This window comes from Neopelma chrysocephalum, unplaced genomic scaffold, assembly GCF_003984885.1.
Source record: "Neopelma chrysocephalum unplaced genomic scaffold, ASM398488v2 Primary Assembly neopelma1_25, whole genome shotgun sequence".
NCBI lineage: Eukaryota > Metazoa > Chordata > Aves > Passeriformes > Pipridae > Neopelma > Neopelma chrysocephalum.
Genome location: NW_020897694.1, coordinates 11,819,383 through 11,891,471, shown reverse-complemented (window position 1 = coordinate 11,891,471; position 72,089 = coordinate 11,819,383). Strand labels below are relative to the sequence as shown.

Genomic DNA, 72,089 nt, shown 5'->3' with positions numbered 1-72,089 from the left:
TGTTTTGTTACTTATTTACTGAAAATGTCTCCTGAACTACTATCACTGAAGTATATGAATCATCAGCTTACATGTTGAGTCATTCCATTAATTTGGACTTTATAATGTCTAGCTGAATCTAAGGACAGTAAAACATATTTGTAGGCAAATTACCAGGAATGAAATAAACAAGAAACTAGTAGACAAGCCCTATTCCTAATAACTATAATTAGGCACCCTGTAGTTATCTGAATGTTCTGTATTTTGATCCCAGTACAGTTTGTATTAGTGAAAGAATTGGTGTTACACCATTAGGAGACTGATCATTTTCTGACTAACTTCTTTGCTTTGAAACAATTCTTGTTAAATCCTGTCTTTTTCTGGAGAGTTTTCCCACAATGTATTGAGATAAAGTGTAACAATGGAAATGCAATGGAGGGTGAGAAAGAGGTGGCTCAAAGAGATATGTCACTGCAATTTACCTTATCTGAACCATGTGAGATGCTGCAGCTTTTACTCCAGATTCAGACCTTAGCAAGTGTGATGTAGAAGTGATTGAACCTTTTTATGACCTGGAAGATGCTAAGGTACTGCCTTTGCACGTTCTCCTCCCTGTCAAACTCTGACTGGATGTGATTTTAAATGTGTGTGCCAGATGTTATTGACCTGCATCCTAAAAGCATCATACTGTGTGGAATAGCATGGCTAAGCACAGAACTCAATACAGAAACACCTGAGAACCCCAAACGCTCAGGCAACTCTCTGTGTCTGAGTGCAGCATCCATCACTGGTTGTAGGTCAGGTCTCAGAACAGTGAACCCACATCAATCTGATGCTAGCTCAAGCTAATCTGTTTGTCTTCCTGCAGGGATCAGCTTGCAGTCTCATGACAGCATACAAATATAATCCTGTCCTGCCAGCCTTCCCAAATCTCCCTCCCATCTGTTCCTGACTCTCCCCTTCAACAGGCACTGCTTCACCCCTCTGCAGTAAACTGTTACAGGGAGCAGCTCTAGATGAAAACAAGTTACTTTTTTTCCTTTCAGTATGTTTTCTACAGGTTTTATTTTTGGTCTGGATCAATTCTCCGCCATGACTTACTGCATGGCCAGTTTAGACAAGAACATGAGTGTAGCTCTTGCATGCTAGTTGCATAGCTAGTGATTACAGCCACATAGTGTGCTCAGGCTGTGATCAGGCTGTCATGGAAGTATGTTACGATTAGAGTACCTGGCTCATAATCTCTGAACTAGGCTGCTCAAAGGTGTCATTGGTGTCTTCGCATAGAGCTGAATCACAAAGCAGTCACATGAAGAATTGCCCTTCTTGTGAGCTTGCTCTACAATTAAGTGACACAAGACACTGACAATAGAGGCTGCACATTCATCTAATGGAGGAAGAGGCAAGGGGAGTGCAATGATCATCACTGGTAAAACCTATTCACCAGATGCTGAGCATTTTCCAGCATATTTTTCCAGTCTTCTGCCCTACAAAGCTGCAATGGTTAGAGCTCCAAAGCCATGTCCTCCACTCAGTCTAGTAAATGAAGTGATCTACACCCATGTATTTTGAAAAGGAATGAGGGACTTCTTACAGGGTAGAAAAGAAAGTATGTACTTTTGGCATTTACTTGAAGATGTCCAGAATCTGCTCAATTTCAGGGATTATCTCCAAAAAAAATGGACCAAATGAGTGAAAGTATCAGTGATTATCTTTTCTCTATATATGAACATTCCCTTTTGATAAACTGGTCTACAGTACTACCCTGAGTATTTATGCAATTTATACTTACCACTCAGAGAGGGCAATGTTCACAGAAATCTCTGTCTTGAAACTAAGTATCTTCAGGTAAACAAGACTTTTGGAGCCATTCTTCCAAACCAAACTGATTCACACACAGTGTCATTGAAATAATTGCTATAATGTAGAAATCTTCATATCAGATTGAGAAAATTTTGTCATGACTCAGAACTGATAACTGTTTGAAACATTCATCATGTACTATTGAAATATATTTATGTTTCTTACTCTGCAGTGGAGACTAGGAGTATTACTGGTTTGAGGTTTTCCTCTCCTTATCTTTTGATCTGCTGTAACATCAGGTTTATATATATATATATGTTTAGGCACCTGTGCATTCATGTGTGTTTGTATATATGCCATAGCTAGTGTCCCCTGGGAAGTTTTATCAAACTCTTAAGGACTATGTATTTTTAAAAGAATGATGCAGCCTAAACCAATTGCTTTTAATGATGCTTTTTGCCTTGTGCCTCTGCTTCATTAACATGTATTTATCTTTTTTCATTAATCTGTTGTAAAACCACACATTAAGGAATTCTACTATTGAACTTCCTCAGGCCTGAAATTTCTTTCAAAGAGAGTGTGTATGTTGTTTGAGCTATCAGTTTATGAATGCTGGATCTATAATCAAACTGGAATTATACTATGTTAGCATGGATTCTACTACGATGCTACTAATACTACTACCAAGTACAATGAAATAGGACCTAGAAATTTACACACATATCAGCACATTGAGTGTGAATAGATTCCTTTGGAGCAAAAGATTTCTAAGGCCTCTCCCCTCTACAGCTTGGCTTTCTATGAATTTTATCCTTCACAGGCATCAAGATATGTCTTAGAATAAAGTAAGTGTTTAAAAAGCTATTTGTGGCTGTTAAGATACACAAAATGGCAACACTTTCTGGGCTGTTGTGAGATTACCAACAAATCCCATCTGTCCTCCCATGTTCTTTGCGCATATCAGGAAAATTTATCAAGAATTATTGTTGTCACAATGCATTTTAATCTTACCATGCTTCATTTTTAAGACTATTTCCAAACATCTTCAGATACAATTATCAGGATGCTGAAAGTGTCAGAGAAGAGACAAGAACCTTTTTCTCGTAACGGGGTTTTCATAACTAAGTTTGAATGAATGGCCTGAACCACATCCTAATCTTTATCACATTTTAGAATTATAAGACATATCAGAAAGAGAACCATAATAAAGTGAATACATGCCATTATGGAGAGGAAGGGATAAAAAAAGAGACAGCAATATGCTAAGGCTTGTGACCATATTTTTTTAAAAAATTTTAGCCTATACGCTAATATACCTACAAATAAGAATGAGTCATCATAGAACTTACAGTGGGTTTTTTCTCTTTTTTTTTCATAATTAGCTTTTGATGTGGCATCTTTAATGTCTTTACTTCAAGAACTCAAATTACTAAGAAGACTGCTCCATCAGTTTTGAAGGATTAAGCCTATAAAAGCAAACAAAAATTCCTGTCATAACTGTAGACTGTTTCTGCATCCATATAGTTGTCAAACTTCCTCCCAAAATGAAACATTTCTTTTGATCCCTACATCTTAGACAATCATATTAAAATTATTTCCAATCATTGGTCTGCTTCCTCACAGCTTCCTTCGGACCTACTCTCCAAGTTACGGTGCAGGTAATTTTTTCTAATTTAATGGCTTTAATGAAACTGTCTTTCAAAATAATGTTTCCTAAATTACTTCAAACCTAATTATAAATGTAATACAATTTCATTTTGGTGCACCTTAAAACATAACATTTTCCTAATACAAATTTCACTCCAGGTTCCATAAAGTAGCAGGCTATTTCTCAAATTACTCTTATTATCTTGTTTGCCTGATAAAGAAATTACCCTGAAGAGAAGCAAGCAGCACATGCATAAGAAACCAAAAGCTAAATCCCATCACTGAAAAAAAAAAAAGAGTAAAAGAAAAAGCTGTTATTTCTCATCAACACACAGAAAACTAAATTGGACAAAATAAGACATATGTCAAATATCTTAGGAATGAGTTTTCTTCCTACCATTTGGCATCCACAGCATAATTACTAAAACATTTTCCCAGAGCAAACCTAGAAAATTTAAAGAGTGAGATACTATTTTACATGTTAATTACACTTTTTGTACATCATTAAAAAGGCTCTGAATCCTATCAGTTTGAACAATGGTATGTCTCAATAATGAAAAAGAAAATGAAAGTAATTATTATAAAGATTTATTCTTCAGATATCAAAAGGTAGCAGGTATACTTCAGGCCAACATATGCGTAGTCATGGCTATCTGCAGTGCTGGCACAGTCTGGAACAGCATAACGTCTTTTTCCTATCTTCTCATGGCATTCAGACATAACCTCATCCCACATTTTTAAACAGCCTCTGCTAACTGTGAGTCAAACCCACTTACAGAGTAATTTAGCCAAATTCCTCTAAGTCATACTCATTTATAATACAAAGAAATCTGGCACCTTGTCTTATTACTAATAGAGTCCAGGAGATTTAATCAAGGGTGGATTTCCTTGAGAGACAAATGAAGTAAGTATCTTTCGTGCCCCTTTACCATATGGACTTTGCAGCTGCTGCTGTGTCCAGAGGTGACCAAAGAGTAGAGGGAATAGCCCACCCACACATAGCTTTAGTGTATTACGCTGTCCCCAGGGCCACCCAAGGAAGTGACCCACCACTGTATAACTCAAGTTTCCCACCCTGCTCTGGTCCCCACACAAGTGTCCATCCAAAGTGGCTGCAGGGAAGCCTGGGACAGCTCAGCATCACTGACACCAGACACAAAGCACAGCTCTGAGAACAAGGACAGATAGCCCTGCCCACTGCTCCCCCACAGGTCTTTTGTTTCCCAGCGCAGACAGGGAAAGGCTCCCTGGAGCTCTTCCTCTACCATTGCTGCTGTCAGCTCACTGTTTTCAGTCTGACTGATGTAAAAGAAGAGAATTTCCCCAGCAGGGAACTAAAGGAAGAGAATTTCTCCAGCTTGATTTGGAGGAAGGTAGGTGCAGGACCTTACACCCAAAAACACACCTACACAAAGTATCCTTGGAAATGCATGTGTCTGTCTCCTATGCACACACACAACATTCAGCAAGTCCATCGCATACAAATGTGTAACCACAAACACATGGATCACCTGATGGATCACATCATCTTCTTTACCCATACCAAATTTGTAAGTCATCTTAAACTACACTGATGTACAGACGAAGACTTGCAGCAGATAATCCTCCCTAAATGTGAGAGGTCAGAGTGAGTTAACCTTTCCTTAATGAAAGGATGTCAGGCCTGGCATTCTGCAGCCCCTTGTGGACTTCTGTCCTGCTGCTCCAGTCTTCAGTGAGTGTCATACTGACACACTGCAGTTACAAGTCAGGAGGTCTCCAGATGGCTGGAGATCCGTATTATTTATTTGTCTGACCTGTGGTTAGAGATATATTGTTTCATATTAGTAGTCTAACAAAACGAAAAGGAGGACAAGAAATGAAAACGCGATCCACTAAATCATTTGCACTGAATTCCGCAATACCAGGTTTCTATTTATTTTGAAATCTAGAGTATCTAATAATCACAGGTTATCTTTCCAGGCACAGATTAGTTCTGCCTGGACAGAACAAGTCTCTATCTGAGCCTGTTAGAAGTAGACTAATAGAGAATCTTGCCAGCAGTTATGATGTTGATTTGTTTAACTGACATATGGTGATATACTGGTATAAGAATAGTCTGGTTCTAAATCATGAAAAACAATGGGTGTAGGAGGAAAAGTAATTTCAAAAGTTTCTAGAATTATCCATTCTTTGGTCAGTTTCAAGGTGTCTGTCAGATATCTCTGGTTCTAAGAAGCATCAAAGGCACACAAAACATCCAAAATACCAAAAGGCAGGCATATAGCTTCCATTAGGACCTACTACATTTTATCTGTCTTTATCTAGAATATCAATCCTGCACAAATTTACCCTGGACTCAACTGCAATGTGATGGGGAGGAATAAGTTCAGTACCATAACTGCTCCCCATGAAATGCATTAAAGCATGAGAGTAAAAGTCTGGGCTGGCACCTAACTTCCTTCCTATTATCCTTCTACCACTTTCCTTGGTGAATCTGACAAGGCAGGATGCTATATTGTATAAAAACAGATAAAAAAATCTAGAGTTACTTTTGGAGACTCTGTATTGGTTTTGGCTTGCCTTTGCTTTTGCTTTCACTTTTGTTGTGGTTGTTGCTGCTGCTGTTTTAATATATAATTCAATATGCTTTTAAAGGATTAAATCAAAATACTTCATCATTCTTTACTGTCCTGTATTTGTCAATTCTCTTAAAGGGAGTTTCTTAACTCTGCTTCTCTTCTCTAATCTTTAATCCTTGACCACTTGTCTGAATCCTTTAATATGTTGAATAATTGCCTCATCAATTTTTATAGCACATTACCTATTTGCAAGTGCTCTGAAATGTCAGCAAATTGCTTTCTTTTTCATCCTGTAAATCTGATGGAAAATAAATGCCTGACATTTTTCTTTTTAAAGGCAGCTAACAGGCTGAATACATACCACTGTAGGAAGGACTATTTTGATTACCTGGTCTGACTTGCGGCAAAGGTCAAATCAAAACATTTGACATAACCATTCTTGCATAGATATTTACACCATTTTTCAGTGCACAGCTCAAGGATTACCTTGCTGCCAGCTAAGCCCTCCAAAAAACATGAGAAGTGGCTGCTGGCTGCTGACAGGGAATAGGAGGGATGCTGCCCATAGCACATCGCTTTCACAGGATGGTACCCATGGGCAAGCAAGCACGTCTTAGTCCAAACTATATATGGACACAATTTGAGTGTTTACATAAGTCTTATACTGTACCCTTTTGACTCAGTCAAGGAGAGCATGAACCATAACACTTTCGTTTTGAACTTTTCCAACTGAACAAGTGGACTAAGGAATTAATACATAGTTCAAATAAGACACAAGCCTAAATCAGGGGGATTCCTAAGCTGCCTTAGGCTCTCCTTAGATGTCTGATGTTTGCTGTCTCCCCATATTCCCCTGCCCATTACATTCTCAGTGCCAATTCTCAAAAGTAAGGATGGTCTTGAAAGGTTTCTCAATGGACTGCACGAGTCACTTTTTTTTTTTGTTTCTAGTTTATTCTTCTGGATAATAAAAAGAAAAGATAATTTCATTCAGCTCCAGTCATGTTATTCCAACAGCCAACCATGCCTTTCTAAAACATTTTACTTCTAGATTTTCTGGTATGTTTCCAGCCACTGGATATCAAATACTTTATGTGAAATTGCACAAAGATTGCCTGATTGTAGAAAACTTCTTGACCACAATCAAATTAATGTTTAACCAGTTCACAAAAAGCTAAATAGACTATGAAAAGTGTAGGGACTTCACATTACTACCTAACTATTAGAAGCACTGAAAGCCAAATTAAATTCTCTGATTTTCTATTAAATGCCTGATGAGTTTTCCTCTAGATTTCTAACGATATCAAAAAAAATTGATTTGAAAAGAAATGCTTTCAAGCTCCTAGAAAAATTCACTTCCTCCATTAAACAGGCATATTCTCAGATATATTTTTTTTAATTTCTAACTATTTTTCAGAAATTAATTTTATATAAGATCAGATTTTCCAAAGAGATTTTAGTTGCTTGATCCAAGAATGTGGCTAGATTTCACATTGGCTTTGCTCTTCAGTGTTTGCAGTTGTCTGGTTTGCACTGCACTGAAATGCCTGATATTCTATTTACAAGTGACACATTTCTGGAACCAGGAACCAAGCAGTTCCTGTTAAAGTAGGACCCAAAGTCTGTCTCATATGTAATGGATCTACCTTCTGTAACAGTATTTGTGGCTGTAATACTTAATTGGCGACAAAAAGTTCTTTTCTTTTTAATACAATTTACATGCTTGAATGAATCTCAGAGATGCTTCTTAAAATCCATTCTTTCTCAGAGACAGCTGTACACTGGGTGGAGGAACTGCTGAAGGTTCATTGTACATATCTTGTCTCAGATTAATAAAGAGGAAACGCAACATAAAAGTTGAATAGTAAAAAAATTATATAGCTCATAACTTCAGAGAAATACCCTCCAAGAAGTAAGTAAACGCTAAACTCTTCATGTAAACTATCAGCAAATTGTTATTTCTCCTATCTGAGTGAGCAAACTGTTCTTTCTGGTGAGTAATGATGGTCAATATTTAAATGTCATGCTATATTTATCATATAAAACGAATGGTTGGGAAATGTAATGTAGAAAGTAATTTATTTCTTTTATTTTATTCTGTTAACTTCTCCCTATAGGTGAAAACAGAACAATCAATTCAGACCCAACAAACGGGAAACAGTTTTCAGTGATAAGGGAATCAAAATCAACAAAAAGTTGTTGATAAATTTAGAATACATCAACTCAACAAGGATCTAGCTACAGAATTTAGTTTCCGATAAAGAAATTAGGACCCAATACAGCAAGGGAACTTAAGCACATGTGAAAATACAGTCAGATACATTGAATATGCCCCACACTTTTCCCAGATTTGATCCCTACTTCAGTATCCTAAAAAGTCCACTTGAAACAAAGAGATGATTGCACAGAAAGGAGTCCCTTAAAATAATTAATTGCTATTTTCTGAATAAAATAATTCATTATTGTAATGTTTAAAAACCATGCTGATTCAGTCAAGGAAGAGCAGCCTCAGGATCTCTAAAAACTACAGAATCAGGTGCAGTATTGTCTAAAGTACCAACTGAAGTTGAAGTAACTTCAATGCACATGAAAACATACTCTATTCCTGCAAAGGTTACTTTTGACATACACCTCTTTTATCACTCTAATTTGCTAAGGATAACAGCCTAATTGAACTTATATAAATAACAGAATAAAATAAATAACAGAAAAAATATTAAAGCAAATATTTTTTGTAGGACAGCATGTCTGTAGCTCTGTTAGGTGACCAGAGTATGAGAGGTCTCAGTTCTTTCTGTAGAATCAAGAGACATTGGAGGAGGCAAAAGCAGAAAACAGGAGCATGAAAGTGTAGTGCAGTGGTAAGTGCCTTTAGCACTCCTGTGCTCCTGTTCACTTTCACTGGCATTTAATGCACTCTTATGGATGATTTGGCTCTGAAACCTATCAAGTAAAGAAGATAACTCAGGTCTCTAGGACATTCAGTGATTTCTCTAACAACGGAGCTTTTGTAGACAAGGAAGGCATTGCTTATCTCCACCTGCATTTTAAAGACTGAAAACTCTTACCATTCACTCTGATTCTGATCAAAACTGGGGAACAGGGGGAAGCTTGAGATGCTACCTAAAGGGCTGAATGATTATGGGATTTCTCATGGGATGAATATGGTGATAAGGGCATGCTGGTGAGAGTTCAGAGGAAGGCCACAATGATGAGCAGAGTGCTGGAATACCCCTCCCATGAAGGCAGGCTGAGAGAGTTGGGGTTGTTCAGCCTGGAGAAGAGAAGGCTCCAAGGAGACCTTAGAGCAGCTTTTCAGTACCTAAAAGGGGCTACAAGAGAGCTGGAGACGGACTTTTTACAAAGGCATGTGGTGATAGGATAAGGGGGAGTTGCTTTAAACTGAAAGAGGATTGGCTTAAACTAGATATCAGGAAGAAATTCTGGTGAGGTACTGGCACGGGTTTGCCCAGAGAACCTGTGGGTGCTCCACCTGTGGAAGCGTTCAAGGCCAGGTTGGGTGGGGCTTTGAGCAACCTGGTCTAGTGGAAGCTGTCCCCACCCGTGGCAGAGGGGATGAAACAAGGCGATCCTTAAGGTCCTTTCCAACCCAAACTATTCTATGATTCTATGAGTTGTGAGTCCTAAGCAGAAGGAAACATCTAGTAGTATCATGTAACAGCAAAAACGATCAAAGACACAGATGCATCCTCTTCTTCTCTGTCAACTTAGATAATTGTGTTCTTTTGATCCTATTCTGGTTCTGCTTAGAAAATCCATAGAATTACAGGATTTGGGAGGGAGGCAGTCTTTCACGAGAGTTTATTCTAGGTGATGCAAAGTTGGACCAGAATATGAATCAAAAAATAAATACTTATTAGCGAATAAGCCCAGACTTGTGAAAAGAAAACCATGTAAAAGCTGCTACTTTACTACAGAGAGGTTTAATATAAATGAATATAAAAAACCAACAAAACAGCTGAAGACAAATATTCTTTTAGCTGTGTTGTTGTAGGAACAACAGTATTTCCCAAGAATTCATTCTCCATTTTTAAAGCATGAAGAGATACTTGTAATTCATTTGGTATCAGGTTACCAAAATATGGAAAAAATAATATTTATTGATTTTTTAAATTTTTTTTCATCCATCTGATTAGAACAATAGAAAGCCAACCATACAAGTCTTTCATGAGGAGCATTTGTGAAGAGGAAATAAGTTCTAAAGTACCAAATTACATGTCTTAATTCACTTCCTAATGAATTATGAAAGAGAAAATAAGCAGTAATGCACCAAATAGCATTTTTAATTTAATTTCTTAATTTTTCATTCCTAAGTTTCATTTTTATTCATTTGGTCCAAATTTTCCCTGACACTGTAGAAAGAAAATTTCAATTGTCTGTTGAAGCTCTTACAGAATCTTTACTTACAAACACCAAATAGTGGTTTTTGGAAGGTATTAAAACATGTAGAGTTCATTGCTTTCATATAGATTTTTTTAAAATACTTAAGCATTGTTATGGATTTATTCCCCTATTTATAACTCAAATTCATTTACATTCAACTTCTATCTAGGCCTTAGCTGCAGGATTATCCTCTCACTTTAGTAACATATTAGTTAATGGCTAGTGTTTTTCTCTGAAAAACTACTTATACTTGCATTTAGGTTAATTTCATTTGTTTTCTTTAATAACTTAAACAGATTAAGCTCTGATAAGAGCTTATTTGCTTTCACTGATTCATTTTCTTGGGCAAATTCTGTTTTATGAATATTCTTGTAAGCATGTGTATAACAGAACTAAGTACAGTGTTCCAGTATTGCCCTTACAAATACAGTGAACACTTCCTGTCACCTATTCATTGCTCTTTTATAAGTACATATTAATTATTTTTTTCCACATTAGTGTACTAATTCAGATCAGGAGTGTACCTTGGAAGTGAATCTCCCATTTTTACCCCATGGCCTACACTTCGATTTGCATTGTAGAGTGGTCATGGAGTGCCTAACTGCAGTTTCTTTTGCATGAAACCAGACTGGAAGATGGAAGCATTTGGAAGAAACTGGAAGCAATTCTAGGAGTACATATACTGCACTTCAGGGACAAACGGACACAGTCCTTGATGGTGGGGGAAAAAACCTCAAACCAAAAGAGAAAAATCCAAATATATATAGTGTGGATGTCAGATCCTCAGAATCAGCTATATAATTTTATAGATTAATTTTAGTTGGTCCATTCTGCTTCCTAGACACATCCATAAGCCTAAGGTCTTTCTCAGGGTCCTTTTAGTATACAACAACTCTTCCAACAGTATAAGCTATAGTATACGTTTTAATGTCCAAATCCATTTAGGTAAAACATATTTTGTGGAAAATACCCTAAAGTAACAAGTGACTCCAAATACATGTAAAATGGTTTCCTGTTTTCTTCTATATTTCCCACACAGAGATGATGTCACCCTTTATAAATATAGAAATCTACCTTGGCTAACTTAAAGAGAGGAACTGAGTACTTTGGAGACTATATTCAATTAAATCTCTGGTAAAAAAATATTTCAAGCAGTACACATGGATTCTTATCAGCTATTTATCTTTGATGATTACTGACAGGAATATTCGTTATTAAAAAATGAAGGATAAGGTACAAAGCAGTGATCAGCCAGTTCAGGGAAGATGGCCCACGAATAAGGGTAGAGTTTAAAGGCATAACTGTGATCTCTGAAAGTACTATCAAGCTGACACTGCTGCAACGCAGAAGACAAATAGGGCAATGATGATGGGAAATTTATCACCACATTATTTACGTCAACAAAAGAAAAAAATTTTCAATTTTTACATTTATTCTACAGTTGCCATAGTAGATATTTAAAGAACAGTAATTAGAAAGGATTAAACAGAGCTTAATATTTTTAAATTATTTGCTATGATAAATTCACCATTTGCAGCATTAAAGACTTAATTGCAAAGAGACTAACTTCAGAGTTGCTTACTGAACTGTATAAAATTGTTTTTAATTAAAATTCAGATTGTAAGAAACATATTCAGGGTTTTTTATCTACTTCTGCGCATTCAACTAATTTGACCTATAGAGTGCTCTGGGATATTGGTGCTCCTTGTTCACTGTTCCTGCAATGTATAATAACTTTTGGTTGCAATTGCTATTGGAGCTAGGAATCGTGCTGTAGTGTGGGTTTTTTTGGAAAGCACATCATAGATAATCCCAGACTAACATCTATACAACAGCTTTTTGCAGTTGTAGGTTTGTACAATCTGCCTTCTCCCATCTAGTCCTATTTTCTTATATAATATCTATGGGATTCTGACAAAGATCTACGTCTGGAATTTCTGTGCCATTTTTAGAGTCTAAAAGAACTTAAGAATGACCAAACTGGATCACACAAAGGTCCACTTTTCTAAATCTTTATCCAAGGGTGACTGAAGATGCATAAAGGAAACTATAAAATAGAGAAAATTTATATAGCATCCAAGATTACCAGTGAGTTTTGACACTGAAGTTATGAGATTAATTTGAGCATTACAGATGATGTATTATTATTGCAAGTTTTCTAGTCTTCTTCTCTGGTCTCCATAGACAGAAATGAATGTTCCCTTTATTTCCCTCTAAAGTTCCTCTAGATAAAACGAATTACAAGTATGTCTCCAGCCTTTAAAAGAGAAGAATGAATTCTTGGGGTATTCCATTGTTCCTACAACAGCAGATAAAAACATGCAAGAAGAAGTGAAAATACTCAAGCAAGAGAAACACAAAGACAAGCAAAATGTGAAGTTGATGGGATGTTTAGGAACACATTGTTAGCATAACTACAGAAATGGGAACTGTGTAGTGGGTTGACCCTGACCAGATACCAGATACCCACTAAAGCCGCTCTCTCACCCTCCCTCTGCAACTGGACAGAGGAGAGAGAAAAAAAAAAACCAGCTAAGAATTCATGAGTAGAGATAAGAGCTGGGAGAGGTCAGTGACTGATTACCTTCATAGGCAAAACAAGACTCAAAGTGGGGATAGTACTTAAATTTATTACTAACAGGATAAGAGCCAAAGAGTGAGAAATAAAACAGTCTTAAAAACACCTTCCCCCACCCCTCCTTCCTTCCATGTTCTCCCTCCTCCCCCCGAGTGGTGCAGGGGAATGGGGAGTGGAGGTTACAGTCAATTGTTGTTTCTGCCGTTGCTCAGAGAGAAGAGTCCTTCCCCTGCTCCCGTGGGGTCCCTCCCAAGGGAGACAGTCCTTGATGGACCTCTCCAACGCGAGTCCATCCCTCGGGCAGCAGTTCTTCCCAAACTGCTGTGGTGCAGTCCTTCACAAGTGAGCTATACCGACATGGGTCCCCCCCAGGGGCCACAAGTCCTACCTGGGAAAAACCTGTGCCAGCAGGGGCTTCCCTCTCCACGAGCCGCAGATCTCTGGCAGGACCCTGCTCCATCCTGGGCCTCCCACGGGGTCACAGCCTCCTTCATGTATCCACCTGCTCCAGCATGGGTTCCTCCACGGGCTGTAGGTGGGTCTCTGCACCCCGATGGTTCTCCATGGGCTGCAGGGGCACAGCTGCTCCACCATGGTCTTCATCACGGGCTGCAGGGGCCTCAGCTCCAGCGCCTGAAGCACCTCCTGCCCCTCCTTCTGCACTGACCTTGGTGTCTGCGTTGTTATTCCCATGTTCTCACTCTGCTCTTCCCTGGCTGGAATTTTCTTCTGCTCAACAACCTTCTGTTCTTAAATATGTTATCCCAGAGGCGTTACTGTCACTCCTGATTGGCTTGGCCTTGGCCAGCAGCAGGAAGTCCGTCCTGGAGCCGGCTGGCATTGGCTCCATGGGACAGGGGAAGCTTATAGCAGCTTCTAACAGAAGCCTGTAGCCCCCCTGCTACCAAAACTATAAACTGCTTTCTTTGGCAAGCGAGTGGTGTGTAACATGGGGGTAGAGATTCATGTACAACCAACCAGAAAATTATATCTAGCAGGTATCTTTAAATTACTACACTATGTCTGAGTGATGGAACAATTTCATGTGGTGATCTGGCTGGAGGAGAGCAGCACACACTGTTTTCTGACCACCCAGACAGCTAATCAATACATATGGATCTCCAATAGACAAGTCAAGAAAAGGGAAGATGTTACAGCAAAAATGGAAAAATAGGGGGCATACAGTGGAAGATGTATAGGGTAAGAGAGATGTTCCAGCACCTCAATGTCCTTCCTGAATTGAGGTGCCTAGACCTGGACAAAGTGCTTGAGATGTGCAGCCTCACCAATGCCAAATTCAGGGGAAGAGTCACTTCCCTGACCCTGTTGGCCACGCTATTCCTGATACAGGCCAGGATGCCATTGGCCTTCTTGGCCATCTGGGCACACTGCTGGCTCATGTTCAGCCACTGTCAAACAGCACTCCCAGATTCTTTTCCGCTTGACCACTTTCCAGGCACTCTGTCCCCAGCCTGTAGCACTGCATAGGGTTGTTGTCACCCAAGTGCAGGACCCAGCACTTGGTCTTGTTGAACATCATGCCATTGGTCTCAGTCCATCGATCCAGTCTGTCCAGGTCCCTCTGCAGAGCTCTCCTACCCTCCAGGAGATAGACTCTCCTACCCAACTTCGTGTCATCCGAAAATTTGCTAATGGTAGACTTCATCCCCTCATCCAGATAATCAATAAAGATATTAAACAGGACTGAGCACAGGACTAATCCCTGGGGAAGACCATTAGTGACCAGACGCCAACTGGATGCAACATCATTCACCTCCACTCTCTGGGCCTGGCCCTCCAGTCAGTTCTTAACATAGCGGAGAGTGCCCCTATCCAAGGCCTGGGCTGCCAGCTTTTCCAGGAGAATGCTATGGCAGATGGTGTCAAAGGCTTTGGTGAAGTCCAGGTAGACTAAATCCACAACCACCCCATCCACTAGGCAGGTCACCTGGTTGTAAAAGGAGGGGCCAACACTCACAGAGCTCTGCAATGCATCGTCAGGGGCTCTGGAGAGAAGACACTGAAGTTACCCTTCTTGTTATGGTTACTGAAGTTTGTAACAAGCACACAGAAACAAATCTTCCCTCACCTTTGTTGCAGAACTCCCAAGTTTTGCAGGATACAAATATGAGGATTTGTTAAAGCACAAGACTAAGCTTCTGGAATTTATTTTTCAGGGATAAAAGTTTTTAAAAAACAAACAGATCCTATACTAAGTATTAAGTGAAAGAAATGAGTTTCATTTTAAGCATGTTCAAAGTCTTTGCTAATAAGTTATTCAAATGTATTTATGTACCCCTAACTTAGCAGTTCCTTTTATTCTTATGCAACTTCATTTCATTCTTGAAATATCTTTTTCTGTGCAAATAAAAATCCCATTAGTTTTACTAGACTGCAAAATTTTCTTTATAATTCCAACTTCAAACTTTCATCTGCGTTTCTGGCATCAGATGGATCAAACTTTCTAATTTATATTTCCATGTTTGTATGTAATCAATGGGTGGTGTTTCTAATAACTCGTAAGAGAAGGACTCCTCTAGCTAAATTTAACTGCCCAATTAATCCAACACTATGATGCTCTGTGTCAAATAGTTTTCATCAAACTAAATCTTTATATGGCACTATGGAAAGACGAATGGGAAGTAAGGGACACACAGATAGAAATGGGAGATAACACTGGAAAAAATGGTAGAAATAAAGAATAGAGCAATAAACAGGAAAGAGATTTTGGTGCAACAAAAAAAATACTGCCACAGATCATGTTCCTTTCAGTAAAAATTATAATGAAATAACTGCTTGTTCCCATTCAGCTCTATATATTTAGGCAGGGACAAAAGTGGATGTTTTCTGCTGCTTCACCATTTTTGCAGGTATATGTTTCAAAGCACAACTAAGACTTTAAAACACAGCACAAGAACAACCTTTCAATATTGATGCTAAAGCTTTATTTATAGCTGACCTGGAAAAACAAAGCTTTAGGGAGAAAAAAAGCACTCCTTTCTGTAGCATTTTCCACCTTAAGGAGATGACAAGTACAGTTTGCTAATCAATTGCTAAGCTTCAATTTGGGTTTTGAAACTTTGCTGTGATGCTATTTCAATACAAATTCAAGTTACCTCTGGCAAATCTTAAAGGAACAGGTTTATATGACACCAAAATTGTTTCTGTAATTAATTGAGAGGACAAAAAATACCATATGATGGCAAGTATTACTGGAAAACATGGACTGAGATGCACTTTAGGAGCAGATGACCTACAATAATAACAGATGAAAGTAAAACTTTCATAGGAGGATATAGATTCAGACAGCCTGCCCATTGGTAAGCTTATACTGCAAAACCTTAGTTGGGAAAGAGGTTTTATTAAATTTCAGCCAGGAGTAGGACCTAGTTCTCTAGTTAAGAAATTCCTTGAGCAAGAAAGATTTTAAGCTCTCTTCTCTCCTTAGTTGTGAACTTCCACTCTCCCTAAAAACCCTTCTCAAAAATTTCCTTCAGAGGCCTTCCAAGTGATCCCAGCTGATACAGCTCTCTCTGGCCTAAAGTTTCCCCTTTGCAATCAAGATATTCTGAGAGATGGGATTCAAGAGAGCCAGGATCCAGAGGCCAGGGGACTTCAACATCCTTTCACAGAACTTCCAACAATGCCACAGTATTAGATGAAATACAATCCCCAAACCAGACATTAGGGGTTTGGATTAATTTTTTGAAAATTAATTTTGTCATTGCAAAACGTATCTGACAGGACTATTTGCCTCCAGTTGGTTTCTTATGCAGAGGACAATATACTTCAAAAACAGAGAAAGAAAAATCTTTGAAATCTGTTCTTAATGATGTCACTAAGACAGCCATAGAACTCGAAATACCACTTTAACATTTTTGAACAAGAAAACACAAAAAGGGGGTAACTATATTATCGGAATAATATGCAATTACATTATTGAAAACTTACATTTGAAAAGGATTTTTTCCCAACATTTGCTAAATACATTAGCCAGAATAACTCTTCAAAATTCAATATATACAGAGATTGCTCATTGATGACAAATTATGAAGTACTTTTATGTTGTTTTCTTTTCCTTTATGGATAAATGGACTTATATGAACAATTACTCCTAAGTAAAAGTACTGATTTAGAATTCCCTGTGCCCTTATTTTCCCTAGCAAAGTTATTGAACCTGTTAGAAAATACCTTTGTGTTTTCTTTTTGATTACATTCACCAAAGCAATCAAGACTTAAAATTGACCTCATAATGTGCTAGGGCAAGTGATCAAGACCAGTGGTTTTCTCAGAAAATCTTGAATTATCAGAGCACAGCAGAACCATAGACAAATGTGTTTGAAAAATTTAGACAAGATACGCCTGAAATATGAAGTTCTGTCCAATTTGAAATGATCATCCCAGACAAAGAAGCTGATCTGTTTATGAAAAAAGAATGCCATTTAATTTTTCCCTTGGAAAGTGAATGGGGTTTATGACTTAAAAAAAATATGGCCTAGATTATTCCCATTTGTTTTTGTACTCCAGAAACAATTGAATGTTCTCTGTATTCCCCCCATTTGCTCTAGATTATCTATACAGACATTTCTAATTGCTGATATAAGTCTTGTTCTGGAGGTATCTCCAGAATACACTTTGACTATCACACTTTTGACTAATATTGGAGCCAAGTGTGAATCTACTCCCACTCTAATCATTTAAATTAGGAATTAGGTGGGTTGATAATACATCAAAATTCTTCCTTATTTTTCTTTATGCTATTACACCCTTGTCACCTAGCAGATAATTAAGTGTTGAGTCTTGCAGCTTGTGTTTGTAGGAATATCTGCTGATAGGTTGGCATAGTTCTGTTTACTCATAAATATTGCGTGAAGCTGTGCTTTCCAGACATTTTTGTTGAGAAAAAGCAAGTGTAGACAGTTCTCTCACTCACAGGTCAAGACTCCACCAAAATGTTTTCTTCATGTTACCCTACAAGTGTTACCCTAGTCATCATCATCATCATGATCATCATCATCATCATATTTTGGAATGGAAAGTTTACTTCCCTAATGCCAGAGAACTGTTGCTGCAGACCAGGGATTATGTTCAGCTTCTAAACTTGATCTGGAATGCAGGTGGGCACGGCTGGAGGTGAGGCCTCTTGAGACTTTTGTTTAACCTATGAACTGCGACTGGTATTCACCTATTGAAAACTCAATATTACTGAAATCTAAGTGATTTAAACCCTAAGCATAGATATCTCTTTCAGAACACTGAAAGCTGCAGAAGCTGTTCATATATTTTGCATGAACCTTTTCTCCATTTGCTTCTTTTCTGCCTTAATACCTTCAGGGAAAAGTACTTGAGGAAATACTACTTAAAAAAGTTATTAATACCACACCTTATATTTTGAATTAAAAGGTGAACATATTTACCAAATAATTCCCTAAGGTTTGATATTTAATTTAGGGTTCCATATTTTTTTTCCTTTATGTTTAGAAAGTTGTGTAGAGTTTGAGACCAGACAACCCAGACATTCTCTCTTTTTATGTCTATTTATCTCTATTTATTACTATCTCTGTAGTTATTTTCAAATCTTGCACAGGGAGAGAGGAATGGTTCCCCATGACATTACTGGAAAAAGAGATGACTACCTCTCAAAATACATTTTGTGAACATGAAGTCTCTCCTTTACACAACACACTACTGGAAAGCAATATGCATATTTTAGAAAAGAAAACAAAACCCTTGGGGTCCGTGAACTAAGAAGTGTTTGCCTGCTTTTTTAAAACTTAGAAGTTTAGCTGTGTTGTAACTGTAAGCTGTACAATATCACTTCTGAATGACCAATTCTGTTCCCAAGCTGAAAAAGTCCAGGTCTGTAGAGTGCAGTCTAAAAGAATCCAGACCAGATACTTTCAGAATCATTGCCAGTATGTGAGAAGACTGAATGGCTGCCAACCTGGATTTTTATTTAAGTAAGGGTTGTAAATGTCTGATTATGATAGCTAATGGTATTCTGTGATTTGAAGTAAACTGGGTGTAATTCATTTATCTCCTTTGAAATGTGACTCTACAAAAAGTGTCATACACTAAAGAGCTACAGTTTTATGCATCGTCCACACAGCTGGACTGGTTACTATGGGTGTGCGCTTTTTTCCAACAGCGGATTCTGGAATATGATGGGTAAGTGTTAAAGTTTAGTTATGGTTTAAGTCACCTCAGTGGTGGTTTAATCTAATCTGTCCTGAAAAGATCTCAAAACAATGGAGAAATTTTATAAAAATAATGCTGTAAAATAACAGCCCATGTCTTTATAATTTTTGCATATTTTTAAGTCATACTTCTCTCTGAAGTACAAGGATTGTGTGTCGGAAGTGAAGTGTGATGGGCTGCAGAATCAAGGAGATAAAGGTCCCCACAGTATGTAAGTTTTGAGGAATCTCCCACAAGACATACATCTCTAGCTAGAGATTATCCAATACCTTCTAAAAGAGAAAGGTTCATCAGAAATGGTTCCATGAAGAATTACATATGAAAATAAATACTTCTCTTGTCTCCGCAAATTCCTGGCCTTCCAGGCAGTCTCCATGTGAACTCAGAGTGACTCTGGGGTCTAATTTGGTCCTCCCAGTAATGATGTGGATTAGCGGTATTTGCTCAGTAATTTTTTTCCAAGGCAGTATGTCCAAAGACTGGAAGATTGTTTATTGTTAAATTTTCTTCTCTATTATTGCTGTATTCTAAGTGCTAACACTTTGTTAGAAGGCTGTCATAGATTCCCAAAATGAGAAATGATTGTTAGTGAGGATTCAGTGTTACTGCTGGCCTATGATTCCACCATCCCACAGACCAGAGCAGACTACAGATCCTCAAAGGTGATGCCCTCAATAAAGAAAGGAAGTCCAACTGAACAAGCACCTTCCCTGAATTAAGGATAACTCCATCTCATCTTCCACAGTTTTTGGTTTGGCAATTTAACCAGCCAATTAAATCAATCCTTTCAAGTGGCATGGCCTAATCACACTGCCTCTGGATTGCTTGTTATAACTTTTTCATCTTCTTGCTTCTTCTACCATGTGCCTTTTAAAATTTTTAAGTACTTCAGGGTAGAAACTGATGCTGCTGTGAGACCCAGAGTTTGCTTATCTGACCTACTTAGTACAATCACTGTTAGCAGTTGAGTGTTGTTCCCCTGAAGGATCCAGCTTTGAACAATGCTGAAAATTATCAAAGCAGATTTACTTCCTTTCTTATAGTAGATCCACATGCCCCTAACATGCCTGGTATCTCACAGATGGTACGTGTGTCATTTTTAATGTATTTTAAAAGGGGTTTTTTTCTGCACAAGCCTTAGGGTGCAATTAAATAAAGCCAATACACCCAAGACTAGTGTAGGAAGGCAATGCATTAAGCACTTTGTATCCCAGGGCTGTACTACATATGGAAAATTCTCATATTTGTCATAAATATAAGTGGGTTTGACAGGAGGTAAATGCTTAAGCCTGTCCTTTTTTTGACCTGAGCATCTCTTGTAGGGCTCAATATTCTTACGGTACATATATAGAGATAACTAATGCTGCACAGAAAAAAAAGAGGACTTCTAGAAACTGTTCTGTGAACAACTTGAAGGGGAAAAAGTCTCTTGCAAAATTAAGGCTGAGCTACCTATCCCAAAGTTATGAGCACTTCTTGAACACAATCATTGTTTGATCTTCTTGTCTTTTGATTTTTTTCACTTGAGCTTCAGAGATTCTCATGTGTTCAACTCAAAAAGTATCTGTCAATCATTTTATTTACCCCAAGATTTTTTAAAGAGTATTGGGTTTTGCAAGACAAAAAAAAATTTCAATGTTCTTTTCAATGTTCCACTGATTTAACTGACAAGGCATCAAACATATAAAAGTTGCAGAGTGACGAATATGTTTTAATATTGAGATGATAATGAGAAAGGCTGGGTGAAAACAGGTATGGTTTGGACACAGAAACATTTTGTTTGGAGCTCTTCTTAACTTTTTCTAGTCTGATACTATGATCACCTAAAAAGTGGCATCTGCCTTATATTCTTTGACTACTGGGACTGTGCCACCAGAGTAAAAAAATCTAACAATGTCAGCACTTCAGTTAAAATACAAGATTTGGATTGATGTTGAACAGCTCAAGCTCTAGTGTTACCAAGAAGCAACATTGTACCTGGGCATCATCCCTCTGGACTTGTTCTCTGTCATTTAACACTGGTATCTGCTCTGCAGTGCCCAGTGTAGACTCCTGGATATATTATAGTGACTTTCTGGCCTCCAAGCTTACCTGTAAACAGCAGGTAAAAGTACAAGACACATTATTTACCTCCTTCAGAGGGCAGGGTGAGTGTGCTGGTTTAAAGGTAAACCAGCAGGAGAAATGAACCCAGCTCGAACGAGATTATAAATCAGAGTTACAATTTAATAAAAATAATACAATAAATACAATTATATAGACAAACAATTGGTTTTAACCTACAAAACCCAGATGTATAACCAAGCACCCTGGGGCATGAACAGGGTTCATTGGCCCCCGTGCTGAACCCCACGTGGTCCCCTGAGTCCAAAAGTAAAAGGAGAGGAAAAACCTGTTGGTGCGAGTGACGGTCACAGTCCAGTCAAGAGTGGTGGTCACAGTCCGGTTGAAAGTGGCAGTCGCAGTCCGGTTGAGGTTCTGATCCTCCTCTGGATGCCACGAATGGTACCAAAAGTCCCAAGACCTCAAGATTATATACACTCAGGTTCAGGCAGGAATGCCCAGTTCCTCCCCCAGGGCAGGGAGTTCCACAATGGGTGATTGTGAGTCGTGGGTGTGAGGACAGGAACATCCTCCTATCTCACAGCCCTCTTAACACCCAGCTTATAGCCTGCGGGGCCAGGTGTGCTCTGGGCATCTGCTGCAAATGGCCTGTTGTTAACAGTTCCTGGGAAATGACATAGGGGATATAGAATGCACAGTTTGGGTTAGACCCACACAGTGATGAACTGGTCCCAGCTGTTCTAACTAGAACAGTGAGAAAGGCACTTAAAGACTAGGTAGACTGAGTGTGTTTCCTAGTGTCCTCTCCCAGGAGAAGGCCTGGGAGCAACTAGGCTTAAAGATTTCCAAAACCCATGTCAGCTTTTCTCCAATGTGAAAGATAGAGGAAGAACACTGTTGGGCAAAGCCTAAATGAAAATTAGAGTTGAATGCTCAATGACTATATAAGTGCTAAACTGATTAGTTCAGTGAGGAACAAAATGGTTCCAGCTCAATAGGCTGCTTCACATTTAAAACTGAACGTCCATGACTAGTCCAATTAAGTCCCAAATAAATACTTCTCCAGCTGACCCGATTCACTGTAATGGAGGAGAGGAAGGCTGAAAACAGTCCTGCTGTGCTTTGTATGCCTTTGGTGAATAAAATAGTCAGACTAGTTCTAGCTGAGTAATTTCATGAGCTAACTTACAATATTTCATCAGAAAATGAACCAAGGCCTGACCTGAATTTTTCTGAAGTTTTCTAAAAAGTCAGTTTTGTTTTTGAAAGATCCTCTATAATGCATTCAGAAAAAGAGCAAGAAATTACACCCTTGATATGTTTTTACTTCAAGGTAAGGCAGAGACCTTGTTTAGTGTTAATCTGAGAAAAAAAATTGAAAAAAGTTGACTATGGTATTGCTAAGGAAATGTGTAACAGCATTATAACCTTTGATGCGGCAAAGCTGGTCCCAGCTCCCCTTCCTCTGAGTTCACCTGGTCTCCATTTGTTGTGTAGCTCTGTGTTTTACACCATGTTTATCAGCTTTGAATTTTCTGGTAGAGATATAAATCTGCTGTATCAATTCACCACATAAACTTATTCTTCTTCATGGGAAATAATTCTATTTGCAGAGGAAAAATGAGGGTGACTTCTTTTTCTTGCTTCTTTTTCTGTTCGATAGTTCATTAATTTTCAGGAAAGAGCAGAAGCTTCCTCAGCCTTCTGAAATAAATTGATGGGCATTCTCGAAACATCCATGAAATTACATTTTTTCACATGGGTATAAAAAGAGCTCAGAATGTTTAAATATGAAGAAATCCAGATCTGCTACTTACTCTAAGGTAATGCATCTTGCAATTGCCTGCTTTTAAAAGCTGAAGAACACAAAATATTGCTCTATAGGTGCAATATTATGAACAGCAAAAACAGCAGCAGAGTGTCCAACATTTCTGACACAAAATAAATTTGTTCAGGTGATGCCTAAAAGAAAATTCAGGGAGGAAAAAACTCCAAGACAATTTAGTTTCGAGGGTGAGATAAGGAAAGGGTTTTAATTTGTGCCTAGGCATAAGATTACAAGATGCGCTCACCCCGTCTCTTAAATGTTACAATTTATAATACTGCTTGTCCAATACAAGGTTTTCCCACCCTGTGGCTTTTGCCCTCATCCACCCCCATCTCGCCCCTGGGGAATTGGGGCCGGGGGTTTTTTGAGACCCTTTTTTCATCAATCTTCATCTTCTTTGGGGTACAGGGGGCATATATTCACCCAGTTCTTGACTGTACTTCTGCAGTTTAGGCCAAGGTACAAGCATTCTCCAAACAGAACAGGGCTATCTTAAAGAGAGACTAAATATTTCTACTGGAATTCAGGGGGTAGAATTGATATGGGGAGCATGGAATGGGGTAATAGGGTTGAAAATCTATGTTGCTTCTGTGCTAAGGGAATAAGGGCTGCTGCTTCTATATCTACTTCTGCTATATAACTACTTGTAAAGCTTATAAAAATTAGAAAAATCAAAAAACTAGATGAACCTTAAGGCATCAAGGTCAGATATGACTTCAGGAATTTTTGTATAACTGAATGACTAAACTTTTAAAGGGATGAGAAATGAAGCTTACCACAAGCCTCTTGTGGTTTTGTTAGTAGTTGAACTTCTTAATGCTCTTGTTGATTGCCATAACTGTAGAGAATACCTCACACAAACTAGCCTTTGCTTGCAGGGACACTTTGTCCCTTTTTAGGTTTTCATGAAAGAAAGTCAAAAAGTGACATAATCACACTTTATCTGGGTGCTATTCACCTCACTTAATTTTAAATATTGCAAATGTATATATTTAAAGAAAGCTCTTAAGGTGCTGTTCATTTTTGTTGCCTATCTGTGCCCTTCAGCTATCTGCTATGCAAGCAGACAGCTCTCTCAGGCTAGAGGACTGGCCACCATGCAGACAACCCCACCAAAAGCAGTAAAATTACGGGCAGCTAGCAAACCTCCTAAACAATCTGTGAGAGTAGTCAGGTAAATACTAACTTTCATCATCTGTTTCACAGCTGCAGATAACCATGCGATCACTAACATTCAGGTACCTGCTAACACTTTAAATAAAACTCTCTGCAATTGCTCTTAAGCAGTGTATGTGTTGTAGGGAAAAATATTGTCTTTTATTACACTGAGTTATATCAAGAGATAAACAGGCTAGCTTTCAGAGAAGCAAGGACTGTCTTCAGGCTTCATGCACAAGAAGCAAATTCCAAGACAAAAATAAAAGAAAAACAATTGCTCTAAGTTTAACTTAATTATGTCAAATTTGTATTCATATTTGAGCACTTGAGTGAGCATTTGACAGCTTGTGAGGTGGTAGACGAGTGCAGAGGAGGCCGAGAAACAGGTATTGCCTTTACACATGTAAGCAGAAGAGCTGAGAAAATTCACAGCCAAAGAAGCCCTAAGGGTCCCAGAACATGGGCATCTGATGTAAAGTAGCCTTTGGTTATCACACTGGCACTTGCTTTACGTGTCAAACTCAGCTACCAAGCTCAGCTCACAGTAGGGATTACAAGTTTTAAACTCTGACTGAGGGGGCATTTGAACCTGGGTTTGCAAGCATGTGAAGGCTCCAGACTAGGCTTCTGATCAACATCGAGCCACCAAACACTAGACTTGCCTCCCAGAAAAGTCTGAGTACAGACAGTAAAAAAGATAGGATTTACATCTTTAAGAACAGACGTGTATTTAAAGAAATTAGATCAGTCAGAATTGTGATCTATTTTACATTTGACATTTCAATTAGACATTTACTTCCCTAAATAAATAAGTACTTTCATGTATCTAACTCTGGAGTATTTGAAGCTTACAGTTCTATCAGGGAAATGTTGTTATTTATTCTGAACTGGCATAACATAAATAGATAATGACTAGTGACCTACTTAAATATATGGGTGAAAACTAATCAAGAAATAATATTTGGCTACAAAAAGACAACACACATGTGAAACCATGCTCTTGCTCTGATGAATCACTGCTAATTTAAATATGGTGTTCTAATAGCCCTTTTTGCTAAGCTTATTTGGTCGCATTACGGAAAAAGAGGATTTCCTGCCTCATATCACCATTTCTCCATCTGTCTGACCTTTTGATCTGTTGCAAGAGGCCTCCATACATTTTCTATTAATGTCTCAATTCTCAATATATTCTTATAGTTTGTTCTCCTTATGTCCTTTTCAGAGTTTGGAAGGATTGTTCTTAAAAATCAGGAATGGTGTCCCTTTGCCACACTTCATACCTCCATAAATCCCTGGTTGTTGCTTAACTTAGTGATCCCACCCCAAGTGTTTACAGCTGTCTCAGTGACACTTGACCTGCTGGGTAGGGGAACCCGCTCTAGATACCTTTATCTCCTGCAATGCTGTAACAGCCCTGTCAAAATTCACAATTGATCTACAAACCAACATGGATACTAAAGTGCATGGGTGTCTCTTTGGTTTTGAAAATTAGAGGTGTTACTGCTATAGCAAGGTCGTACACCCACAGCTCTACTCTTGATGTTGATGGTGCCTCGTCCAGGTTCTTATTTTGAACTACTTCTAGAGGCTACTACTGTAAATCAGCCAAGAACAGAGCTATCTGGTAGTATATGGGTCACAGAGGTAACATCTGTCCTTGCAAAAGCACAAAACTGAGTAAATAATACCTTCGAAAATCAAAATACTACTATCGCCGGTTCATGGCCTTTACAAAAGGTATACATACATATACTATGCAACATACCAGTCTATCTGGACCTGCTTTGGGGTTCTCCATCATGAATGCAGATCTGATGACTTTTGGTGGTAATCAGACATTATTCCAATTCTGTATAATCTAAGGATAAATTTTCCCACAGAACTTCACCATGAGGATTCAGGGTTTATGACCCATAGAAGTGCTTGCATACGTGTTTGTGTTTCCTACACTGTGAAAGACTTCCTTTCTATGGCAATTTGTATGGTAGGCAATTCAGTTTTCCCTGTTAACAAGAGAAGCTAATTCTGCAAATGCATCTATTTGCATTGCAGTCATTTGTTTGTTTAGAAAAAATGAATTTTGCAAAGTTTACATACTACAAGTTTAACCTTTGAAAATTACAAATGGCAACATGGAAGCTACAATGGATCACAGTCTCTACAGTTCAGCATATTACTATGTTTGTTTTCAAGTAGTCAAGGGAGTCCAGATTATTCTTACAACTTAATCACTCAGGTTTGTAATCACAAATGCACAACTCCACAGCAGAAAGCATTAAAAAGACAAACCATCTACTGGGTAAGTGTTATGAGATAGCGAAAGAAAGCCACAATATTCCTAATTGATACTGGAATGGAAAAGCATTAAGAAATGTAATTACCCCATTATCGATACAGATCTTTCTTGTCATGATGGAATTTCTAAAACATGTTTTTCAAGGCTATTTGTCTCTATAGAAAGACAGTCATCATCGTTCAAAATGGATTGCACAGAAATTAATGGCTTAGTTTTAATATGTTAAATCAAAGAAAAATATTACAACCTGGGTACATTCAGCTCTAATGAATATTTGCCATAACTGATGTTACTGGTAAGCTCAAAAATAAATATCTTACTTGTGTATATAGAGTAATCATCCCTGAGAAATAAACCATACCTATGCTTTTATGATTGATTTATTTTCAAAGCTTTCAGCCAAAGAACGGGATTGGTGAGAAACAACATGTGAGCTTAGAAATGATCAAGAGTATCTGGCCTAGACATTCTTTGATGCAGTACTTAGAGACTCAGTGCAAATGTGTATTATCAGTTGGTGGCTTCTACTTTAAAAAAGATTCAACTTACCCATGAGAGGTGTGTCCCCCACATGTACCCCACTGAGATATGGGTACTATTAAATCCAAATATATTGCCAATTTGAAATTCTTCTAAAATTAGTAGTAAGTTTCATTCCTTAAACAATATGGAACTTATAACTGATTGTTCATGATGTACATTGACTAAAAGATTATGCACCAAAGTAAAACACCTGTAACAGTTCAGATGATTTGTTTTGTCCTTGCTTAACATTTTCATGAGAAGTCACCTTTTGTGTTCCTTTCTTACCAGCAACCAAGGCAACGAATCTGACTTGGGCTGTCCAATAAGGGGATTGTAGAGTCATTTCAAAAGATTACATTGTCAGAGACAGCATCTCATTAATTGAGTAAGCACATTTTTATGGCCTGTATGAATTTAGGAATTCTTGGAGAAAGTAATGTCAGGGAGTCAAGACTCATAGGGTATATATAAGGCAAAGCAAAAATGTAGTAAAAGAATCTATAGATCTGTCTCCCTATATTCCATGGATTGCATAAGAAGAATTCATCTCACCTGCCTACAGACATCTGGAATGTAGGTCTTCACAGCTGAACTACTTATTGAGATATCTTTTATATGTGGAGAGACACAGACATCTCTGAGGAATTTGTCTCATCCTAAGGTAGAAACATAACTAGATCTGATGAATCTTGCCCTGAAAATGCCTGTTTTTTCTCCTATGATAATAAGGATACCTGGTTCAGACACAGCATCCACATTTAGGCAAGACAAAACCCACTGAAGCTGTTCAGCCTTAGAGCACTGATATACATGAGAGCTCTCCCGAAGAGATAGTCTAGGCCAGCAAGCTGCAGCATCTCTGATGGATCATCTGCTATCAGCCTTTGCAGTGCAGTGTTGAGAGATTTGATCTTGGCCCATATATAAATGATGAACTCATCAAGTATAACTGTCAGGTAAGTCAGTGGTCTACAATTCTCAAAAACTTTGTCCAATTCTCTTTCTTTAAGCAGTAAAGGCATAGCTGTAGGCTATTTACACAAAGGATGAGACTATCCAGTAGACTTCTATCATCTGAAGCATCATTAATAATGATACCCCTCTTATAGATAATATAATACTAATATACTATTAGATAATAATAATAATCCCTCTTATAGACAAGGGAGAGAAATAAGCTTTTTAATGGCATACTTTATTTCTTACTTATATGACCTTCTGAAACAGGTCAGATTTGGCTTAGAAAATTGTTGTTATTCTCCTTTGACAATACTTGGAGTCTGAGATAGTAGCTCGGATGTTGTCTGTAGACTTGACTGGATGAGAAAAATGCTGTCCCAAGTCTGAGTGAAAAGAATCACTGAAGACAAAGGAGGAGAGAGCTCAGCATTTGAGGATTTATATGGCCTCAGACACAAATACGATAAAGAGAGAATTTGAAAAAAAAAACCCTGCATTGCGAACCCTTTATTCTGAGAATCTTCTTTTTCTAATATAAAATCTAAAAATCTAATGTGACAGGTTACTTCCACTGACCATCATGCAAATGTGTACAAGGCCAGGAAAAATAAAATTGAGTCTACTAACACAAGGCAGAAATGTGCAGTTACTGACGTGGAGAATTTCTATGTTGTTGATTTTCTAGTACTGGCTGGAAAAAAAAGATAGCTGTACCTCTAGTAATCTCTATAGACAGTCCACCAAAATAAGGTTTGGCTCAATATATGAGTTTTACCGCCTCTGCCATTAGGAACACACTGAACTTTATTAAACACTCAATAAATGTATTCAGTAAATGCATGACCTGGAACTCCTAGAAACTATTAATCAATAGAGAAAAACCAGCTTTAGATCCCTGATACCAAGGGAGGCATTAGATTATTTTAATTTAATTTCCTTGTCTAAGTGATCAGGAACATGAATTCTTAAATTCAAAAATGTGGTTTAACCTAATAAAATTTTACTAAAATCTTATTTTAGTTTTAGACTTATTTAGATCTAAGCAATTGTTTCCAGGGTGACACTGTGAGAATGAGAGAAGATGGACCTCACAAAGGGGTCTCCATTCTGGTATCTTGGTATTAGAGAGGTAAATAAAGATCAAATACAGATGTAGAAAATGCAGTAACAGGAAGATTCACAGAATTCTTATTCCAGCTACTTGCTGAAGTTCGATGAAATGTTAAGAAAGGTGAAGACATTTTGAGATTGACCACAGAGGAAAGCCACTAGCAGCGTGAAGACAGAAATTTACAGCTTCTTTAAAACCAGGCTGTGTGTCAACAGAAAACTGTCTTATTAAGAATAAACATTCTAACTTTGCCTTTTTCACATCCAGAAAGGTAAATCTGATTTGGAAGGCATTTCCATAGAGATATGGGCTTCGTGACCTTTAAAATAAATTATAAAGGTACCAATAGGACTATCGCTACTGAAAAGGCAGAGAGAAACAAAATTGATTTTACTGAAATCTCACTGTTCTACTTATGTTTTGATGGGTTAGCAGTAACATAACACTTTGACATCACCAACATTGTCTATACCTATGTTTGAGGACCTGATGTTTCAGTCTGTTGATATCTGTCTCTTCAAAGTAGAAAAAACAAGTCAGCTTGTTTAATGAATAAGCTCAGGGGAGTTTGTCAACAACATTTGTTTTGCTTTGGGGCCATGTTTGCAGCAATAATAAAGTACAGAGTAGTCAGCTTGTTTACATTCTTACTATATATTCTCTGAATGACAACTCTTATTAAGAATAAAAAATTTTCCTTTTTCCGCAGAGACAGAAAATTCAAAAACATTTTTAGTCACCTAAATATTTGTCAATTAAATTTTATTCAGCACATTTAACTTCTATTTAATTACAAATAGTCAGTTAAACTGCAATCCTGGGTTTCTTTTTCAGCATAAAAATGGATAATATTATTTAAAAATATTTTGATACTACCATAAGAATGTTATAAGATTTTCAGGGAATTGCAGTAGCTAGACTTCTACACTTCTGTATTTGGTAGTATAATTCTAGTTGGAATTACTTTTTAATAATCATTAAGTGAATGGAAATCCTTCATAGATTGAAAAGCAGTGTTGATAAAGTTACAAAACCTATCATGGAGCAACTCAGGAGGTGTAAGAACATCATACGGTTGTCGTATTTACTTAATTACTTATAATTGCAATTTTTCAGAAAGCTAGCCAGCTGCTTTGCACACTAGCCAATCCTTTTGGGGCTGCAATTGTTTACAAGTGTTTTAGCAACAGTAACAGGAAAGTAACTCTTCCTGTGATTCAAGGAAGGTCAAAGACATTGCAGTAAAAACATTCTAAGGAGGCACATGCAACCTCTGGAGAAAGAGCTTTAAGAACAGCCAGTTCATGCTCTGCAGTATCTCACAACTCTGCTGTTCCAGCTTCAGGTTGTTGTGCACAGGGAAAGTGAGGAAAGAAGGGGTTAAAACCACAACCCCCTGATACCCCTTCACTTTTTTTAAGTTGCATTCATCTTGAGAAAACTTGTGAATGAGCTGGTTCCTCAAAACAGAAATCAAATGGAGTCTTCTCTCAATAGAAACAAATTCAGTAACCTCCAGAAGTGCAAGTGGGCACCTGGCAGTGGTTGGGACAGCAGTTCTTTCAGAAGAAAAAAATTAATCAATGCTCAAATTCTGTATCACAGCTTAAGGGAGTAATTTTAGTGGAAAATGCCAAGCATCAGTCATCGCAGGCAAAAAATTATAAACTCTTCTGCCACCAATACTGCTAACTGTCCTTCAGCTGTCAATATGATGTGCTTGGGTAAGGAGTCAAGTGTCTTTAGATCACTAATGCCAGCAGATCAGAAGGTGCACTATGCACAAGACTGCCCACCATCGCTCTATGTGGCTGTAGAACTCTGTGCATGATGTCTGAGCTCATTACAGTTGTTAGTTATTTGCTTATCATCTTCTGTCTTCTCCTGTACATTGCCTAAAAGTATTTTTCCTAAAATGATGGCATGTGGGAACTTCCAATGTTATTTTTTTCTGTATAGAAATGTTGGGAAAATGCCAACAGCAAACTTGGAAAGTCCTTGCCTTCAGGGCCTGAAGTACAGAGACTCCTCTGTGGCCTTCTGAGAATTTTAGTTGATAAAGGATTAATTTCAGTGATGATCAGTTCCAGAGATGATCAATCTCAGATCAAGGATCAAGTTCATGAATTCACTATTGAAATTTTCCTGGGTTAAGAGCATTAGGTGTTTCAGACACACGGCTAAATTACTCTGTTACTTATGATAATGCCCCTGAATTTAGAATTTGGTTGTCAAAGACATGGTGGTTCTGGGTTTCTTCCTTCCTTCTTATCCCTTGTAAATATTTCTCTAAGCCACATTTGGCATAGATATGATATAGATGTCCCCTGCCCACTTAAAATCATGTTGCTCTTCCACCACCCATGGGAAAATAATCTTTCTGAATAATAAGATTAAAAAGGCAAGATATTTTTTGGGGAACTTTTCATAGCAGATGGCAATAAGATGTCTTTGATATGGACTTGACAACACTGCTATGTACTGCTAGATTCTATTTCACATTTGTAGAAAGAGACAGAGATCTGCTGCAGAGTGATTGCAAAATTAGATGTCTTGTGTAAGGTGTTTGGTTTGAAGTCTGGTTAAAATGCAATTTTCTTTTCTTGTAGGATTCATCTGGGCCTACAGTTTACTATTCACTGCATAGATCAATGTCTGTTTTTTGGATGCCAAAAGTCTCTTTTCCTCAAAATTCATTATAAGTACAGTGTTTCTCAGATTTATTGTCCACTCAGCTTCTAAATCAGATGAGAAAACTACTATAGTAGCAACTTTTCGGTGGTAGATCAGCACATTTTATTTCTTTTACTGCAATACTAGAAAATTTAGGGAATGTGTAGATCTCTAGCACTGGAAGAAGCAGCTCATTGGCTTTACACCATTAGATACGCAAAATCATTCTGCTTAGATGGCAACTCAGGTCGGAACTATTTCTTGGTTTGAGTAGGAAGTTCTCTAGCACAGAAACTGCACATTAACTCACAAATTAAATCACTGTTTTTAATAATACCTAAATGCTCCCTTTAAAAATTATTCATCTACATTACAGGAACATATTGATACTAATGTTTGTCTTTCACAAAATGTAAGGATTAATAAATAATATTGAATCATGAATAAATTATCTCTCCTAAGTTAACTGGACAATTGCACAGAATCTCATTCTGTCAGTCAGATTTTAATCTAATTTCATGATACAAATACCTGTTATGTGCCTAGGTTAGATTTTATTTTGATAAGTTATTCTGTAAATTATACAATAGTAATCAACTCTAGAATTCAGCTACTGATAGACCAGTAATACTTTCTGTGCTGTATTTAAATAGCCATTTACAGTACACTCTGCACTGTGAATGTATTCCCTCTTCATTGGGTATGCATATGCATTTGACATTTAAAAACTGTATATTAACTGCATTATATTAATTAAGCTACAGTCAGACTGATTTTTACATGCCACCTTGTGGAAAATCAATGAAATTTTCCTATCGAACAGCTGATACTAAAAATTCTGAACTCACAAGGAGCTGTTGGAAGTTATATAGCTATAAAAATAAATATTATAAGGAAGAATAAAATACAGCTGCAACAAGATATAGGTTCTGGTAATTCATTTGTATACCATCTCTCACCTACAACAAATAACTGAATGGAAAAATAGGACACATTTTTGCCTGAGGCTTCCTACCAGCATATTTTCACTATGGATTTCTCTAAATGTGACCAAAACTTTCAGGGCTGAAAGAGTTAAAAGGTGCCATTCTTACCAAATGACTACAGAGCAAAATTTGTTAATTTAGTTAATAAGAGGTGGCTTTCAAGCAAAAAGAAAGCTTTGAATACCATACTTTAAAAACATAATTATGGTACCAGTGTTCTAATATCATTCAGATATCTGTTATTAATATTTTTACAGCTCTCCTGCTGTAAACATAATTTACAGGGAAAAAAACACTGAACATCCATAGTTCACATATGTTAAACAATCCAAGCTCTCGGTACTACATTTAGAAAATCCAGTTTCTACAAAAGAGATCAGAACTATTTCAGCAGAGGTAAAATAGCACCTATTACATATAAAATTGAAAGTGTTTCCAGTTTTAATTTCTCCACAAATTTGCAGCACCTTCTCCAAGTCAATTGTATGGCCTTAAAACAGGTTTCTGGAAGGGAGAATTTTATTTTAAAAAATTATCTTTGCTTAGAGTAATGCACAGAAATTAGAATATAATTTCTTAAAAGGTCTATGGGATAATGATGACATTTTGAGAAGTCTGGCAAAAATGCAGGGAAATTTACTACCTACTTTTTAAAGAGGTTTTGATCTGAGACTCTAGAACTTTGTATTTCAAAACCTGTTTAAAAAACTGCTTAGTAAAATATGGATTGTACTATTTGTCCCACAGTTAATCAATCACAGTCACCTTTGGTGTCATCCCAGACAGTAGTTAAGAAGATAGTAGCTTAGGTAATTAAATGGGCACCTTGAAGGTCCTTTAAAAAACACTAAGGTAAATGATATAAAGCATCATAGCAGTGACTGAGTCTGACCATGGAAAATAATGTGCTACCACCTAAACAAGAAAGACCAGCAAGCTCTCGCTTTATACTACAGCTGCCTTCAATGAAACTAAGGGAAATAATTCTGTGATAACCAGAAAAATTTACGAGTTCAAACAGTTTTTAATTCTGCCTATTTTTGAACTACCTTCTAAACTAAAACTGCATTATTTCTGCCAACCTGTATTTTTTTTTCTTAATTGCACATATTTAAAAAACTTTATGTGTGCCTTATGTACTGAGTACCAAGTAGACAAATAATTGTGAGTTATGGGGGGGTGGGGTTATTCTTCACAAAAATCGTGCATATATAGAGTGAAACATATCTGATGTTCATGCAATTTCACATAATTCTTGGTGGGCTCAGAAAAAAAAGATTTAAATTTCTCTATGACCCCTTCAGTTTCTTGGAAGGGAGCAGTTATGTGGGTTTTTAACTTGTATTTATCATAACAGTACATTGCTAAAAATATTCCAGTCTCCCAAGGGCTCTAATGAAAGGCTATGTGTAGGTTAATGGATTATAATGAAAATCCAGAGTGTTCAAATGTGAAAGAAGGGGGGATGTTTTTTCTCTTTTATTTCCTCACATCTTTTATTTTCTCTGAACCAAATGGCTCGCTAATGCATTTTGAGCTCTCTCCTGTTGAAAAAAGCTGTGGCTCTAGCTGTGAAATAGACCAACCTACTCAACAGCACGTTTGACCTTCTCCTACCTCCTACACCTACCCCTCTTTCCTTCCCAAAGAGCCTGTGTCACCGAGCTGGCTGAACACAGAAGCATGAAAAAGTTTGAGCCCCCTTTTTCTGGCCTCTCTGGATAGGGAGATAAATAATAAGCTACAGCTTCCCCTCTACTGAAAACACAGAGGAAAAAATCTTCCTCTCTCTGGTTTGCTCACATTTCTTAGCAGAGATGCAGGAAAAAGCCAAACAAGCAAGAATGATTTCTGAGGAAACCCAGGAGGGAACAGGCAGTATTTAAAAACCAGGAAAATACAGAGAAAGACACAGAAATCCTTCTCTGGAAGACTAGCACACCAGTCCAAATGCATACAGCCTCCTCAGGTCAGCTGCTGGACCTATTGTCAAGTGAAATAATTTCTTCCAAAGCAGCTACACAATATTGTGCAAGTTGTCCTATGTAGGTTGAGACCCAATGGTACTGGGGAGTCTTTTTTGAGGAGGTAGCTGAAGATATAAACTACAGAGAGTATATAATTTTAAAAGACTGTCTAAGAAATTTAAGATTCAAGATTTTACCCTTACTACACCTTGAGATGGTCAGTAGAATTTGTCTGAAAGAAAGCAGAAAGATTAACATTTGAAAGACACTTTCAGTGTCATACCAATGACAGAAGAAGCAACTCTGGAATAAAACAATCTTTATGTATCTTCAGTAATATGCCCATTAAATAAAATTATTATTTTCTAAGTGATGTGGAAACTTCAACCCCATACCTTGAAGTATAATGTACCTATTTGTTTCTCATTTTCTGTGGCTTTGTGTCCATGATTTACAGTGTTTACTTATGAAAACAGAAACTCAATTCCCACAAACACATTAAACTTCTCCCTGGGAAGCTCTTTGAACAGATTGACAAACACTGTATTTGTCTTTCAAAACATGGTTAAAACCAATCATCACTAAAATGCTTCTCAGTGAGTTGTTGCCTTCTTCAGTAACTTATCCTTCTCACAGAACCACCCAATGATGAAACAGCCTGACAGTGTCCTGGACAAACTCCTTTATAAATGCAAGCTTTTTCAGAGGGCTGTTATGCACTGGGAACTTCTGATCAGACCTGAAAATGGGCAAAATTATTTCAACAGAAGAGCATCTCAAATATAATGCTTACCAGATACTCACCTCCTTCCTGAGTTTTGCCAGTTTATTTGTCCTTAAGTATTCTGCTCTTGCAAAATCACAGAAGTGGAAGAATCACACTGTAGTGAAAAAAGATACATTTCATTATGAAAGGTTTGTGAACAACAGCATGTCAGAATGGTTTCAATAAATCCCCTGACAATCTTCGAATCTGGGAAGTGGGAATTTTCAAAAGACTGGAAGCAGTATCTTTATGAAGTTCAAGAAAGAAAATCCTGAACAGATATGAAATGGTAGATAAGGTCTTATATAGTTTCTCTCTCTTCTTCTCCCTACAATCTCTTGCAAAGGAATAAAATGCAGTTGGAAAGTTTTGAACATGGGTATCTGTATACAGGGTAGATACTGAACTGACCACTAAAAATAGCTTAATAAATCACACTCCACTTGCACTTGATTTAGATGCTGACTAATTAATTGCTATTTGAAATTTCACTATCATATTTAACAGCAGCAGGAAAGCTGGACACTAAATCACTTAAGTAAAGACACTGTCAGTGATTCCATACAGGACTGTAAAAATGGATAATGATAAAAATGGGGAAAAAATTATTTTCAAGGTTTGACCGCAGGATGAGTTTTGTACTCTCTGAGGAAATTCTTAAGTTAGCTTAGTGTGCTAGGATAACCTATATCTGTATTTAGGTGACCTTTCTCACTACGATTTGTACTACTATGGAACATACCAGGATTTTTCAATATGCTGAGCTGTTATAGAGAGGTCTGCTAAAATTCCAGATAGCATTTGAATATTAGAGCTACTTTCCCCCCACTAACTACTACTGATTATTCCCCTGGCTTTTTTCACATAAAATACCTCTAATGTAATGATCTTCCAGAAAACAAAACAAAACCATTTTCCTTATATAAAATGATCACATTTACATGCAATCTTTATTGCACTATAAACAGAAATTTTATAGTAATCATTCTGGGTGTTGTTATCCTTATTCTTAAACCTAGCTACCTCACATATTTTCACTTTTACTGGGATAAACAACTCTAATGTTTGTTACTTAAGCAATATTCCCCATAAAGTATATTCAAAGGGACTAAGTGCCTTCCCAGGTGTTAGCAGCACACAGTAAGACTAACAGGCAAGTGAGGAAATTTACTGTCCCTTGAAATATGACTTTTGATGTGTTCCCTCAGTCGTTAATAGGTTTGCCCACCCTACTTCCAGCAGCTTGTTTAGGACGATGGCATTTTAACAAAACACTCTTCTTTTTATTGACGGAGTCATTCACAAACTGTCTCACTATGGTCTGCTTTTTAAAACAAGTGATTTAAAGCTTGTGTCATAAAAAATAGTCTTTGAAGTATTGAAAACTCACTGCACCTTTGATCCAATTTAATGTTTCTTCCCTAAAAATCATCGTTGCTAAGATATGTCTGTCTGAACACACACTCAAGCTGCTCTCCCTTAGTCTGTATTCTTTACTGCAGTAGTTTCCAGGAAGCCAGATAGAATCTAAAGAACCTATTTTGCTGCACAGGTACTTTTATTTTCTTCCTTATTCACTCTAGTTCCCTAGTCTTTTATTCCCTTTTGCCACTCAGCTGTACTTCCAGTCTGCATATTATGTTCTATGGTATTTTGATTCAATACGCAGCATTGTTAATTTATGGCAATGAATCTCACATTTTACAAAGACCTGCTAGATTTACTTGATTTTTAGAAAAGGTTGTCTATGTTTCAGTGATATATATTGTCATAGAGAAAATGCTCCTATTACTACCATAGTTAGTTCCTTTTGTTGTTATTACGAGTGGCAAAACCACGCTCTGTGGATCTCTCTATTGCCATTTCTTTATGATGACTTGTTCAGTTACAATAAAACAAAACCATTTCACTCCTGCTTGGAAGTTTTGACCCTATGCAAACTTTTTCAAAGAGTTCAGTTCATTAGATCAAAGGCTTTCTCTGAAATAAAAGAAACAGCCCTTCGTTTCTTTGAACAGAGATTTTAATTTTTTCAGTTGTACTTTATGTGGGATAAACCTAGTGGATCAGGTCAGAGAGAACTGGAACGCATTAATTCTTGACAGAGATGATGATATAAACAGGATAATACTTTGGAGATGCTTAACAATGGAGACAAGAAGATTGAATTTAAGGCTGGAAAAAAAGCCCAAGAGTTACGTATAATTTTAGGTATCTTCTTTTGACTAGACTGTAAAAGCAAAGAGAACAGGATAAAAAGATAGGGCAGAAAATCAGGTAAGGAAAAGCTTATAGCTTTATCTTAGCCTTGGATCCACAGAATTGCAGAACAACAGAGGTTGGACAGGATCCTGCAGGTCATCTGATACGAAGCCTACTCAGAGCAGGGTCAACTAGCTCAGCGAGCGCAGGGCCTTGCCTCATTGAGGTCTGAGCATCTTTAACAATGAAGATTTCTCAGCCTCTCTGGATAATCTGTGCCAGTGTCCAATCAGCCTCACAGAATTGTTTTTTTTCTACTATCTGATCAGAATTTCCCTTGTTGCAATTTGTGGCTGTTTTCTTCTGTCCTGCAGCCATGCTCTTCCGAGAAATCTGGGGCCATCTCCCCTACACCCTACCACAGGAAACAACAAGCTCAGCAGAGAATAATGTACCAATCAGCCAGAGTGTTCCTAACGAACTATCTATGCTTAAAGCATCTAGGTTATGATAAAGCAACAGGACAAATGTTGGGAAGGTCTTATCTTTGAATACATTAGTATTTCTTAGTATTAGTAGTTCTCCTTTTGTCTTCCTGTCACAGATTCCCAGCCAAGGGCGGGGCAGTTGATTTCTAGTCCCATGCTTTCTAGTCAAACTGGACAAAAAGTTGAATTCAAAGGTGTTTCACCTTTGTCTGCCATTACAAAAGAAATGTTTTTTAAAAGACCATACAAAACTACTACTTTCAGGATTGCCAGTCTCGGACTTCTGAAACAAATCTGTCTTGGCTCAGAATAATTTTCTGATTCATACCTGTCATGGTTTCAGCAAGGCTCAAAATCCAATTCTGATTCCTAGCCCCCCACCCACATCTCAACCCCATGTGAGATGGGTTTTCCAGACAAAAACACGAGACTCAATATGGGGGAAGGAATATATTACAAAGACTATACAAATAAATAAATACTATAATACACTGCATACAATCTTAATTCTATATCTATCTCTACCATGACAGTAATATTTACAATGGACCAAATCTCTTCTCCCTCCAAATAAAAGTCCAGGAGAGAAGAAGAAGAAAAGACCTCTTCCAGTCTCTGAGCAACAGGTGTCTCTCTAAGCAGCAGGCTTTCTTCTTCTCTTTCAGGCAGCAGTAGTAGTTGCTGGCTCTCTGCCAGCACACACGAGGGAGGTCTTCCAAGCCTCTCTCGGCCCCCGTCTTCCAACGGGGGTCTTTCCGTGGACTACGTAACCCCAGACAAGGTCGTTCCACCACGGTCATATCACGAAGCACGGGGGTCTTCGTGACAGTCTGGTATCTTCAGGGGAAATCAAGCCCCCGTGCAGAGCTCCCATGCTCTGCCTCAAAGATGGCTGCCAGCTTCTCTGAAGCTGGAGCAGGGGGGGCCAAGGTCACCCCCCACACACACACATTCCTTCGGCCGTCCTGGCTTATCTCTCAGGAGGCCATGAGCTTCCTAGCTCCTCTCAGCAGTGCATACTGCACTTTAAAACTCCTCTCAGTCCACCACCCTCTCCTCTTTCTCGGAGGGGTCTCTAGCGAGTTTGGGGGTTTTAGTTTGAGCCAGTTCTTACCCCCAGAACTCTGTCTGTGCCGTGGTCTCGATTCTCTTCCTGCTGCTGCTTTTCCTTCTCCTCAGACACCTCTGTGTCTGCCTTAGCTGCATACCAGCTTGTGTTCCTCCTTCTGGTCCTTATCAGTTGGCTTTTTATCACTGCTCTTCGGACGCTGCTGTCTCCGCTGCTGCTCCGTCACTGCTCCCAGCGTCTCCCACTTCTACTTACAGGGGAGAAACTCCCCCAGCTCCTAGCTGCAGGCACTCAGTCCAGTCTGACACTGTTCCGAGTCCCTGCAGCCCCCCAACCGGGGGCTGGGGGGGGCAAAGGCCCCCAAGGGGCCGGAGCCCCTTCTCCTCGTGGCCTCTACAACATGGCCACCTCTTCTTCTCACAACAAGTACCACTGCTTCCCTTCCGGTCTCCAGAGATATGTTTATATTTTGCAGGAGCATTGATTGGGTCAAGCCCCAAGGGTCACCACCCCCTGGGGGTTACCACTTTCTTAGTTTCAGGGGGAAAACCTGGTTCAAACCACTACAATACCAAGCATCTATTGTATTTGCGTCAATTTTATTCCTTAGATGACTTTGCTTAGAATGACTGCAGATATAAAATAATAAATGAATTTAAGTAAAATTGAGCCCTTTCTGTGGATTAGTTATACTCCACTCATACATCTCAGTTTCTGTCCTCCACCTCCAGTCTGTTTTAATACTCTCCAGCTCAGGAAAACATCACAAAAAGGATTATTGAATTTTGTTGTACTAAAATGTCATATCCTGCTCTCTGTTTTGACATTTTCTTGATCAATAAGTTGTTAATGCAAAAAAAGACAGCTATTTAACTTTCTGTGTGCAAAGAAAGAATATGAGCTGGTACTGGATTTCTCAAAGGCCAACAGGTGGGACATAAAGTAAGCAGCCCATAATGGTGGGGAGCCTTAGTGAGAGCAAATGGGACAGCCAAGGCAGAGTTACTGTACCTTTGTAAATGAAACAAAAAACTTCAATGTTGAGGAAAATGTTCTTATCTTCTAAGGGCTTCTATGGATACTCAAAATGTTTTTCTCTCTTACAATTCAAAATGTAGTTAAAGAGAAGGCAAGTCTGGTCATACAACTATAACAAATAAGATTTCATGCTTTCTTTCTTCTTACCTGGGTCATCCACACACAGATTTCGAAAAACTTGTGATACAGGCAAAACCAACTGCTTATTATCCACAGTATGTACAAGATAGACTTATCTGACAATTTGAAGAAACACACAGAAGTAAAGGCTGTTACCTATCTATGGTCCAAACATTCACTTGGGTTTCTTTGCTGGTAGCATGATCAAGCAAAAGTCAGAGCCAGGGAACATGTTTTTCCCATCTGTGTTCAGCTTGACTTTGCAGGCACAACAAAATGGAATTTGCATCTCTGATGCTTCCAGTTGTGTTATCATTAGAGCATCCAGTTTCTCCATGAAGATCACTTTGTCACTCCCGACAGAACCAACTCAGGCTGCTGATTTTCAGTTAGAAAACATCAAACCATTTTGTATGTACGCCTTTCAATCTTTCATTGTAAATCAGAATTTTAGGTTTGATCTTTAGACTCTTAGTTACTTTAGATGTCAACAGTAAAATAAATCATGTGTGTGTGGCTCCAACAAACTGATGTCCCATTCCTTTGCAGTTACAGAAATACTGCGTCTCATTCTCGCCAAGGTCAGTGAGTCCTTGGGAAAGCAGCCAGTGAAACAGGGCCTTGAGAGAGGGAGAGACTTTCACAATTCCAACTAAAGAATAAGAAGGTAGCATCAGAGCTCCTTTGTTACATGTTCCCCACTGTAGCTTACAACAAAAAGCCTGATCACACTTTTAAAATGCTTGTTGTGGGGTTTTGTTTATTTTCTTAAAGAATAATTGCACTGTATCACTTTCCACTCCTACACAAAATTGTGGATGAGACTCTTCCATTTCCAAAGCAGATACAGAGCCTGTTTTGTTCTAATTTTATTTAGATAAAGTAGTGCTTTGCATTAGAAATTTATAGAAAAAAAGAATATACAGCGTCCAAACAGGATTATGCCAAAAACTTGCTATGCTAATTTCATTGCTGATTTCAATGGTCTGGATGTTTAAATACACATTAGTTAAAGAATCCTTAGCACTGATAAGTGGTGAGAGACTGGTTTTGGAAATTGGCTGGGGAAATTAGGTAGGCCTAAACACAAATCTGTGTTTTCTGTGTTCATTCTTACTTGTTTTCCATCTCTAATAGAGTAGGATGTGTTTCTTCATACAGTGTTTTCTTCTTCAGCTTTGTACTGCTGTTCTGTTCTTTTGACTACTGGTAAAGCTTTTAAATCAAAATCTGTGAATAAACTTCACATCACAAGGTATCTACTTATTTCAGTTACTTTTCCATATCCTGAGAATATCTGTAAGGTGATTAATATAACTTGGTTTAATATAAAATCAAGTTAATGACAAGCAATATCTTTCTCAGATTTTCCACACGGAGAATGTAAGTCCTTATTAATAAAAGAATCAGAGTAGGATTACTATACTGAACAAAAACTACAGCAGTTATATATATGTATATATCTCAGAAACCTTTTGCACATTAAGAAACTTACAAATCCCAAATAAAACTGGTGTACGTAGTACACGTAGATATTTAATATATATATATATTATAAAGAATAAGAGAAGTTGGGAAATTTACTCCTCACACTCCCCTAATTATTAAGGTGGTTTTAGTTTTTGAAAGCAGGTATATTACATCCAGTTCTCTTGAGCCAGAAATTTAACAGGTTCCTAATGTTTGGTGTTTGAGCAATAACTTTTCAATTTCTATTCTTCTTTACTCCTTTTTCAGTTGTCTTTAGCTAGAGGGAAGGGCTAATTTACTGAAACATCTATATTTACTTAATCATTAGGCTGTACAATATCAATAATACCTAGGGAAGAATAATACATGGTAAATGACTGAAGAGACAGAAAAAGCAATACAAGTAGCCATAATTAAGGTATGATAAGTAATAATAGCAAATTGTTACCAAAAATAATTGGAAGGCTTTTTAATCTACAAAAAATGCAGGTAGGTTATGACAGACTCTCTTTTACTCATTATTTGTATGTATCATGCATTTTGTTGACAACAAGATTCAATACTTTCTGTGTCAAACCAATCTGCATTGTTAAGCTGCACTGCTGAGCCACCAAACACAAATGGGCTGGAATACACAAAAGTCAGAGACATGCATGTGGCATTCCCTCAATAACGACTAACAAGAAACAGACATTTTAAGGATGAAAATTATCTGAAAACAAATTGTATTGGGTCTGGCTGAGCTGGAGTTCATTTCCTCGTAGTAGCCCTCACAGTGCTGTGCTTTGCATTGGTAGCTAGGAGGGTGTTGATAACACACTTGGTATTTCAGCTACTGCTGAGCACAGCCTCATTCCTTCCCCAATCAAGGGCAAGATCCTGGGAGGGGACCCAAGTAGGCCAGCTGAGCCAAAGTGACCAAAGGGATATTCCATACCATATGACATCAGCTCAGATATAAAAGCTAAGGCAAGGAGCAGGAAGGCAGGCATTCATTGTCTCCAGTGGCTGCCTGCTAAGGAACCATTATGTATGCTGAAGCCCTGTTTCTTGGAAGTGGCTGACCATCGCTGCTCATGGGAAGTAGAGAATAAACCCTGCTATCTTTCACTTTGCTTCACTTTTGAGAGCACAAGCTCTTGCTCTTCCTTTAAATAAACTATCTTATCCCAGCCCACGAGTTGCTTTTCCACCTTACTCTCTCCCCTGTCTGGCTGGGAAGGGGAGTGATAGAGCAGCTGGGTGGGCACCTGGCATCCAGCAAAGGTCAACCCACCACACAAACATATCAAATAGTGCAGATGAATCTTACTTTAGAAGAATTGCCTTTAACGGGAGTCAAGGCAATCAGAGTGGGATCCAGTCAGAGGTTACAACTGCCAAAATCTAGGTGGTTAAACTGCTGTACTCTATAGAGATGCAGACACTATATCAGAGACTACAGAGCAGTTCAGATGTCCAACCACTCTATACAGGATTTAGATGTGCAATGATGGCAGCTAGGGACATTGTCCCTGCCACTGGCTATCCTGAGTATCACACTGAGAAGTAAGAAGGGTGCAAATCTCTCTGAATTGTATCATCTTTGCCAGCCCCATGCAGTGAGCTTAGATCAACAAAGAGTGTTTCAAATGGCATTAGGAAAAATACTTTTACAAAACTGAATCCTGCCCTACCCAAATACCAGTGGCCCACAATGATCTAATTACAGGGGCAAATGAGAGAGTAGCAAAAATCAGATGTTTCAGTGATTTTCACAGCCTTTTTTACAGTGGGAAAGAAGTGTGTGTGCTGGACTATTCTGAGGAATTCTTTGATATTCTGGAAAAGGTCTGGAGCCACTTCCATAAGACACACCATTGCTAAGGAATTTGGCTTTCCAAGCAGGATCTTCAGCATGAGTTTTAGACTGACTGATTGGACATACTCAAGATCCACAAGAAGGAAGTCCATGTGACATGAGATGGCATGAAAATGGAACATGGCATACTACTGCATGATAAAAGGTTCTTTGTCTCACTCTCCTTGCCTAGTTCCTCCAAGCCAGGTAACAAGGCAGGAGCTATTGCTTCCTAAAGAAATGTTGATGAAAAAGTCACACAATTGTTATGAGTTTTTATTATATTGGGGCACAGGGTGAAAAAAATTCTCTGGGTTGATCAGACGACTTCATACGGCGTAAAACAAGCATTATTTGAATAAGCAAAGCAAATTTTAACACATCGGTTCTAAATATGTTTTGCAGCACTAAAATTTTTTTAAAAAACAGATCCTATCTAAACTGTTGCCAACAGCAAAAATAACTCTCTGCAACTAAGGAATTTGCAAATATTAAAAGTAGGATGTGTTCATTTTCAGTTTCTATTAAATAGACTGTTTTAAGAGCCTAGTTGCTCTAGCATAATCATATCTATGTCTTTTCAGCTTAATGCACTATTTCATGTGGATTAAAACTAATCCTTTCCCTTTCTAAGGGTTTGTAGAAACATGTCTTACAGTTCAGTAAATGTGACTAGTGAAGTACATATTTAGAAAACATTTTTCTTTCTTTTTGTGGAAACCTAGCAGTATCTAGCTTGAGTATTAACCAAATGAATTTTTTCCTCCTGAGTCTGTCTTTGGCAGACCAGTGAGAAAATTTTATCTCCCTTATTTAAGTATCCCACCTATTTTTTTGATCTTCCACTGTTTATCACACCGACCTACATTATACTGAGACAGCAAAAACATTCACATCTCACTTGACTCCCTATTGTAACTACTGCAATACTACTTACTGCAATGTCTTCATCTCCAATAAGATAGTTTAAGTGTAGACTCGCATTTAAAAACTGCCCTAAAACGAAGGATTTTCACTTTCTTGAAACAAATGTTTCAATCAGAGAATCATAGCATATCCTGAGCTGGAAAGGACCCACAAGGATCATTGAACTCTTGCAATCACTAAGCCACTTCCAGTAGAAACTTTACTTTCACAGACATCATCTATTTTTGTCAGCACCTTGCCCACTACATGCATAATGCATATTATTGGTCAGAAGGGGATCCTATGTGCAGAATTTGTATCAACAAAGTCATGTCAATGGGTTAAAATTAACCCAATATAAAGTATATAAATCTGTTGTCAATCAAAAAATTGAAATGAATTTTCACGAATTTCACACCCCACTTTTTTAATACAATCAAACAAGAGTTTATAGAAAAAGAAAACCTGTGAATGCTCTAACTTTCCACTTCTTTTTCATTATTATTCCAATTCCAATTAACTTTTCTCTCTAAAACTTTAGAACAAGATTCAAAGAGATTTCTACACTTTAATCAAAGACAGATTATGTTCCAAATTTTATAAAGTCATAAATAACTGTGAGTGAAATTTCAGATCCATTGAAGTAAATTAAAAACTCCCTTTGACTTCAAAAAGTTCATGAACCTAAGCTCTGTTCTCTTTTAAGATTCTCTTGAAAATCTATATTCTCCTACCACTGGCTTGGAATTTCTCTACATCAACCTGTATATATATCTTTCTCAATGTGTATGTGTACAGGAAGAAAGAGAGAAGCAGAACAATGTGTGCTAAAACACACTGTCTAAGATGAAGATTGTTTTTTTGTAAACAAGATGGTGCTGAGGGAAGTGGCCAGTGTCACTGCAAAGCTACACTATACAATCTTTGTAAGGTTGGGGCAATTATAGGAGGTCCCTGAGGACTGGTAAAATACAAACACCAGACCCAGGAAGGGTAAGAAGGAGGCTCCGAGGAACTACACAACAATTGTTCTGACATCAGTGAGGAGGTTATGGAGCAAATCCTCCTGGATTCTTTATCTAGGGCTTATCACAGACTAGAGGTGAGTGGGTACAATCAGCCCCAATTTCCAAAGGGCAAATTCTGATTGAGCAACCTGATAGCTTTCCATGATGAGATGATGGGAAAACAGTGGATGTCATTTACCCTGTCTGCTGTAGTTTTCAGGGTGGTCTCCCATTGTATCCTTTAAGCAAAGTGATATGGTTTCAAAGGGTGGACTATAATGCAGGTGGAAAATTGACTAGACTGCTCCACTTAAGGGATTGTGGTCAATGGTATGAAGTCCAGCTGCTAGTGGTGCTCCTTAGGGGTCACAGCTGGGAGGATATCTTTATTAAAAGCCTGATTAAGAGACAGAATGCACTATGCTCCAGGGCAGGGCTGAAGGAGAAGAACAAGACAAGAGGGTGTCTTTCTCCCCATCAAGAGACTGGAGAAATGGGCTGACTGGAACCTCAGAAAGTTAAACAAGGGCAAATGCAAGTCCTGCTTCTAGGATGGAATAACATCAGTCAGCAAAACTTCTTGGGAAGATCAGCTGTGCAGAAAAGTGAGCAATAAAGGTCAAGTGCATTATTGGGCTGCATTGGGAGTGAGGTCAGCAGATTAAGGGAAGCGATTGTTCTGCATACACCACCTGAGACTGCATCCAGAGTATACTGTGCAGTTTTGGGATCCCTAATACAAGGAATATTTTGATAAATTGAACAAGTCAACTTCAGGCACACAACATACAAGGAAAGGCCTGGTAACATGGGTTTATTCAGCCACAAGCAGAGAAGACTAAGGGAATGGATTTTACTGCTGCCTTCAGCCAGCAAAATACTCTCAGAGTATTTTGTTCCTCTAGATGTAACATCTGTCAGACAATTAAATGTTTAATCCATTTTTCTTCACATCATTTCAGGATATAAACACTGATCCTGCTCATTCCTGCACTTGACTGGCTGGATGGAAAGCAGTTTTGCAAAAAAAGACTCAGGGACCTGGTGGACAACAAGCTGACCATGAGCCATCAATGTGCCTAATGGTAAAGAAGACCAATTGCCTCCCGGGCTGCATTCAGAGCATCACCAGCAGGTCAAAGGAGGTGATCCTTTTACTGTAAGGGTAGTCAAACACTGGCATAGGTTGCCCAGAGAGTCTGTGGAGTCTTCATCCTTGGAGATATTCAAAACCTAACTAGAAAAGGAGGTGGGCAATCAGCTTTAGGTGACACTGCCTTGAGGAGGAGAGGTGAAGTAGACCATCTTCAGCAGTGCCTTACAGCCTCAAATATTCCACAATTCTGTAAAGAATAATGTAGGCAACAACATAAAAACCTTCAGCATGCCAGAAAATAGCAAGATTACCTCTTTCCTATAACATCCATGTTCTGAAAATCATACAAGCAGCTTTAACAGAATAATTGACTCAAGAAGTCAATAGGGTTTCTTAGAAAATCAACTTCCACAGTGCTGATAAAGCCTTTGATAAAACATGCATTCATGGGCTTTGAAACAGAGTTAATAAGAATCTCTTTGAAGCGAAAAAGACTAGGTTTTTTTCAGTCTGACAAAATATCAATAGCAACCCAGATCATTTTGTATGTGGCGCCGAGTCACTGAACAAACTCCATCATTCTACTTCAGAAGACCATTAGTTTCCACACTTGTTTGCCTGTCTAGGGAGTCAATAGGAGCTTTACCTGAAATAGACATGTTCTACTTCATGCATTATTTCACCATAGACTGTGCAAGAAAATAATAGGCAAAGCAGAGAAAATGCACTCTGATATGGTCTTGGGGTTTTTGGCTAATCTGAATCTGTAGAATAGTGCATGGACTTCACTTAGCACCTACAAATAATCCTCAAAAATCTAAACTTAACTAATACATCTCTGACGTTCTCCCTTTCAAAATAAATACCTATAATTAAAAACCAAAATAAAATAAAATATAAATTTCCCACATCCCCTAAACCACCTAAACAATAATTTCCAATAAAAATGACAAGTTGCAGGAACTTTTGAGTAGAGAGGATTTCCTTGAAATAACAACACTTTTTCCTTTACAGAAGCTTTTCCACAATAGTTTTATTGAAGATGAGCAGCTTATTTGTGATATAGATAGAAAGAATATGGATTAAAAGCCATAGTACAGATCTAGTGAAAGCAGTAAGTCTAAGAAAGTAGTTTAAATTATTTCTGAGGGTATTTGTCTTTAGTTGTGAATTTACTTACTATGATTTGGGAACGTACAAACTATGGAACTCTCAATTCTGTAAGAATATGATTCCTGTTACAACTTGTGTATTAAGATTGGTCATTATGTCAAAATGAATGTTGCATTATCATTTTAGTTCCTGAAGTTCCTTCAAAAACAACATGCTTAATTGTGAATCATACAGAAATAAGGAAAATTGCTAATATGATACATTTTTTCATTTCATTATATATGTTAATATGATACATTTTATTATGCAATGTATAGCTTTTCCATGCAGTATTTTTTAATTTATAGAATAGGTCTCCTGTGTTTGGAAATCTGCTGTTTTTACAGTAGGTTGAATATGATGTAACAGAGAGGAAAGACATTAATCCTCTTTTTAGGCAACATTTACATTTGCTCCTTCAATTAGGTTATTCATTTGGAATACACTGTTTGAATCTGTATCACTGATTACTCTGTATGGAAAAACAAACCAGATCCAGGAGCTTATTATCTACATCAGACAGCACATTTTAATGTAACAGATAATACTATGAATTTAAGCTTAAATAAAAGCCTTGCAGCACCCATCTCTTGGCTTACATATTAAGGAAAAACAGATGGAAGTTGAGAACTCCTGAAGAACTGGTAATTTTTGCAATACAAATACGATTGAGTACAGAGAGTACAGCATGGGGAAGACAAAGAGACAGGAGAAAAATATAAATAAAGTAGGGATCAACAAAATAAAGCAGAAAACAAAGAGAAAAAGTAAATAATGTTAGAATTATGCAGGATAAAAAAATTAATTTGATATAAAAGTGGAAGAAATATGCACAATAGCATGTTGCCAGCAGTTTTTTGCCAGACTAAACAAAAAAAGTGTCCACATGGAGACTGTAGAGATGTAATCAATAACGAAACTATGAAAAACATGCAAATTCAGAGAATTTTTTCCTCTATCATTTGAGTTTTGGATAGATTTTACAAGTTAATGATGTGTTTGATGTTATCCCATTGTATGTAGTTTCAATGACCTTACTACTTCATTAATAATCCTTGTGGTTTTACCATTTTGGTTCCACCCTTCTGGGCAGTAGACAGGTGATACCCACAAATTTTCTCCATTCTTTTCCAATCTAATTCGTATTTCTTTCTTCTGCCAACACCTTCCTGTATAGCTCATTTCCTTTGAATTCGTGTATTGAACTAGGACCAGAGGCAATGGGCTGAAACTGAAACACAGGAAGTTCTTTCTGAACATCAAGAAACACTTTTTCATGGTGAAGGTAACAGAACACTGGGACAAGTTGTCCAGGGAAATGATGGAGTCTTCATCCTTGAAGACAGTCAGGAGCCATCTGCACATGGTCCTCAGCCACCTACTCTAGGTGGCCCTGCTTGAGCAGGGTAATTGGACCAAATGACTTCCAGAAGTCCCTTCCCACCTCAGCTATTCTGAGATTCTGTGACTTCTGCTTTCCAACGAGTTTATTCAATCTTCCTTTTCCATTTTTTCCATTTAATTTCTTTCATTCCGTTCTATGCCACAATTTACTAATTTGTTTTATATTCTCTTTATACCACTCTGCTCTTCTAAAAACACACCTTTGGGAGTGTTACCAAAGCAATTGCTGAAGGGAGAAGGTTCAATGGAGCTTTCAGAAAAAGAGAATTATCTGCTAAAGTTAGAAATATAATAGCCTAAACTGACTCCATGGGGTGGGACAACTGATCTCAGTACGATGAAGTTTGCAGGATAGAGGGCATGAAGGATAAGGGAACATTTAAATCATCATTAAAACACTTTTTTTTCTCTTTTCATAGGAGGAAAACCTTAATTCTGCAGATGAAAGATGCCCTCTTCTGTGAAGGCATCACATTAGCCTCAACTGAAGTTGCTCCTGAAATGTGAAATGTGGTTATTCTTTTGCTCTTCCATGAGAATGGTAACCATTACTGTTTTTATCCACTGAAATCCTATTTGAACTTTCTTCTTCTTCTAATTTTAATGTGATTATACTTTCATGTAAGGCATGATTGTTAACTGAGATTTATTGGGTTTTTTTAAAGATTGATATAATCTCTTATGCTTTGTCTCCCCATATTCTAATTGAGAGAACCATACAAAATCAAGACGAGTTCAACCAGGTGACTGAAGTTACACAAGAGGGACAGTGGAACACGGGTCTGAATAATGAAGCTCCAGAACAACCTAGGGGTATGAACACGGTGTGGGATTCACCTCACCAAACCCTGTTGTTTATCTAAAGTAGATGTCAATGTGAGACCTAGTCAGCCTAGCCTTTCCCTGTTGTCGGGGAAGAAATTGGCACTTTGAGAAAATAGCTCATTTTTTTCAGATGTCTACTTCAGAATTATACAAATTGTGCACTAGAAGTACCTTCTTTGCTTTGAATATAAAGGGAACAGAAGGGAACTACCTTAAGTATAGATATTTACAAAGTTGGCACCAGCATTTGGTCAGCTGAACCCTACCACTTCTGTTGGTAGTGTTGGATCTGTAGTTAAAATTTATTGCAATCAGAAGATTTAAAGGTATTAACATGTTTTCTTAAGCCTTGTTAAGCAGTAGAGTTTAGGAGATGGCATAAAGATACACTAACATGACAATACGCTATATGAAAAAAACCTGCAACGGAAAGCAAACATAAAGTTATTGAAAGGAATTACACATTCCTCAGAAAGTCATTTGGCACAAGAAATTGTGGCTTGTCTTCATTTGCTAGTTAAGGGGCATTTTCTGTTCTCTGCTTGTTTCTTCATTATTTCCAAACAGTGTTACACTTCAAAGCTTAAAAATCCCTTATGCCAATATAATTTTGCACTTCCTAGAATTAATTTTGTTTTATGGGTAATGATCCAGAAACAAGAAATTTCTTACCATGTCTAACACAAAAGCATCTTAAATGTTCCGACAAATCTCCAGCATTGTGCTACAGTAAGCACTGCATGAGGAGGCATATTTCCCAGGTCAGAACATTCCAGCTAAACCTCTGACCAATTAAGAAGCCCACAGGAAGGCGACATGCAAAGAAATACTTGGCTTTGTACTCAAAGAAATTAGAATGCAAAGCCTGATTAACAGTCACGATTTGAAGGCTGCTGTCCTGAACCACAGCAGGTTAGAAAGGCCTGTTCTAGATGGAAAAAATTAAAGGTCATGTTTATCTTTTTGCCAAAAGAAGATTTAGCAATTTAAAAGTCCAGACTTCGCAAACATAACCCCTCTTTCTTTTCCGCAGAGATGCACCACCTTCTGCCATCTCAGTAAATCTGTCTTCTAATCCCTTCAAACGCTAAAATAGTGATCTGTGTAACCTCAGCTCCATGTCAGAGAGAACTGTCCTCTTGTAGTAATACTTGCAGATTTTATACACTCCCTTCTGGGCATGCCACCAAAGAGAACAAAAAGGAAAAGAAAAATACGAGAGGTATCTTCATAACAAATGACTGAATAAAGAGAACATATACAGGATGACCTTGTTTAGAGAACTGTGAGGGATATCACAGTTGAAATCTTGTACTAAGTCTGTCAGAATCACAACTTCCTGGACCTCAAATTAATTTCTTCTTTAGTCCCCTTCTCTTTGCCAGTCTTTACTTTCAAAAATGGAAAGACAATTTGGCCTAATTTATTGCTTCACTTCAGCAAGGATCTGTGGAGTTCTTTTCAGTTAAATGTTAACTGTGAAGTGACTAGAACAACCCGATTTATTTACAGTTTAAGAAAAAGTATCCTTCATTAAAAAAATCTGATAGGCTAGGCACTTTATGAATAATTAAATTGCAGTAGGAGCTGAATCAGAATTCTTGCTGTTTTTTTCTTTTATCATGGCTGCACATAAAGGATGAAATTTTGGTCTCTCAATGAATTTTCACAGACTTAGTAACAATTTAAATCTGCACGTAAATCCTAGCCTGCTTAAGAAATGAAACAGCACATAAGAAAACTACCCCAGTAGTTTTGCAAAAGCACCTTGGTTTGATTGGTATTTATTCTCTACAGAACAAAAGGATACTACAATAAAAACATTCTTAGCCTGAATTGATGCCTCAGTACACTCTTATGTGTAACTCACTATCAGAGTCTGCAATATGTTTGTGTATATTATCTCTTTCTCTCAATCATCTCATAAATAAGGTGGTTTTATCTCCAGTAGCAAGCCAACCCACTGTAGTACAAAGTGGAAGTAAAAATAAATTATAGAACTGACCAGTCTGATAATGGACAAAAGAAAATCAACACAGAGGAAAGCTTACTGGAGAATCTGCATAATTAGGTGAAATACATACTGGGCCATTTCAGAGCAGCATGCTCAGATCACAGAATTTGCTGCTTGCAGCAGGCAGGTAATACACGTACATGTGTTTTCTGAGACTGGTGACTAGCTGATAAAATATTATCTTCTCACAATTCTCCAACACACAGTTAATAAAATCTTCTATAAAACCTGTGCTCACTGCATAATCAAGAAAAAAGCATTTTGATACAGTTAACAATCGTAGCAAAAAGATTAAATTTGTAGATTTGGACATGCTTTCTTTATATCCATATCTTCCCCAAAACGTCTTCCTTTCCTCAACAGAAGGACGCGCAACCTCTCTCTAGATTGGAACAACTACAGTTTATTAGGCAGTCTCAAATCAAAAGATGGAATTATATTTCTTAGTGCCCAATTAAAACATGGATATGAATATTATGGAAAATACTTTAGAAGTACTTCATACATATACAAATGAAGTATCCCAAAAGCCTAGTGGTTAGCGTGCAGGACTTTCACTGCTGCGTCCACGGGTTCAAATCCCGGTCTCCAGGCCTGATGGAGGTCGTTAGCCCTGTGTGGCCATCCATCTATGAGAAGGACACTCTAAACAAACCTACGTCCTGAGGACCTCACTGCCTTTGTCCAAGCTTGCTTGGCCCCGGCAGATGAACCTTAGGATTAAAGGGTGGGCTCAGTTCAGCGCAGGCTGTGTCTCACCTAAAAAATCCATTGCGCAGGCTGGAAAGGTAAAAGACCTTTCCCCAAATCTTCGCTTGCGAAGATGGGCCATTATTATTATTATTATTATCCCAAAAGCATTGCTATCACTCAAAAAAAATTTGTAATTATCATCATGACAAAAGAGATAAATCAAACTTCTTTTAAGATGAATGGGACACCCAAAAAATTATTCATCTGGAAAATTCTTTAAGGTGATTTCAAATAAATTCTAGAAAACAGGACACAGTACACATGTGGAACGGTGTCATCCCCCTATTACATAAATCAAATTCCATGACAAAATAATGTCAGATAGAAGAAAGAATATTTAATTTTTGTTCTTCCAGACACTTTTTCCTGATAAATGCTTATTATCATAGAATCAAGGAATCATTTATGTTGGAAAAGACCTTTAAGATCATCAAGTCCAATCATTAACCTAACCCTGCCAAGTCCACCACTGAACCATGTCCTGAACTGCCACATTTACACATCTTTTAAATATCGCCAGGGGTGGTGACTAAACCACTTCCCTGAGCAGCCTGTTTTAATGCTTGACAACCTTTTGGGTGAAGAAATTTTTCCTAATATCCAATATAAACCTCCCCTGGTGCAACTTAGGGCTATTTCCTATTGTCCTATTGCTTGATGCTTGGATTTTCATTTTGTTTTAAAGAATTCTTAATAATCACTTTTTCAAAGCAATTGAGAAAAAAAAAATCCAGTGCTGATACTTCAGAAGACTAATCCTTGCTTTGATATGTGGTTATCTGTACTATTTAACTACACACACACACACATAAAATAAAACTTCTGTAGCATAGAGACCTAGCACTATGATTTCCATATGACTAATATGACATTTCTATGCAATCATCTCATTATGACAAATTATTTTTGTAAAATATTTGTGACACAAGAGAACTGTAATAGGTTTTAATTATTATTTTGTTAAAGGAAGATTATGAAGGTGTGTCAAATTTTCTGATTATTAACTTTGCATGGCATTTCTAAAGTCTTATAATCCTCCTCTACCTTTGGCTAAACAATGCTTTTTAAAAACCCTGTGTATGTCAATATTTTACACAGAAATGCAGTGACACAGTCTGGAATAGAAAAATGCTCCTGTCTCATATGGGCTGTAGGCTCAGGAAAGTGGAAACTTCCTGTTTAAAGGAGGTTAAAGTTTCCTCACTGGTGGATAACAACGGGGTAGTTTAAGCAGGCTAAATTTACGTTACACTCTAATTCTTAAAAAAAAAATAAAGAAGAAGAGAAAACATAGAATCTTTAATAATTGGGGAATAACAATCTGCAACAAAAACAACTTAGAGACTATGCAGTGCTATTCCTTCATTTCTGGAGGGCTGAATTTCCTACAGAAAGGTCTTACCAGACTCTATTTGAGAAAGGCAGCTGACTTGCTTACATAGCAGGATTCTGCAGTCAAGGAGATGTCTCTACCCACTGGGATGGGTCATAGGGTTACCACTGATGAGCTTGAGAGAAATCAGGGGAGCCAAAACACACGCCACCATGCTGAGCCAAAGGAGAGTTAAGGGGGACCAAAGGAGGATCCCAGCCCTCTGACTATAGGAAATGGTATCAAGAAGAAACCTTATCCCTAAGATCTTTAAGATCAGTAAGTCAAAACATGTTAATGTTTGACTCAATGATCTTAAAAGTCTTTTCCAACCTAAAGAATTCTACGATTCTGTGATTCCCTACTAACAAAAGAGGAAGATCTCTTTGCCTCCTCTGCTGTGTCCACTCAGACCTTTCCCTGACTCAATGCTCTGAACCAGCAGAGAAACATCTATGCCTTCTCCTAATTTGACTCACTGTAGGTTCACTAAGCACAGACCACAGGGCAAGGAGCAGCCAGCAGGTAGAAGGCTGGGAACAGATAATGAGGCAGAAGTGGGGCTAAAAAACAGGACCTCTCCTTCTTCATGAGACTAAGCACTGCTAGATACACCTGGTGAAATCACAGCCTCACTAAGAGCAGAAAGGATCAGACTGTTATTCATGTGCTCAGTATGGAAGTGGTTGGTTGGAGAAACACTGAGTCTTCTGCCTCTCTCTCCCTCCTGTAACACATTGCTTGGCAATGCTCATTTGTTTAATTCATTGTTTGTGAGTATAGAAGAAAAGCATGCTGGTGCCAAGATTTAATTTTCTGGGTAGCTGCTAAAAGGCTTAATTCAGTGCTTTTTCAGCAAAAATTCCTGGAAGTCAAGCATTCTTCATTCAGTCCAAAACTGCCAAGGCTAAAAGCATGTTTTGCAGGCGGGCAACATTTTACTGCCTTTCTTAACATTTCAGATTTGATACTTCCATAGATGCTTGTATAATAAGCTCTTCATCCACATGGGCACTTGTTTGGGAGCATAAAAACTGGTGTTCTTCAAACGGCACACGTACTCATGAATGTACAAATATAACGATGGTTAAAAGATTTTAAGTGACACTGTGTGCTTCAGAAGCAGAGGAGAAATCTTCCAAAGATACAAACACTTAAACGTAATTTTATGGCCAGATTCCAAACTGTGGTCACGTTTACCTGTTGTTGGATAAGTGGAAAATTATAAGTGCCTGTTTTGTATCACAGGGCAGCTCTAATTGAATGCTCAGCAATATATTGTATCTAACATGGACTACAGTAGGAGAGAATAGGAAACAGAGCAGGAGGAATTAAAGCAGGCTAAATAACATTCCTTTAAACACAACTCTCCAGCACTTTGTACTCTATGTTGTGGTTCGAAAATGCCGTCAAGGAACTTTTTTTCCCCATGATGCATATAAGCAAAATAATCTTGGTAATTTATCATGACAACTCAGAAAATGTTGGGAAATTGTATTCAGGCTAAAGTGTCTAGTAAGAATGTGGCTCCATCTGTAATGTAACTACTCAAGAAACAAACAGCTCCCTCTATCCCCCTAATGTAATTTTACATATTCCATGTTATTTCAAGAAACAGATGTACCTTCTAGAACAATTTTACTCTTTGAAAAGTGATCATCTTGCTCAGGCAGCTAAATACCAATCAATAAATCTTGGTAACTTTTTTTGGTACTTTTTAAATTTCACTTTTTGTTTATTTGTTTTCTTTGTTTTCTCTCTCAACTCAATTAAACTAGGTCCAGACAAGTGAAATACAGACATGTGGGAAGCATAGCTCCTAGGTACTGCAGTTGTTTTCTCTCTTGCTATGATATTAACTAGAAGGACTTCTCCAAAGAGTTGTCAGAGGTATTTTAGTTCACCTCAGTAACATCCACAGGATCCAGGGGGATTTTTTTTTTTGTTATTTTCTGGTTTGAATTTTTTTTTTTTACATTTTTCTTAAAAGCTTTCCATTGCACAAATGCATTCATACATTGCCACATATCTCAGTTGTTGAAACTGTCATTGCTTCTGTCATCTACACAGCTAGAAAAGTCAAACTTAGGTCTCATTGCTATCACACAACATATTTAAATATAGGTAATTAAGCCATAGGGAAAACAAATTGTATAAAGAATTCTATTTTTTTCTCTGGTTTCACTCACAGGGAAAGGAGGGTAGACTTTTTTTGGAAATGAATTAGTTTTTCTGGAGTTGAGAAGAATGTTGTTGTGCATAAACTCATCAGCAAAATACAGTCCTCTACACCATCCCTGGCTTCTTTGCAAGGCAGGACGTCAAGTCCCCAACTGAAAGAAAAATCATGCACATTCTTGTTCCTTTATTCATTGTAAATTCTCAGTGAAAAAAAATCAACCCTGCTAGCCTTCTAAACAGGTTTAGACAGCATAGTAAAATTCTAAATTTGCAGCACTGGAGAGGTATGAAATCACTTGGATTCCTGAATTTACGTCAGAAGATCCTGATCCCGTGTATTGGGTTTGCTTGGCAAGGTTTTGGTAGTGGTGGGAGGGGACTACAGGGGTGGCTTCTGTGAGAAGCTGCCAAAAGCTTCCCCCATGTCCAACAGAGCCAATGCTAGCCAGCTTCAAGATGAACCTGCTGCTGGCCAAGGCTGAGCCCAGCAGTGACAGTGGTAGCACCTCTAGGATAATAGATGTAAGAAGGGGTAAAGAAAACCCCAAACCTACAGAAGAACAGCAGAGAGGACTGAGAATATATACTCTGCAGACACCAAGGTCACTGGAGAAGGAGGGAGAGGAGGTGATCCAGGCATCAAAGCAGGTTTGTTGGCAGGACTTGTAACCCTGTGGGAGGGCCCCATGCTTGAGCAGGGGAAAGAGTGTAAGCAGTCCTTTCCTTGTGTAAGGAAGAGGTAGTGAATTTCAGTCCCAAAGGAAAGGGAACGGAGGGCGGGGGGGGGGGGGGGTGTATTTTTAAGATTTGTGTTTATTTCACATTACCTTACTCTGATTTGATAATAAACTAATTTCCCCAAGTCAAGTCTGTCTTGCCTGTGATGGTAATTGGTGAGTGATCTCTTCCTGTCCTTATCTTGACCCACCAGCCTTTCATTATGTTTTCTCTCCCCTGCCCAGCTGAGAGGGAGAGTGATAGTGCAGCTTTGGTGGGCATTTGTTGCCCAGCCAGGGTCAGTCCACTAGTCCCTGACAGTACCATCAAATTCTTGATGCCTGCTTTGGATACAGCTCCACAGCACCTTAAGCTGACCTAAGATGCAGTGCAGTCTCACCAGATGTTCTCCCTAATGTCCTTTTTTGTTGCTGGTTTCAGAAGATAACCAGATAAAAACCATTTAAAAGGAAAATTTTGGGGTTTTTTTGCCAAATCAATTTCCTGAACTGATTTGTTACCATGTCACAAGTGTTGGTTCCTCTGCTTGACAGAGGACAAGACCATGTGGCCAGAAAACACAACTACTCAGGCCTGGATTTAGACTATTGTCAGCATTACAGTACACATATGTTTAATCTGGATTTAACAAAGTAAATCTGGGTACTAAATGCAGTCCAGATTCAACAACATGAAGATTTGTGTCTGCTTATTTCCTCAGAGGGGAAGTACTTAAGAGTGAGAGGCAAGAAATTAAGTTCTAAAAGGATTAGTCTTTTATTTCACATCTGCATTCACGACCTTGGAACAGAAAACAGCAATGCATTAATGAAAGCTGCAGATGACAGATCTATATAAATCAAAGACATAAACATCGTACCTACATACAAAGCCAACTGATTTTGAAAAGGGCGAGGACAAGTATGGGATGGCACTTAGCTACACAAAATGCAAGGTTAAATGCTAAGAGACATCTATTAATTAGTCCCAATTACAGGTGTGATCTCTTAGAAGCTGAGGGATGAAAAGGCTGTTAGATCACTAATGGATTACAAAATGTGCATGAGCCACCAATTTGATACAATTATGAAAGGCAGACACAGTAACATAAATGCAGGAGATATAGGGAAATATTAATGCCATTGTACAAGCTGCTGGTGAATTTCTTCTCCTTGTTCTTTTTTGATATTTTTTCAGTTTTGTCTATGTTCAGATAAGAACAGCACGAGGGTCAAAAGCTGGATTTCATGCCTGGGCACCAAGCCAGTCCTTAGGTAAAAAATTACAAAGCAAACACTCAAAATGCTTTGCCATGACCAGTCTGGCAAGCAGTATGTGGTAATAAGCACCTCAGTCTGCAGTGAAAGCTGTCCTTCCTGCAGACAGGAGAGACTGCAGAAGATATGAAAGCAGTCTGGCAGAGTATTTTCTACAGTGGTAATCCTGACATACTCATAGCTGGAAACTTGGTCATCATCTGTCTTAAGGGATGAAAAAGCTTTAAAGACAAAAATTACTTTGCACTTCCATGCCACCTTATTAGAGTTTAAGAGAAATTGGCTTGTCAAAAGTCAGGGACAAACAAAACAGGAACAGGCTGGTTTTCTGCCATAAGAGTATCCATCACTCTCCAAACAAAACTCCAATTCTAGCTCCCTTGTCTCACGGAAGATATGAACGGTGTTAAACATTAATGGGGTGAGAATTGGTGTTTGTATCCATCTTGCCCTGCATAACTTCAACAAGCACCCACAGAACATTTTAGTTTGAGAGCAATACAGAATCACTATGGTTGGAAGGGATCCCTGGAGATCATCCAGCCCAAGCCCCCTACCAAGGGGCAGGGTCACCTAGAGCAGGTGACACAGGAACACATCCAGGTGGGTTTTGAATGTCTCCAGAGAGGGAGACTCTGTGACCTCCCTGTGCAGCCCGTTCCAGTGCTTTGCCACCCTCAATGTAAAGGAGCTCTTCCTCATGTTAAGGTGGAACTTTTTGTGTTTTAGTTCATGGCCATTGCTCCTCGTCCTGTCGCTGGGCATCAGTGAAGAGTGTGGAACCATCCTCTTGGCACCCGCCTTCGAGATACTTATATGCGTTAATGAGATCCCCTCTCAGTTATCTCTAGACTACACAGGCCCAGCTCCCGCAGTCTCTCCTCATATAGGAGGTGCTCCAAACCCCTCATCATTTTTGTTGTCCTCCGCGGGACCCTCTCCAAGAGCTCCATGTCTCTCGTGTACACAGGAGTCCAGATCTGGACACAACACCCCAGATGTGGCCTCCGGTAACCAAACCCGACGGGGAACCCCCCCCCCCCCCCCCCCCCCCATTACATAAGACACGGGCGGCCAGAGCCGCCAAGCCCGCAACTCCCCCCACTCCCACCCGCCGCGTCCCTCTCTCTTCCGCCCCCTCCGCCCCCGTCCGTCCCCGCACACGCCCACGGAAACGCCCGGGAACCGGCGCCTGGGTCCTACCTCGGCCGCGGACAGCCGGAGCCAATGCCTCATTAGAAATCATCCCCGCCGCTCACCGGCGCTCCTCGCCCCCCCCTCAGCCTCTCCCTCTCCCGTTTCCAGCGAGGTGCCGAGGCAGAACACCTCCGACCCCTGCACCGTAGAGGGTCGGCGGGGCATGTTTGCCTTCCTTTTGTGGTCAGGCGCGCTGCGGGCAGCCCACAGTGAGCGTAGGCCCCGGAGCGGCGCTGACGTGTCGGTGGAGCGGCGGCGGTGCCGGGAGCGCCATGTGAGTGAGGGACGGGGGGATAAGGGGGAGCTAGCGTGGGTCCCGAGCCCCCTCACACATCCCTAAACCCTGCTTTCTTCACAGGTCGAAGGTTACCTTTAAAGTGACTCTCACCTCGGACCCCCGGCTACCCTACAAAGTGTGAGTGCTGGACCGGGCCGGTGCCGCTGCGGGCGAAGGGGAGGTGAAAACGGGGGGCAGCGCGAACGTGGACGGCTTCTAATGGCCATCCCGGCAGGGCATTCCGCCGGCGGGAACGGCGTTTGTCTCCCTCCGTGTGGAACAGCGGGCGCTGTCCCGTGATTAACTCGCCTCTCGGGGCTGTCTCGCTTTGTCTCAGTGCCCTGCGTGTCTCACATTCACAGAATCATTGAGGTTGGAAAAGACCTCTGAGATCATCGTGTCCAACCTATGACCGATCACCATCATGTCAATTAGACCATTGCTCTAAAACGTCCAAACTTTCTTTAAACACGTCCAGGGACGGTGACTCCACCACCTTCCTGGGCAGCCCATTCCAATGCCTGACAGCTCTTTGCGTGAAGAAATTCTTCTCGATGTCCAACCTGAACCTCCCCTGGCAGAGCTTGAGGCCATGTCTTCTCGTCCTGGAGAGGACATTGCTACGGAGCTTAATGCTGCACCTCCTGAGAGCTCCCACAGATGGTGAAACTCCCACGTTTTCCCACTTTCTGCTAAAAATGCTTCCTTTGAAGCATCTCACACCCACCAGGGTCCTCTTCTCCACTTAAACAGTGCTTGCACAGCTTTGGCAAGAGCACTGCCATTGGTAAAAGTGAAATTGCAATTAGCAGTTTAATAGCAGATAAAGTTGCCTTTCGGTTTGTCTTGGCAGTCATGTATTTACTTACCTTGCAATTTCAGGTTAAGTGTGCCTGAAAGCACACCTTTCACAGCCGTCCTGAAGTTCGCTGCAGAAGAAGTAAGTAGAGCGATGATGTTTTTTAACGTTTTGAACATTCTTGAAACAAGCCTTTTTAATGGTAAAATACAATGGTTAATTCAGCACAAAAAACACTGCAGTTGGTTATGGATGGACACAAGCTTTACTGGCCTCTGGGGGCTTGCCAAAGTTTTCAGAATCCTAAACTTAGTGATTCTTCGCAATTTACCTATCAGCAGCAGGCATTGGCACACTTCCTGTTCTTCTTTGCAATTAAATTAAACTGTTTTATATCAGTGATGTAAAAATTCATGACAGTGAAGAGAATTAAGAAATACTGCTATTGAATACTTAATACTAAAAATTGCTTATGGAATATCCAGGAAATTCTTACACTCTTTTCACATTTAGTTCCAGTAAGCTCTGATTTTGGGTGACATACAGTGCTTGATTGTAGAAAATATTGAGATTAGATATGGGCTAGATTCAAAAAACTGACCTAAGGGAATAAGAAGTAAATAACATGTTCTTTGGCTTCTGGATGTTAGATCTTTCACATGGAATCCTGAACCATTAGGTGTGTAAGTTGCCCGTGTAACATATTTGAAGAGATGTATCATGTTTCAGATTCAGCATGTGAAGATTAAGAGACATTCACTGGGTGTAAACAGTAAAATCGAGTGCTCAAAAGCATGATGGGCTCTCTTCATCTAATCAGCAAAAGATTCAGCTGAGAGTCTGTTCTTGGAATTCCCCTTCTGTCTTTTTAAGAAAACCTGGGAAATCTTAGGTTATTGAAAACTTCATCTGTTTAAGCACTGGAATTGTAATAAAATAGTTAGGAAGGATAATAGACTCCATGTCGTGAGTCTCCTTATGCTGTTACTGTTATACTGCTATGTGACAGCTTGTGAGGGTAGGTTGTGGATTGTTTTTGTTGTGAATTTACTTGAAGAGAACGTTATACAGAATATTACATGCTGTTAAAGATATTTGATCATTTAATTTGTTTTTTACTGTGCTTTCTTTTCCCCAGTTATTTTTATTCTGAACTAATACAACTGTGCCCGCACAACCCATACACAGAGACCTAGACTGAAAAGTCTAATAAATGAGTATGAGGGACCTGGAACTATTGGGAGTGGAACTGAGTAGTCAGACACACTGAGAGGGAGAGTCCACTTTTGGTGGGAAAGATGCCATTGAACCTGTTAGCATTACCTACTTGTGGAACCACAATGTTAGTTGATCCTAGGGTCATCTGAGAAATGGATTTAGAGAAGGATTATTTACTTAAATATTCACATTTAGCAAACCATTATTTTAATTGTTGTGAGTATTCTGAGTATTCATGGGAGTTTTGCTGATTGACCTCAGGTCACTCTGGATTGGCACTGAAGCTTTTTGCATCTCTATGAGGCCAGGTAGAACAAAGTGCTTTTCAAACAGAGAATAAAAGAGACTGTCTAGGCTCTTGCCCAGGAATGAAGTTCCTTTGTGAATCAGCATTGAAAAAAATGAGATCATTTTTGTGTTATATGAATGGGGTTTTTTATTCCTTGAATTGTGTAAACAATTTGAAAACTTATGCAGGTTGTTGTGACTCAGGTACCAGTTTCACAGTACCTTGTATGAAACATATATGGAAAAGATCAAAATGTGAGCAGAATTGTTGATCTCCAGGGCAAGTGCATTATCCCCTCAGTGACTAAAGCTCTTGGGGCAGAGAAGGATTTACATTCTGGCTGATAAGCCTTACAGGTTTCTACTGAGACATCTCTCAGAGTGCTAAAGTTTGGCCAGATCAAAACCAGAATATCCCTGGAACAGTAGAACTGTAGCTGTGATGTAGAAGGATCATCTTATATATCAAGTGTCTGTCACAGTGCTTTGTCGAAGGTTAGTTTTTCCAAGTAAAAATCTCTGAATTACTTTCATTGTACAAAACATGTTCCTTCACTTTTTGTTTCTTGGAAATAACTGAATCACAGAACATCTTTTCTATCATCTCTAGTACATTATATAAAGTGGAAGTTCATGGTACACCATTCAGGATTGGCAGAGCTAAAAGTGGAAGACAAATGGATCATTAAATGGGGGGACACAGTCATTTGTAGCAGTCTAGCCATTCCCACAATATACATTTGGCAGTGAGAAATTGGATAATGCAAATGGAATTTTTTCCTTAGTTTTTATTTTCTGTTTGTCCTACAGACTATATATAAAAACCATAAATTGAAATGTAGAATATTAGAAACATCGTTAAGTCTTTATGTATGTATAGTTCTTTACAGGGTTATCACAGTTTATTGTGAAAACGGTAATATTCTCATTTACAATGTGTGGTCTCTATTGGTTTTTTTTTCCTTCATTTTTTAAGGCTACTTGGTACATGTCTCAGGTGTACATTTGCACAATACTTATTAAAAAACCTCCATTACATTTGTGGAATTATTACCAAAATAATCATCCATTTCCATTAAATAAAGTTAGTTGTATCTATAAATCTGAAGGAACTCCTTTCTCATTTTTTTTGTACCTGAACCAGCTAAAATTATAATTTAATATTCCCTATATATTTTCTGCCTTAGCTATGTCTCTTATGCTATTTTGTCTTACTCTTATTTCCTTTAGTTCAAAGTTCCTGCAGCAACAAGTGCCATTATAACAAATGGTAAGAATATAGTTGATATATTTTTTAATGGTATTTGTATTGAAATTTCAGTGAAGAGGTATTGATAAAAGCAATAGTGTCTCATATTTCACAACCTCTACAGACTGCAAATTGAATTTAATAATATTGTAGCATTATTTAAATTTCTTATGCATGGGATGAAGATACTCAACCACTAATTCAGTTTTGTCCAAATATATAGCTTGGATTTTTCTGTGCTGAAGGTTTTTTGTTAGCTCCTATGAAAAGACTGTTTTTGATTGTAGGAAATAGCTGCATGAAGACTTAATGTAATAGTTATATCTTGTTGGTATATTTTTTGAGCTAAAAGTTTGATGTAGTAAATTGTAATATGTATCTCTGTTTCATCTTCTCTTTTTTTCTTTTTTTTTTCTAGATGGTATAGGAATAAACCCTGCACAGACAGCAGGTAATACTGTGTATGAATCCCAGTATTATGTAGTTCAAATTAGCTGTAGCTTAATCCTGCAAAGTAAATGTATTTAGGACTACTGGACTCCTGAATGAAAGCATCTGTATGGTAGTTCATCATGCTTGCAGCTGTGCATATTTAGTTCACATCTCTAGTTGATTTGCTTTACCTCTCCTAAGCTCTAAAAATGCTGAGGAATTATTCAGTAGTAGTATAAGACAGCATCTCATAACCAAGGACCAGGTAAATCTAAAGCATCTAGAAGCAAAATGTTGTCATCACAGTCTTAATTTGCAAATCTAAAATTAGGCACATGGATTATTTTTTTTAACATAGACAATGCTATTGCCCTGACAATGCTGTGTGATATTGCCTTTAACTGGAAAAAAAAGAAACACCCCACAACAAAATCAAGGCAAAAAAATCCCCCAAACAAACCAACCAAAAAACAGCCTACACTAAATCCAAGACCCAATTCCTAGTCAGTTTACAAATAAACATTTATAATTTACATATAATCTTACGTTCAGCCTTATTAGTTGGCATCTCAGAATAAAACATACCTTTGTTTTCCTTCTTTTATTTTTTCATCTTTTGAAGTTCCTGTATATTAAACAGTTACTTTATTCTTCAAAAACTTCCCAAAATAAGGTATGCAGGAATAAAATCATAATAATCCTTGGGAATTACTTTCAGAAGTTTTGTACTGTTCCACTATCTCCCCATGTTTCTGAATAAAGTGCTCAACTATGACTTTCATTCTCCCTACATGATTTCATGGAGCAGAGGAAATGAAAGCTGAAAAAGCTGGGCTTAGCACTTAATTCCTGTATTGATTTCAATTTTAAATCCTTGATAGTTCAGGGAATAGTACGCCATAACTTCAATAAAACCACCATGATATTAATAATGAAAACAGACTGAGAGGTGGATGAACTGTCTTCAGGAGATGCAGCTGCAGCCTGTTGTAAAGTGCTGAGAGTTTTATGATGGCCATTGTAATACAGATGCTTTTCATCTACAATGTGAAGATTAGTAAGCAGTTCTCTGGTTTGCTGGTGGGACAGGTTTGTATTCAGTGGGTTTTATAGATCTTGGTCTTGGCAGATTTATAGAAATAGTCTTGGCAGATTTCTAAAAACAGATTGTCTTCTGATAACACGTTCTTTTGAAATGATTTTCAAATTCTTGTTATGTTGAATATAAAGAATGGTCATGGTCCTGACGTTGAAAAAGGGTAGCTTTGTTCTAATATACAAACAACTTGAACAGATGTCAAATATCTTAGTCTTATTTACAGAGCACTCTACATCCCTGGAGTGGGGTGCTTGGGAGAGAACTAAAATTATTCTGTTTTTACAAGCTAATCCAAATTTGAATAAGAATAGGTGGATATTGTTAAAACCTGGTATTGTAGAATGGCATATAGTCTATTTTTTGCAGTAGCAGTATGAAGTAAAAAAAATGTTCCATATAGTAATTAAATAATGCATCACTTTTAGCAATGTGATTTCATTTTCAAGTGTTACATTTAATAGAAGAAAACAGCAACCTGAATTAGAGTCCTGAATACATGCAGAAAATATTCTAGGCATCTAAATATTAAACACTTCTAATTTTCATATTGTGTCTTCTTGATAAGACTAATATGATTAAGAAAATGCCATAATAAATATGAAGTTCAAGGCGTTTTAGTGCTAAAATGAGACTGACTTATGCTTGGATATTTGGAGAGCCTTCCTAAAAGCAAAGTACAGTTGAAGTTCTGAAGTTAAAAGCCATTACGTACTGAACGAAGGAGAGAAGTAAAAATGAATGAATGCATGACTGACTTCAAGATAAAAAAATAATGGAGAAGTACAACTTCATTTTCTGGTCTTGAAATTATTATGGCATATAAGTGAAATCAGACATTCAGGTGTGGATATGCAAAGTTTGAAAGGCTGCACCTTGCAAGGTCTGGCATTTTTACTTAAAAGTAAGAAGTTCTTTGGAGTAAGAAGGACAAGACAAAATTCTATGGAAATATGAGAAATTTATTTCTGCTATGTTAGAGGAATTACTTCGAAGATGTTAAACACTGACCTAACATTGTTATCCTTTAAATGTGTATGTTTTCTGAGGTAAGGTTTTATTTTCTAGGTTAGTAACACGTTCTGTTTTCTGTGTTTGTTTAGGAAATGTATTTCTAAAGCATGGGTCAGATCTACGGCTTATTCCCAGAGATCGAGTTGGGAGTTCATAACATCTCCTGAAAGCTGTGCAATAAGTGACATTTCTGTGCAGCAGAGGTCTATTTATTTTGGAACTCCAAAATGCAACTAATGAATTGGACTTTTTTAAAGCTAGCAAAAATTACTTCCTAGGACTTGGTTTGGTTTTGTTTGTTTTGTTTTTTTTTTTGAAACAGATATAAAGTTTCATTTTCTTATTAAATTTTATTAACTTATGTGCTGATTCTTCCCTGACTAGTAGAAGAATGGGCTAATTTCATGTTTTGTTGCTGTAAGAAAGATGGACTTGTCTGTAGGTGTTACTGACACCACAAAGGTAAATCACAGCCACCATCAATTGATATCTAAAATACTGGATATTGTTGAGCCTACTCTGTGAAGGGGGAAATTATTTTGCTACAAAGAAATTATTCCTACTGAGTGCTAAAAGTTTTTTTTTCTGTATTTTTTTTCCAAATTTACTTCCATGTTTAGAGGAACAGCTTTCACCTGGTTCAAGTATTAAGCTCAAGTAGAAGGGAAGTTTCAGGAGTTTATTACTCAAATAAGTAAATAGCTGCCAAATGTTCCAAAGTAATTTCAAGATTTAATTGCTGAAAGTATTTTGGATAAAGGAGAAAACAGATGTTTCTGTGTCTTAAAACATTTGATGTCATTTGATGTACTGTGAAGTAAAATTAAACACAGTTTCAGAGAATTTATGAGGCCTAGTCACCTCACATGAAGTGCCATCAGCTGAGAAGGATTGCAGTGTAATTTGGGAATTTGTACTGGTCAACTGTGTCATCACATTCCTTTTTCAGTAAACTAATACTGATTGTTTCCACAAGTCTTGTTTTGTTACTGGCTGTTACATGGGAAACAGCGTAGAAATCACTGAAATGTTGGTGTTCAGATTATAAATTGTCAGGTGTAAACTATCAGTTATGTATTTTAAGTGGAGAAATTGCTGCTTTTCTCAAACTAGTTATCTACCCTGTGTTTTAATGTATTTGGCAAAATCTTACCATATTGCATTTTTGTTTCTCTACTGAGTGGAACAGACATTGCAGTGGGCAATGTAGTGCTTGCTTAAATGAGTACTGTCACAAATAGAACTGTCCTGTGCAATAATCGTGCTCTGGAAAGATGTTCAGACAATGTGTCAAAAAAAACAGAAGAACAAAATGCCCTTCTGAATGGGTGTAAACTGAGTATATAGAGAAAAACTCTTCAGAAATAAATATTTGACTATAAACTTCTTCCAAATCAAGAGAAATTGTAAAATTCTGTATTTTTATTTTAATAAACAATTATATGAAACAGATGCAAACATTGCTTCTCTCATATTCTTAATTGGATTTTGACAATAATTAAAAACTCTTCCCTTTAACCTTCTGATCAACGTGCTGTGAGATTCATTTCAAGCCAAAAGACTATTATGCAGAATTCTACAGAATGCCGCCCCTGAAGGGCAGAATACATAGTTTATGTTAATTTAATGCCACAATATAATTAGGATGAGCCAAATTAATTGCTTGTAATTTTTGGCTACAGATATCTCGACTGAATGCCTGAAAAGCACCTGATAATGGAATATAACAAACAGGAATCTTTTTTTCTGTCTAAAGATGCAATGTAGTTTTTCAAAGGTCATCATGGTTAAATGCATTTTGAACATAGGATGTTCTGATGTTTATATAATTGAAGGTTATATGAAAATTATTTCAGTTGCTGGCTAACATTTCTTACCACTGTTACTTAGCTCATAACACAGCATAAAGTATTTGACATGCTGCATTGCAAGTCTGCTTATATAACATGCTAAGGATTTGTTCATTTGGAAAAATAACTGGTCTCTTTAGTACTCTGTTCACGACACTTTGGTCATAATATGGTTTCTTAACTCTGTGGCTTCTCTATTTGGTAAAGAGACTTGCTAAAACGTATATAGCAGATATCTGCAAGTTGATTGAACCTTTGCAAGTTCACTTTGTTAAGTCATGTTTGACATGGTTGAATAGAAAACTTTAGGTTAAGAACCAGACGTTATAGGGCCTGGGAGTTGTTAGAAGATTGTGTAAAATGCTGTGCCATCAGACTTGTACTGGTTTGTCTAACCATACTTTATGGCAAACTTTAAAAATCAACTCTACCTGGAGTTTGTATTGTCTGGCTCTGGTTATAACTTGACTGGTGTTAAATGCAGGACTAAAACATAGAAGTTTTATTTTGATAGAATTGGAAAATATGGAAATTTTTCAGGGAGGGAAGCACAAAGATCTGATGAAGTATAGAAGCAGTGGAGAAGTTAGGAAATGGCCCTGATAATAGTTCTGTCAGTAATATGGCTTTCTTCTTTGTGTTCTTGTCACAAAATCTACCTTTATTCTGTGTTTGAGATGAAAAGGCCATTTTCCTTTCTTATTGCTACTTAATAATAATCATAAAAATTGTTGACAGCAGGTCTCAAAAGTTGAGGATTTTTATTCATGTTTAGTTTGATGGTGAAAACCCAGCTCCTGCTGCTGCTCCAGTGATACAAGGAGCAGTCAGAGCAAGAGAAGGAGCTGTGCCAGTGGGACTGCACAATTTGAGTGGATTCTGAGAGTGCTGGGGCACGCCAGTCCTTTGTATGCAGCGTGCGGGTGGCCTTCAAACAGAGCATTTTAATGGGGCAGTGGAAAAGACAAAATCCTGCAGTCAGCCTAGCTGTGGATACCATTTCAGTGATTCTAGCAGGAGTGCAAAGCTCCAGCAGGGTAAAATTCAGCCCGTGCAATACACAGTGTTCGGAGTTAAATACAGTATACTCAATGGCACATCTCAGTAGTGAGTTTCATCCACTGATGGAAGACAAATACTGGGGAGTATTCACAAAGGCAAGAGTGATCTTTTTGAGGCTAAGCTCTGCAGGCTGTTCCTAAAGTTAACAGGAGTGTCCTCCAGAGAGATTCAGAGGAGCTAAATGAATCTTCTGTTCTGAATTGCTTTCTGGCGAAGCCTTTATCTCTTTTACTGACTACAGAGCCACTGAGGAGTTAGTCTGCTGGGGCTAATGTTAACCCTTGTGAATATCTTCCCCAACAGATACTTCCCCCTTCCTTCAATATTATATGTTATGTACCTTACTTGCCATTGTTTCAGCTTGACGTTTAATGTTCCCAGGGACTTGTTCAAAATTACAAGAACTTTTTTGCATGAAAACAAAACTGCTTTTTGATGTAATATAATTAGTTGAATGCAATTTTTTTTCCTTTTACAGTAGGTTCAGCACCCTTGATGGTAATGTGAAGAAGACTGGTAGTTCTTTACAGAAAGCTTTGCCAGGTTAAAATTAGTTCTGTTTACAAACAAAGAAGAGAATGTGTGTACTGAAGAAGAAAACAGAAGATTCTGCTACTTCATCTTTTCAGAGTATAGATTTGGTCTCCTTTATCTCTCTGAAGTGGTTAAATGTTCCCGGAAAGCGAATTTTAAAGAGTTTGGAATGCATACAAATAGCCATTAATAGAAGGACCAGGTGCAGGTGTTCCTGTTTACTGCTATGAAGAAAATCCTGAGGCTGTCAGTGGGAGCTGTCAGTGTCTTTCACTGCTGAGAAATATCAGATGTGGTGTGTAAGAACTATACCAACAACCTTAGGGGTTTTTTATTATTTTAATGGAGAAAATCATGCTTTGAACAGTAGATAAGTTTATCCTACAATCAAGTTCTGTTTACAGACCTTGAAAGTATTTGTCTGATGGGAGTGAGATCACTGTCCACAATCCCTTTCACTGCTTATGAGATTTGACAAGAAGTAAGTCTGGACCAGTCTGGCCATTAAAAAAGATTCTGGGCTTGTCACTATGCAATTCTGTTTCTAAAGTGAAATGCAGCATCTTTATCTTCAGAAGACTTGGCTGTGACAAAAATTCATTACTCTCTGATGAAAACCTTTTGATTTGGGTTGGAAGGGACCTTAAAGATCATTTAGTTCCAACTCCCCTGCCATGGGCAGGAACACCTTCCACTAGCCAGGCTGCTATCAGCCATTTTGTAAGTTACAGTTTTTATGTTTACCTTGAAAACAAAAAGACAATGTTGGATGTAGCTAATCAGCTAATGTTTATTGCAGTGGCTTTGTAAACCACATTCTCTTTGCATGGGCAGTGGAGGGAATAAATAACATTGCTACTGTAATAAAGTTCCTTCAGAGGATTCATGTTGCTTGAAAAATGAACATCTTTAAATTCATTTTTACATTGACATTTCCAGTCAGCAGTAGAGATTTAGCAGTAGAGACCCATTAATTTGTGGCAGGTTTCTGTTCTATTGCTGTGGGCTCTTGAATAGTATGCAAATAATACTGGCTAACAGTAACAGTAGCCAGGCATCTTTACCACCAGCACAAATAGTGAAAGTTTGTACAAGCACTTGGTGTCAGTAAGCACCACCCATGCAGAGCAGCTTATTAGTACAGGAACAAGGGCACGACACATCTTGCCATCAGTACACTAGTCAATGCGATCCATTATTAATGACAACGGAATTCAAATGGTCCTATTATTTATGTCAGGTTCATTTAATTCCCACTTCTTGACTAAATGCTGTTCCAGATGTGTAGCACAAAGTATGTGTGTCCAGAGTGAGCTCAGGTAGGGATTGTTCTTATTTCATGACTGTTTTGGACAGCTCCAACTCTCTCCAAGATGGATGTGTTCCAAAGTGGGGTTGCAGGACAGTCAGTTCGTTATGGCCTCACATCCAGGAATCTGTCATTTAAAAGTTGGTCTGAAGTTTACACATTTCATTTATATTTGTCATCCTGTGGCCATGGAAATTTAAGGTGGAGATCTTCCATTGATTTTCAGGGTCAGGGATTGCTGAAAATTTAAGCGCCATATCTAAACATCTGCAAATGACAGGAAAGCAAGTTTAACCATGTGCTTTTGTGAATTAGCCTGACTTTTAAATTTCTTCTGTCCTACTGGCTTGCCAGAGGAACTTGATAATGTCGGAAAATTTTGCAGCCACAGAAGATGTTTAGGGGGGGTTAAAAAAAAATCCAGAGGATCTTAAAAATGAGAGCAGTTGGGTACTGCAGGGGCTGATGAAACCTGACATCCCGTTTTGTTCTTTCAAAATTTTCATTGGTGACCACTGCCCTGTGGTAGTTCTATTGCCCTGATTCCAAACACTTCCAGTTACAAACTGAGGAGGCAAATCATCTCTGGGAATCTCTCAAGAAACATTCTACTACTTTCAGTTCTGACCATTCAGGACAGCCATCTGATATCAATTATGCTTCTGTTGGAGACCTCATGTCTTTTGGCATCGGAGTAGTGTAGGCTATTTTATCTCTAAATGATTAAAGTAATGCAGTTTACACTGGGAAAGTCCTCGCACCTAAGGAAACATAGCAAATACATAAAGTATCCCTTACTCTAAAAAAAGTTAAAGTTATCAGGTGTTTTTAGCTCTCTGAAATAAAATTAAAAGCAAACCTATGACTTTACCATTTTATCCTGAAAGTGGCAGCTATCAAAGTATGTGTTCTCTTTTCATATTGTACCTTAAATGCAAATTTTATTTTCAGTTTGAACAGTGAGATCACCTGGAAAATGAAGTCAATTAAATTGCTGCTGTGATATGATTGCATTAATTAATGACCTCAAATGAGAAGGGCAAGGAAAGGCTGTAACAGCATCTAGTGTTCATCACAAAATTAAGATGTTTGGAAAGATGTTTTAACTCAGGGTTTGTCTGGTTTGTGGAAATTATTTTAATGAAACTCTTGACAGCTTTTGTCTGAAGATTTGACATTTGATGACGTAGAATGCAAAACATATTCCCTCTTATTATTGGTCCAATATTAGCTTTAGTAATGCTTCCCTGGTATAAGTGAGGGATATTACTGCATTTTAAATCTCATGCTTCTGTGTAAAAGCTAAGGGAAGACAAATAATTATTTCTA

The 72,089-nt window shown here is 38.1% G+C and overlaps 1 protein-coding gene and 1 long non-coding RNA gene across 2 annotated transcripts; one reads left to right on the top strand and one right to left on the bottom strand.

The window, feature by feature from the left end:
- Positions 1 to 33,179: 33,179 nt before the first annotated feature.
- LOC113963438 lies at positions 33,180 to 59,708 on the bottom strand. The gene is made up of 3 exons (XR_003532824.1): positions 59,639 to 59,708; positions 35,543 to 35,619; positions 33,180 to 33,275 (listed from the first exon to the last, which is right to left on the bottom strand). It is a non-coding gene; the product is annotated as an uncharacterized LOC113963438 (long non-coding RNA).
- A 115-nt stretch (positions 59,709 to 59,823) lies between these two features.
- Positions 59,824 to 67,526, top strand: UFM1 (ubiquitin fold modifier 1). The gene is made up of 6 exons (XM_027674470.1): positions 59,824 to 59,906; positions 59,991 to 60,047; positions 60,792 to 60,849; positions 63,445 to 63,484; positions 63,882 to 63,914; positions 66,095 to 67,526. Coding segments are annotated over exons 1-6 (258 nt in total). The 5' UTR covers positions 59,824 to 59,904; the 3' UTR covers positions 66,163 to 67,526.
- Positions 67,527 to 72,089: the final 4,563 nt, after the last annotated feature.

Coding starts and splice junctions, on each gene's coding strand:
- UFM1 (XM_027674470.1), top strand. Junction 60,048..60,791: donor CCCCGGCTACCCTACAAAGT/GTGAGTGCTGGA, acceptor TTGCAATTTCAG/GTTAAGTGTGCCTGAAAGCA. Junction 63,485..63,881: donor AAGTGCCATTATAACAAATG/GTAAGAATATAG, acceptor TTTTTTTTCTAG/ATGGTATAGGAATAAACCCT.